Source organism: Oryzias latipes, chromosome 1, assembly GCF_002234675.1.
Source record: "Oryzias latipes chromosome 1, ASM223467v1".
NCBI lineage: Eukaryota > Metazoa > Chordata > Actinopteri > Beloniformes > Adrianichthyidae > Oryzias > Oryzias latipes.
In genome coordinates this window covers 2,303,057-2,375,145 of record NC_019859.2, presented here as the reverse complement: position 1 = coordinate 2,375,145, position 72,089 = coordinate 2,303,057, and the positions used below count along the sequence as shown (strand labels likewise).

Below are 72,089 nucleotides of genomic sequence, written 5' to 3'. Positions count from 1 at the left end.
GGATTTTGGCTTCTTGGAGCCACTTCCTGTTTGGAACACCAGGGAGGCGGAGTCACTCACTCCAGTTCTCTTATACACTAAAAAGGTACAGTAACACGTTTTATTACACTGTATCTGTGTGTAGATAAAGTTTTTTATCAAGTCTAGCAAACAAGTTAAAAATAAATGCACTTATGCTCCAGAATATTTCCCTTCATCTCTTATGTTATCATTTTTTAAATCTCAGAATTGATCAGAAAAAAATCCTCTCAGAGCAGTCAGACATAACACTAAAGTTAACACTGCTAATGAGCAGCTGTACTGGACTTTGTTCATTACTGGGTTCATTTTTGAATTTTTCAAAGTATTTTTAAATTGGGGTCAATCCTTTAATCAGCTAATATTTGGTATTTTGAGTACGTACGTAAATTGGAATTAATTAGCTTTTTTCCTTTTTTATCTTAATACAGTGAGCTACTATGTGGTCAAACTTGGAGTTACGTCAACAAACTTAAATTTCCCAAAAATCACTAAGATCTCAGTTTTCTGCATCTTACTGGGACTAGAGAACCATATCGTCATTCTGTAAACATTAGTCGTAGATTTGCTAGCTAGTAGCATAACCCACGAAGAATATGGTCGAAGCATATGTGTGGTTGAGGGACCGTCAGCCCTGTTTTATTACAAGGAAGCAAACCGAGATTACAGAGTATGAGAAGCTCTGAGAGAAAATCACACGGCAGGACTGGACGGTCGGTTTTTCTCTGTTTCTATTGAGATTATTAATAGATTTGGTACTGATGCTGAGTCGAGATTGGAGCAGGATAATGTTCAAGACTTCGGACATAATCAACTTTAAACCCCCCAAACGCCGTCAAAGATGAGGATTTATGCATTTGACAGAATATTGTGCCACCTCAACGTGCCACTTGTCAAACTCTTATTATACTGTAGATTGATTGATTGATTGATTGATTGATTGATTGATTGATCTAAACTGAGCCTGAGAACTCTGAACCTTTTGTTCCTGTTTGAACTTCAAACAACAAAAGTAATTTTGTGTTGGGGGGTTTTACTTTTTTATATAAAATCCCACTCTGATGAAATTCCAGTTTTTGGTGCTTTTAACATGTTCTTGTAGAGCTTTTCTAAAGATGGAGGACATATTTAAGGTAAATTAAGATGGTTGCATTTCTGAGTATTTCTTCATTTAAATCGCTGCGAAATTAAGAGCAGACAAAAAAATTGCTGTTTGAAAAAGATCTTATTGGTGGCGCACAAAATTTGCTCCCTGATCTGCTTAAACAAAGAGCTCTCAGCAACGGGTATGAGGAAGGGGGGGGTTATTCTGTTTTATTTCTGGAACAATTTAAGTTTGTAGTCAATATTTCGGGAGATGTTTCATTTCTTATTTGACATTTGTTTTTACTCTTGAACATAGTATTGCTTACACAGCATTAAATGAACGTGTTGAAGTTTGTTTTATTTGAAATGTATTTGCTAATATTTTTACTTTTACTGCCAAAGTAAGAGTTACTTATCGACCGTTCAGAATGCTACAAGTCAGTATCAGTGTCAGCTTTTGGGTCGATCACCAGCTTCAATGGCTTGAAGCGTCACACCAACAGCAGCTTCTGAGGCCTCCAGATCAGCTGTTCATGCCAGCTCTCAATTCCAGACTCATTACTAAAGGAGGCTGTTCATTGGCTTCCCAGAACAGGTTGGAGCTCACAGAGCCTGAAGCCATGGAGGCTACGGCTCAGGGAGCATCTGCTGGCTTTTTGGAGAAAAAATAATAATACTACCACGACACCTCAGAGTAAATACTTTATATTGCTTCAATTTTTCTATTTATATCTGAACTTTGATCTTTTTCGATGAGTCCTGTTGAATAATTTTGCATATCCTGAAGATTTACCAAATAAAATAAAAAGGTTAATATTTTCCTGTCAGTATCAGCCAAACGTTGCGACACGAACTGTGGGGAGTTGCAGTTTTTCGTGGAACGATCACAATGTTTAAAACACACAGCGGTCTTTACCTTCTGTCCGGATGGTGAAAGGAGAGTCTCCCAGTCTTTTGGCTGAAAACTGCCCCCCCAACGAGGTCATTAGAAAACACAGGCTGAAGAAGCCGACTCCCACCACAAATATCCTGAAAACAGACGGACAGCAGAAATTAGAAAAAAAGCAGTTCACTCAAACCTCTATGTAGCAGAAAAAGAGAGAAAAAGCTGACAGTTATGCAAGATAAGCATCAACATCATAGAACTGAGGGAGGGAGAGGGTTGCTATGGGACCGAATGAGTTAAAGGAGGGAAGAAAACACAAGCATCTGTTCCAGGAGGCAGACCATAAATAAAGCTGTGATCACAAGCAGAAAAGAAGAATCGCAAAGCCAAAGGCCACTTGAGACAAGCTGCTGTTTTTATTTTATCGCTGGGCATAGATGAAGGAGAGCTCTAAGAAGAAAAGAGCACAGTTTATCCCTTAATGCACAGCCGGCCAAACGGTCATGATTTCTAATATAACACATGGAAACAGGAAGAGGAAGAAAAGACTCAAAGATAAAAGCTGGCAGCTCGAAATATGAGGTTACCTAGAGGCAAAACATATCACTGTAATTGCTCTGTCCTGTATCCTATCTGCCAAGAGGTAGCATTTATTTATCAGGAGACTGAATATTTCTTGTTTTTAACAGTGGGATTGACAGTCCTGGTGATGAATGTAAAGACTGAAGTCTTAGTCGCATGCAGCCATAAGGGAGGTTGACCTGTGCAGGATGGTTGACCTGTACGGGTTCTGTGGGGTTTTTTTGAGGCGTCCTGGTCCATTGAGGGTCATCTTCAGGGGAGCGCAAGTGTGTCTTGCAGTTCCCTTGAGGCTCGTGTGGCTACCTCAAGTAAAGTCATGAAAATGGAACATACCATTGTTGTGTGTGTGGTAAGTGTATCGTGAAGAATTTGTAAAGATAATAGAAACCAAAAGAATTCTCTCATCTGCCTTGACTCGCATTTGAACTGTAGTGCCGTCCCATTAATATAAAACCACAGAGGTCTATATGATGTGGATCCACCTTTTGCAGCTTTTACAGCTTCGACTCTTCTGGGAACGCTGTACACAAGGTTAAAAATAGTGTTCCTAGACATTTTTGATCATTCTTCCAAAAGTGCAATGGTGAGGTCACACACTGATGTTGGTGGAGAAGGTCTGGCTCTCAGTCTCCGCTCTAATTCAGCCCAAAGGTGTTCTATGGGGTTCAGGTCAGGACTCTAATTCCTCCTCCACCAAATCTCAAACTCCGCACAATGCAGTCCCAAATGGACCGTTCTCCTGGCAACCTCCAAACCCAGACTCTTCCAGATGGAAAAGTGTGTTTCATCACTCTAGAGAAGGCGTCTCTGCTGCTCTAGAGTCCAGTGGCAGCGTGGGTTAGGTCGTGATGTGTGGCTCGGATGCAGCTGCTCGGCCATGGAAACCCATTCCATGAAGCTGTGACTCTTGACTGTGCAGAAAGTCGGCGACCTCTTTGCACTATGCGCTCCAGCATCTGCTGACCCCTCTCCATCAGTTTACGTGGCCAAACAACCATAATTAATCTATATATAGTAAAGGTGTAATGATACACGCAGTTGAACCGAAGCGTTTCGGTACGGCAGTTTCGGTTCACTTCAGTACTGTTTCGGTATGTTTTTTCTGTTTTCCCCCCCCAGCTGCTCGCCTTGTTGTCAGCATCCATGAAGGGAAAAGACAGCTGGGTAAGTGGATTGCTGTGTGTTGACATTGTTACACAAAGATAGCGTAACACAGTAACACATCTAACCTGTTAATGAACTTAAAACGGCATCGACTGTAACAATCAGGTCTACAAGAAAAAAAATGTGCAAGTTCAAATGTTTTCTTTTTCAGGCCAGTGTTAAGTATCCAAAGATTTTGGTTCCTGGCAGCTAATAATTTTTCTTATTTTAATAAGCAGATCACCTACATGGGTCAATATTATTTATTGCAGTTTGTAAGTAATTTCTTTCTGCCTTTTTTGTACTGAAAAAATACCGAAAATAGATAGATAGATTAAAACTTTATTAATCTCCCAAGGGAGGAAATCATGTGTCCAGCAGCAAAACACACACAATAAATAACAATAAAATAATAGATCATAAAATAGCAGTTCATATCAGGCAGATTTGTTAAACAGCAGTACAAAACCGAAATGTGCCGAACTGAGCCCTATGAAACTCTGAATCAAACCAAATTGAGATTTTAGCGTATTGTTACACCCCTAATATATAGTGATGCTCCAGATCATAAGGTGACTGTTGTTCTTTTTTTAATATCAAGGCTTTCAAGTGTGGCTTACAGTGCGGAAAACACGGGCAGCATGCCCGTTGAAAAAATTTGCACATACATTTTCTCTCTATAGGTTCACCAAGCAGTCTACGGCCTTAATATTTCATGTGGGTCACCCATGTCCCCCACATAAGTTTGACCAAATCCACCCAAAAGAGCAATTGTGACTAAGGTAGTAAAGTCATCGATCAAATCAGCCTTTTGGGCTTTTTGCTGTAAAGCAGCAGCCCCCAACCCCCGGGCCATGGACCGGTACCGGTTCTTGAGTCATTTATTACCAGAATAAATAACTTACATTACTTCTGTTTAATTTATTTCGGAATCTGAAAGATGTTTTATTTTGAAAAATAGCCAGATTCTCTGTTACATGTTACGTCACTCTTGCCACAGGCCAAGGCGCTCTTCTTGGTCACGTGATAGGTTACCGCTAAAATAAAACCCAGGAGCTAGCAGCATGAGTAAAAAACAAACATCTTTGGAAAGTTTCTTTGCCAAGGGGAAAACGGAGACGGAAGAGGAGCCTTCCACTTCCCAAAACCCCTGAAAGCTACATTTACTAGACAGTTCTTTTTTGCACCATGAGTGTGAGAAGGGGAGAGGATACTGAGACCTATGCGATGTACAATGATATGCCTGTCAAAATAAAAGTACAGAGTTCGTCTTGTAATCTTAAAGACCGGTCCATGAAAACGTTGTATGACGTCACACCGGTCCGCGGCTTTTAAAAGGTTGGGGACAACTGCTGTAAAGGCTTTAAACCACTAATTTCCTCCAGTGGGGCGCGATGCCCCGTCAGCCGTTTGGTTTGTGCTGCTCCCTATGAAGTGAAGGTGGAGCGCAGGTCTCCACATTCAAAGTTCAGCCTCCTTGAACTCTGACATTCAACAGCACCGACTACATTAAAGCATCCATCCATCAAAACGCAAACAAGACCAAGACAAACCCATGTTCTAAACCTCTATAAACCTAAAGGATTCCATACATTTCAGGAGAGCTTCATGCTACCACAACATCTTTACTCAAACACGGAGGTTCTGTCTTTATTGATCTAAAGCAAGAAAACTTTTTTACTTCAAGGTTTAAAAAACTATAATCCATTATGATGTGCTGGGCTCTAAGGGCTGAGTTTAAAAGGTCAATCTATCAAATCCATTTTCACAGTAAAAACATGCATTATTGATTGATTCATGAAGTCTTGCACTTGATTTTTTTAGAGGATCTCTTGTATTTTTCAGGCAAAAAACAACTTCACTGCTACGTTTCATCCATCCATTCAAATCCTTCTACATGAATATCAAAACACAATTTATTAGAAAATAAATACTTGTGGAAATGTATTAATTGAATTTGTAAATCTAAAATCAGATCATTTTAATGCATTTGCATAAAAAGAAACCTGTAAAAGATGGTCTAACGTTCTCATAAAAATGCTCCAATATTCAGCCAGGCGATGGGAATCACACCAGCAACCCTCCCAGATACGAGCTGCTTTTTCAGCTCAGATACGTTTGGATCAAATGGGCTGCAGAAATCAGAAAAACTGCATCACTGATTAGAAATCACAAATGAATGGAAAGGCGAGCAGCGGAGATGTGAGATTTCAGGTTTAACCATTTGAATAAATCAAGGTGATGTTTATTTTGTTCATTTTTAGACAATGAGTCAAAATGTGAAAACAGACAGAAGATCTCTTGAGCCTCTTTTGTGTCAAACGTCTGTCATCTGCTGTTTGACATCTGCAAGGAAAATGAATTGAGATTCAGAGAGAAATCTGTCAGCAGACTTTAATAAAAGAATCAAATCTCTGCCTTAAATAAACCCAAACCCAAGCCTTAAGTAACCATTTACTGCGAGTTTTCGCTGTTTTTTTGCGACATGCATATTGCGATAACAATAAATTTGCGATTTATTGTGCCGGCCTATGCAGTTTCCTGACTTTTTTTTGTCGTCCTGTTAAAACACAGTTAAGCTCCGTTCACACCGGCCTCAGGAACGCACGTTCAAGCGACCAGTTCCAACGGAAGTCAATGTAAATGTGCATTTTGGGCTTCCGCGTTCAGAACTCTTGCGATCGCGGTTAGCCACGCACGTTTCTACTACAGTTTCTACGTAGAAAACGTGAGCGTTAAAAGTTAAAGCTGGTCGAACTCTGACCAGTCAGGGACTCAGATTCGGTTCTGACGTAAGGAGGGTGTCCTCTGTAATTCATGCCAACCGGTTGAAAATCAATAGTGGCAGAGACACTAATGATAGCGGTTTGTCCCAGGTGGGAGTTGTGACGCCCTGTTTTTCACATATCACAAGGCAGTAGAGCAGGTCATCCAGCAACCGAAGGGTTGGCGGTTCAATCCCCGCTCTCCCCAGCCAACTGTCGTGTCCCGAGCGCGGCTCGTCTGCAGCTCACCGCTACCCCAGGGGATGGGTCAAATGCAGAGAACATATTTCCCCATTGTGGGATAAGAGAAGTTAAAACTTCATTTAATTTAGAGCTGTGAAAAGAAAAAGCCTGGAGCAAGACTCACCGCTTTGACATTTTGCACCAAGCCTATTCCACCTGTAGGACGTTTGCTAATAAACAGTCGGAAAAGAGGAAAAAGCCCCTCCCTTCTTGTCCTTTATGAACACCATGGGCCAAATGCACGTTCAAGAATGCACATTTCACCCATTCTAGAACACACGTCACAAGCTCGTTGCGTCTGTAGCTTTAGTCAAGTCGCCTAAAGATGAACGCATGAACTGGTTTTTCTAGGTCCTGCTTAGACATCAGATGTTTAATTCTTGAAATATTTTTAAGATGATAAGAGCAGATGAAAAGACACCGAGACTTGGAGGAATCCAGGAGAAAACAGCATCTGCGGTTGTTCATCTCTGGTCAGTGAATCGGTCCGCCCTGATTCCCTGAAGTTTTTGGGACGTGGAGGTTAGGTTTAGCACAGCTAAAGATTCAGTGAGTCATTCATGAGGCCAAACATCCGGAAGAAACCAAACCACTGTCTCCACATGAGCAGGGAATGTCGTCTTCTCAGAAGACGACAGCCAGCACGCTTGACTTTCCCAGCATCGCCTGAAACCGAGAGACTCTCCTGCCTCGCAAACAAACTTCCCTAAATTAATGATGCTACGAGAAATTAGATGAGCTCGGTGGTTTGGCACAACATCGGGGGGATGCAGTTCTCCAAGATGGATGTCTCTATGCGGCACACTCAGGTGAATTTAAGGACTTCTTTATAAGCAAAGTGATGTGCTTTACAATACAGGAAGATGTTGACACTAAAAAGTCTTTATTATGATGGTTTGAGTGTGTAGTGAACATAATTACCGCAGGCTGATCACAGCTGCACAGGAATCCTAATGAATTTCATAATTTATCTGATTTCTAAAGGCAGGTGCAGCTTTTTCCTCAAAAGACCTGCAGACTCTCATCCTTTTTAGAAAGGCTGCAGCATTTTCATTCTTTAATCTTGATGGAACTTATTTCTACTATCGCCTAAAAAAATAAAATAAAGTGGGGGTAAACTACTGACAGATAATTAATTTAGCCTTGTTTTAAATGTTTTGTCTAAAAAATTACTTTAGAGGAGTATAAATTCATGGACATAACAAAGTGAATTGATTCTCTAAGAGAAGATACTGCTCAATCATTTTTTATTAATCAAACTCTACTAGAAGACGAAGGCCCACGACACTGACAAAAACGTTGAAAAATGTGTTTCAGCTTTACAGATGCCGTGGATGAACGACGACCAGTTGTTTAATATTTAGCATAAAGGAGGTGGCTCTGCCGCCCTGGGACAGTCGACTTGTCCAGGTGTGCCCTGCCTTCACCAGCAGCCAGGATAGGCTCAGGCACCCCAGTGACCCTGGAATGGGGTTAAGAAGATGCATCATGCATGAAAAGGGTCTCTGCCCAGATGACCTCCAGGAACTCCAAAACCAAACAGACATCATGACACAAAACCCTTGACCTCTGATGTTGGAGCCATCGACTGTATATGAGAACTGGACTGAGTAACCCCATCGCCCTGGTCTTCCAAACAGGAAGTACCCGCTGGGCTCCAAGAAGCCAAAATCCTGCAGTCCTCTATAGAGAAATAAACCGATACTATTGGTCACGATAACCATTCTGGTCCAGATACCTTATTTTTTTTTTACTATATTCTTGATAATGTTAATTTGGTCTAGCCTGCTTTCAAGAGGTAAGTTGTGGACTTCTAACAAGCTCACTCCTGATTGGCCAGAGTGGTTGCCATAGAAACATTGACCTAGACCAACTTGGACCAATCACTGCTTACTGACAACAATTGGCTCCAACATGGTGGGATCTGCATATCTTGAAAAAACTTGCTTGTAAGAACTGGAAGTTAACCATTTTTTATGGATGACATCACACTGGCTCAGCCCTTTTTTTCCCATGTATAGTCAATGGTTTGGAGCCATTCTTGTTCTTGGTTTGGATTGGAAAATGGTTTTGGTTTGCTTTGGGTTTTGTTATTTTTTTCTGTTTTATTGCACTGTGGCCTGTATTTCAGTCAACCACTAGTGGCACTGTGGAATTTCTAAAGGTGTACAAATAGTTTTTGGGTGATGGGAGGTCACATGGGTTGTGTCCGAAATCCTTCCCTACTCACTACATAGTGCGTTCGCCATTTTGTAGTCCTATCCGAATCTACAATTCCAAAATGGATTGCCCTAGAATTTTCCCAGAAGTCCCTGAAAAAAAACAGTGTGCATCGATGCACATTAGATTGGCAAATATAGACCATAATGCATTGCGTCTGAACAATTTTTACCAATAAACTGTATTTTTATTTTCAAAAGACATTGGACTTATAAATAATCGTCGCAAAACGGTCATATCAATTAGATTTTAACTTTGTGAAATCGATGCCATCATATCCGCCATTAAAAAAAAAAAAAGCAAGCAGTAAAAGTGAGCATGGTGACCAAATTGTTTTTAAAATTCAGGGCACTACATAGTGCCGCACTACAGTTTTTTAGTAGTTAGGGGTTAGGGTGGGAATTTTCTTCATAGCCTTTTTTTAATAACTTAAATAAATCCATGTCATAAACACCAAACATTATTTTCTATTAAAAAATTATCATCATCGTCATCTTTAATAATTAGGAACACAATGGCAAAACCCAAAGGCCTCTTTTACCCGGACAATATCCATCACTGCCTTCACCTGGACCCAGAAGGTGACTCAAAGCAGGACTGAATCGTCACTCCACCCTGATAAGCTGATGAAACACTGTCTTGCACAGTTTTCCTCCAAATGAGATTCAAACACAGACTGATCTCTGCTGTGCCAACTTTATTCAAACAAATTATTCATCTCGACTCCTGTTGTGTAACAAATGCTTACAATGCAAAGCAGCTGGATTCTCGTGAGGTTTGCAAGGTGGCAGTCTCCAGAGAATCTATCATGCTAGCATCAGAACAAAGTCAGTTCCAGTTTCCTATAAAGCATACAGCACAGAAGTGGGAGCTTTCCATTTAAATCAAGAGGCAAGCAAAAAAATAAAAAAAATGTGAAAGCTTCACACATCCAGAAAGATGCCAACCTGCAGACATTAGCATGTTGCTGCAGGGCTTTTCTGCAGGTTGCAGTCAGATTTATACTTCTGAACTGAAAGTGCCAGTGTTGGTACCCAAACCATTCGGCCTGCAATAACCATTCGGGGTCCTTTCGACTGAGGATAACGTCACACTACGGTAACCCCACTTGGACAAACTACGTAGCGTGGAGATCTGATCGGGTTCTACAAATTTTCATTTCACATTTCCTTTTGTGACCTGAAGCCATTCTCCTTCAGAAGTTGTGTCTGACATTATTCTTTGTAGTGTTTATAGAGGGATTTTGCAACAACCCACTTTGTATAAAGATCTGTGGCTGTTGGAATGAACCGGCTGCTCCACACAAGTGAACCGTGTCTCTGAGCTGAGCAGCTGGAGTCTCATAGCTTCATGTTCGCAGGCAGGGAAGGTGCTTTGAAGAAGGGTTCACAGTCCGTTCGGCTGCAAATGCACTTAATAATAATCAAAACAATCATAAAAGCACGTTCAGAAGATAATCTTGCTCTATATCAGAGCTCTGTTTGTTTACAACGGACCGCATTATTTCTTCTTCTATGGTAGTCTCGTAATTTGTCCAGACCAATCACTATCCGATACGTCATCGGACCAACGGACAGCCAATCACATAATGTGACGTCAGCACTACTCGAAGGACCATGAACGGTTGTTGCAGGCCGAATGGTTATGGTACCTACACCAGCATGTCAGTGGTCGTTCTAGTGTGAGGCAAATCTTCCCTCACTTTGCACCAAAGGTTGTACTGTATTTTTCGGACTGTAATGTATAATAAAGAAAAAAAAAATCATATTAGTCATACTTTTGGGAGAAACTCGCGACGGGTCACATTTGCGTCCACTGCCTCTTTTATGAGGTATGTCAGATTTGATGCTCAATCCATGTCCAAAAAAATGTTCATAAATTTGATATTGCAGATGTGATCATCGACTACATCTCATTTACAATCAATGCATTCAGAGACTCTCCCAGGATGGTGAGCTTCACCATCTAGTGCAGGTGCTGCGTCTGAATGATGGCGCTTTTGGCGGAACTTCCCTATCTGTGACCCAGTTTGAGGACTTGTTGTCCCGCATTAGTCTGAGGAGAGAAAAATAAGAATAATGTCTCAATGCTAATAAGATAAATATAATGTTTAGGAGAGCGGTCAGATTCTCCTCCATATTTGCTTTGGACGGCGCTTCTGCATTTCTGTTCGTAGCAAATACTGATGCACACACCTATAGCGCCCTCTAGCGGTTGTTAGTGGGGAAATAACGAATAAATGAGCCAATATTTATTTAACCCTTGTGCTATCTTAGATGACCCCACCCTTACATTGACGTGTTCTCCCTACCATGACAAAGGTGGATAAAGGTAGAAAGATTTCATGTAATCCATGGACACCAGTGAAGATCACAAATCATTGAAGAAAAAAGGTTCAGCGCACTGTCTAGTGGGTCTAGATGACCCAACTCCCAATGTGTGCCTAGGATAGCACAAGGGTTAAAAAGAAAAACACATTTAATTCGTTCCTGAGTATAAGTCGTACCCCTTCCTAAAGTTTGCAAAGAATTCAGTAAATACAGTAAAGCTTTATACCAATTTATCCCACACATTTAACTCTGTCGCTGCCTTGAAACTGTAGTTTTATAAAATAGTAAAGCATGCCCCCCCCCCACCACACACCTCCTTTTAGCCATCCTGCAGGGTATATTAGAACAGCTCGATCACTGTCAGGCGGCCCCCGTGTCGTAACACGGACCATCATTTGACATGAAAATGAGCCCGTCAAACACTTACAGCTTACTTCTACCTATTTCGACGTATCCAGCTTCATCTGGTCAACGAAGGCTAAAGATCAAAATCTGTCCTCACCTACAACAAACGTAGACTCTCTTCAGATGACCTACTGTTTGCTTTTCATCATCTTCCTCAGAGCCTTATTACTTTAGGGAGATAAAGCGAGTGAGGCCAGCAGCAGGTTACCAAAGATAAAGGGGTTACACAAAGGACGTGGTAGAAAATTGGTTTATTTAACAGATAACCATTAGGTCTTTTTGTGCGCCTTTTATATTCTTTTCATCCATCAAATAATGAATCTGGTCTGTGTGTGAATAGAACAGGGTTAAAGGCAGCCTTGTTTGGAAGGAAGGGTGACTGATGGAGAGGAAAAGAAGCAAAATCAGCTGATGTGGGCGAACGGCAGCTTTCCCAGGGCCATTGTTTCTACTCCTATCATTTAGCCGTTTTTCCCCAGTGCCGCTAGATAGGTGATGGGAAAGGAAGAGGCTCTGGTCCTGCCTGACAAGTCTTTAATTAACAGGCTTAAAGCAAAAACGCTCCACTTCTTATAATAGGATCAGGGGAGAGATGAGCTATCAGCAAACACACACACACCATTCATCAGATTTTGGCCCCAGGTAGAGAGACCCTTACTAGCGTGGATGAGCCTTGTTGGAGGCGTTATTCCTGCTGTTTTCAAAGAAACCTTTCCTATGAACTCTTCTTTAATAATACATCATACAAAACCTTAATTTTATTTAGGCCAGTTGTTTTTGCATGGCTCAGGGTGTTGGTAAAGCCTTAGTCACAACCGTACGGAGGGTTGACCCGTACGGGTTCTGCATGTTTTTGGGTTGTCTGGGTCCACGGAGAGTCATATAGAGGAGCAGCTGCATCTTAGCACAGGTGTGTCTTGCAGTTCCCTTGAGGCTTGTACGAACACCTTAAGGGACGTCATGAAAACGGACCATTGTCGTGTGTGTGGTACATGTATTGTGAAGTATTCTTAAGGACAATGAAAGTAGCACTCTCTTCCAACGTACAGGTGATGCTGTCACACTAGGGGGCAAAGGATCATGGCTGATCCGCGATCTGTACGATACTCATTCTATGTCAGTTTCCAGTTACTAACAAGGTTTTATTTCTCAGATGTTCTAGTGTTGGCTTATATCATTCCGCAACTTTAAAGTGATCAACTTTTCTTCTCGTTTTTCAGATGTTCTTCTGTTGTGCGTTTTATTTTCTTTCTCTCAAATCCAACCAGTACCGGCAGACTTTTCTGGGTCTGGTTCTCCAGGAAGTTTCAACACTTTGGCATTTCACCTTCTGATAATCTGATCATCAATGGACCAAGGTGGTCTCAGTTCATTTCCGATTGGACTGAGCTTCTGTTCGCTCCGAGTTTCCTCCGGCTGAATAGGTTCCGTGCTCAGAGCGGAACAACTGGAACAAAACGGCAAAGTAGGAACATAGAAACCATGGCAACGGTTCCAGCAACTCAGACATGTGGTCAGATGAATAGAGGCTCATTAAAACAACTTTGACCGTGATCCACATTGCTTATCGTGGTTTTTCTTTCAACATCCAGTATGCCATAAACACTCATCAGCGTACAGTCTTAGCTGCCATCTACTCAGTAGGCGCCTTGCAGCATGCCTCCGCTGTACCAAAGTCAAAAGTGTACCTGATGTTGTTCAAAACTGGCAGCGAAATATAAAATTTGACAAGGATTGCAAAGCACAAGACTTCCATTATTCTTTCTCTCGTTTCTTTGCCCAAACTCATAATTTATGGCCAATGACTGAAGAGATCTCTAGTCATGTGGTTTTGTTTACAAGCTTCGGTTCTTGAATGTCCGGTAAAAGGTGGTCTGAATACAGGCCAAACGTAAGAATCAGGGCTCCATCTGGACCAAATGATGCGGAACCAATGGTCTAATCTGCTCTGAATGCACCCCAAATTAATTTGAAATGGCTTGGATTAAATTGGACTAATTTAGTTTGCCTTTAGATTTCTTTTTGGTTGGGGTGTCGCCTTGAAACATGACTGGTTTTAAATTGGTTGCGTTATCAAAAAACGAAAAAAACTGAAGACAGAAGTGTGAAAGGGTCCAGCAGGAGCTTTGGACTTCTCACAAAAACCAATAAACAAACTCATCTAGGAGATTTTTTTTATCCCTGCTTAGCTCAGACCTTTGTAGGATTTTAAGATGACTGACATGAGTTGTGTAGGAAGTGGTGACGCTGTGCATTGATAAACCTAAAATTGCTTGACAGAGAGGGAATGTATGAATTAATTGTATCTTTGATGTGAAGAAATCTCCAGTTTCATAATCAAAGACAAATCAAGAAACAGCAACCAGCAATGCATGCACCCCCCCCCCCCCCCATGTCTGTCCAGTCTCTTTATCCATCTGATCCAACAGAAAGACAGACCTTTCAGTGTGTGCGTGTGTAAACAGCCTCCCCGCTGCGATGCATTCTTCCAGGGCTTCACTACGGAAGTGGACATGTGTGTCGGTGATGAGAGGATGGATGCTGAGTAAAGGTGAACGCGCGTGAAGCAGGCACGTGCTGAGGGACGGGGACACATCTGCCGCTTTGTCTCCTACCTGAACGGTTTGAACGTCACGAGGCATCTTCTGACCATTATTTCACCGTCGATGCAGCCAGTAATCATTTCCCAAAACCAGCGACCCCCGACATCGTCGTTGACCTCCACACCTGGAACTTGACACGAGCAAGCATCTCAGCCACCCAGCAGCGTCCGCAGCCCCGGTCAGCTCGCGGAAAGGAACGGCCACCGCCAAGTGCGCTCTCGGTCATCCAAGAGGACAAAACAAACAAACGGAAACTTTCGTTCGGCGCGTGCCCTGCTGCTGCCGGTTGGAAACAGGGTTATGAAGCGTTACATCCAGGAGCGAGCGTCGTTAACCGCGGCGAGAGTCCCTGCAGGCTGCACCGCCGCCGTCTGCTGTCGGCGCGCGCGGCTCAAACTGCGGTGCGGTCAACTTCCGACGAATAACGTGACGCGTCTCAGCGCGCGCGCGCCGTTCCAAAGGAGCCGCCGCGCAGAGGCTGAACTTCACTGGAAGCCAGCGGACTGTAGCAGCTGATCCTCTGTGTGCCAGTGCCGGTTCAAATCTACCGAGCTGAAGACTTCCGGTTAGTCCTTTCACAATATGAGCCCTGATGACGAACGGTTAAAACAAAATATACTAAATATAATTAAAATAATAATTCAAATTCATTTAAAACAATCTTAATGTTTTATAATGGGATATAATACAACATCAAAATATTTTATATTAAAAGATTTGAATATATAATTAAAAAACAATGTGTGAAACTAAGCAGATAAATGCGCCACTGTTTGCATAAATTGTGAAGCTTTATTAAAATAATAAAAAAAAAGAGTAAAATATTGTTCACAATTTTTTATAAACATTTAAAGTAAATGAGCCCAAACAATTTAAATACTAAAACTATAAGTCACGTTTACCTTTGCAGTGTGTCAACATCTGCTCCATTACCAACAAAAGCATACAAGGACATTATTGAGTATTAACTTAGCCTCATGCTGCTCCATCTATGAAAGTGTGTAAATTCCTTATTGTATTTGCTGTAAATTAAAATATTTAATGTAAAGACTTGAAGATGCAGTTTGCATCTTTGTGGGTTTCATTGCTCTGTTGCAGATTTTCAGGACCACGGACAGCGATTAGGACGCGGCTGAATTAGGATGCAACAGCGACACCCAGAGGTTCACACAATAACTGAAGTAAGCCAAAAGGAGGAAAAAAGAAAAAATAAGTTACTAAGTTGAACCACTAAGCATTTACTAAATCTGCAGCTTGTGATTAATCTTTTAATATAAATTCAGAGAATAACTATAACAGTTCTTCTAGTGTAAAACAAAGAAATATACCTTGAGATTTCCATTTTCGGATTATAAGCAGATACTTTTGTCACACACTTTCAACCCTGCGGCTTATTCAAGGATGTGGCTAATCTATGCATTTTTTTCCTTTTTTATGCATATTTTCTAACGACCCCTAGGGGCGCTCGAGCAGAAAGTGTAAGAGTGAGACGGGGGATAGAAGACGTTTAATGTAAATTCCTGCTTTGTGAATGAATGACACGAACAGACCCTCATCACGGAAAATGCAAGAAGAAATGCATTTGACACAGCTCAGGGGTTGACATAGCCCAGAAATTTGCACTGGCCCACAGGGCCAGTAGTTTTTGAAAGTTACTGGCCCGACACCGCGCACAGCAGTTCAGCTTTTTGTTACTGTTGCAAAGCTACATTTACTTTTTAGTTACTTTAGTGACCTAATTAAATTAAATAATTGAAAAATTAAATAAAATTAAATTACTGAGATCATTCAGCTTTTGACAGGAAATACTTACTGCTTACAGCGTTGTAAAGGAAAACAAAATTAGTACTTTGACATTAAATCATTTATTATTGCATTTGAGTCTGAGATTCATGCTTCAGTCTCTCTTAAGCATCTTCAGTAGCCTCTCTATCCACTCCTTCCTTATCTTCCTTAGACTCTGTGACATGATTCAACCTCTCTCTAGCAGCATCTTCAGCATCTCGGCTTGCTTCCATTTCTCTGTCTATCTCCTCTAGCTCTCTTTCCAGCTCCTCATCAGTTGGCTGTTCGATTCTTTGTTTCCAAGCAGTGAAGCCTGGCTTCCTCACAGCCGCGCCCCACCAATAATTTACTGAGTTCAGAGCAACAAACTTGTCACATGTTGGGCCCTCCAAGGAAATATACATGAGTCGGTTCACTTGTATGGTGGTGAGGGAGGACCTCCAGTCGGACTTCACTCTCTTCATGCAAGAAAAGCCACGCTCACACATGGCAGTGCTCACGGACATAACGACATAAATCTCCATCAGTATGGCCAGAGCATCAAACCTCTTCTTAAGATCCTCTGTAAGAAATTATTGAACAATTCAAGATTTACTTTTTGTTTATAACCAGATATTAGAGGTATTAGACAATGCATTTCTGAAAAAAAGTCTGAAAAAAGTCAAAACACTGCTAATGCAATAGGATATTCATAAGATACACAAAATGTCATTTTACTTCTTTGTTGGTCTAAACATGTAACAGTAGCAAAAATTGTACACAACCAAGCAACCAACCTATTTTTGGAACAGTGATGAGTGTGTTCCTCATGGATGTCTGGCAGTTCTTGGCCCACGTTTTGTAAAGACGGAACTGGTGAAGCACGGATCCAGGGTCAACACCATGGCGCTTGAACACCTCTTCATAGTGTTCCACCAAACCACCTATCTGATCTCTGCCATGAAGCACAAAGGCTTCTTTGGAATGTTTATCATTATCCAGTTCGGGCCACAATGTGTGATCTAGAGCCCTAAACTTTGAAATAACACTGTTGGAGTAGAGATCACCGAGACGCTTCTGGAGGTGATCGATCATGGTTTCTGAAAATAAAACATCCAAATGATCAGTGAGTAAGTGGAGTTTAAAGACCCATCAACGACATGGTTATTAGTCATCAAATGATTAGTGATATTAGAAAGTCTTACCACATTCTAATGCAGGAGTCAGAGCTTGTCTTATAATTTTAAGTTAAGTTAGTTTTAAGTTTACCTGTAATTTCCTCTCTCTCCTTCTTGAGTGTGTCTGCACTGATGTTGGTTAACTCAACACCCTGATATTTGCTGAAGGAGGTAATGCTGCCAATGACCTTTGACTGTTCTACTCCTGGCTGAAGGGACAACTCAATCAGACCTGCACAACAGGCTTCTTGATACTGAACAGCCTCCCCTAGAAAATATAAAACATTGCATGCATGAATACATGTTTAGTTGAACATGAAAATAACATTTAAAAACAAAAGTTCAATTGTATGTCTTTGATGGTGGTCAAGGATACTGAGCTCAGCATACTAACCTGGTGTCAGATTGTCCCTCTGAAACTGTTCACTCAATATTTTCAGAACCTCCAGAGCATCACACCAGAAATGCATGAACTGTAGATTCTTTGCATCTTTCAAATATCGCAAGATATTCATAGCTCTGCCCATTACAGTGGCACTCGGTTGGGGTCTACGCTCAGAACTGACCATGTCCTCAAAATGGGCGACAAAGACCTTGTAACTTGTGCAGAGAATCTGTAAACATATAAATTGAAGAAAGTTATGAATGTGCTAATATTTAATATTATTTAACATTATTTCAATGAAGATTATTTAAACAAGAGGGAATAAGCAGATTATTGTTAGCAGTCTAAGATTGTTGCACTTGTTCTAACTGACCATACTGATCAATTTTGAGTGACATTTCAAATAATTTACCTTTGTAGCCCTGTGTATGTAGGGCAGCCATCTGGCACCCTTCAGAGTGGTGGGTTTCAGGACCTTCTCCTCTAATGCCTCCCCAAGCATCCTCAGTTCTCTCAGCGCTTTTGGGGAGTAATCGTACTGCTCATAAAGGTACACTAACACTTCCTGCAGCCTCTTGAGTTGGGGGTTTTCACGTACAGCGTCATTCACACCCAGCTCGAGACGGTGAGCAATGCAGTGAATTGCCAATAAATATTCCACTTCACGCCGCAGCTTCGCAGCAACCCCATTCTTTTTACCCATATTCACTGAAGCTCCATCGGCAGCTAGGAAGACGATCTTCTCACGCCAGTCTGGGATCCCAGCTTCTTTGAAAACTAAAACAAAAAACAAAATATAAGTATCTGACAAAACAGAACTGATTATCTAACAAAAGTCAACAAAGATAAGCAGTCATTTGTTGATGACCAGGACTGAAAACTGAAAAATTACAAAGAACAATACAATATGACATCTAAGTATGCGTTATTGTCTCAGAACTTGCTGAAAATTTTACTACTTACCAGTGTCGATGGCTTGAATTACTCCATCGGCGTTTGCAAACTTTACGTCTTCTATTCCAAGGAAACACTGTAGAACTCCCATTTTGTCATTCCAAAACTTGACATACACAATCTCGTTCTCTAGCTTGCCTGTGTCTGTAGCGCCATCAATACACACGCTAATAAACCGAGCTCTTCTAAGCTGATCGAGCATCTCAGCCCTTTCCTGGTCATATATGCTAACAAGAAACCTGCAAAACATTGGGTGATATCAGTATTTTTCAAAATAAAAAACAAAGAGATCAAATTTGGAATTGTTTCAATTTATTAAATGAAGGTTCTGTATTATTTGTTCATAATTCATTAGATGCTTACCTGGCACAAGCCTTGTCCGAGCGGTACCACTGGGGCATGTCTGATCCTGTTGTTTTACACAGCTCCACCAAATCTGGGAAGTCTGTGAATGACTTCTCTCGTTTGGCAATGTAATAGGCCACGTGCATCATGTTTTCCATCTGTTTTTGGAATCTAGGATCTATTGATCCATTCCGATGGACACCAGCGAGAACAGGAGACTGCTCCCCATCTGCTACCTTCTGACGCTGTACACAGCGCTGGTGTGCCACACTCTTCTGGTGTGCATCGAAGCCAGTGCTTCGGTCTGCAACATAACCCTTGAAAAGACTACAATCCCTGAAAAAAATGCGTCAATGAAATACACTGGTTAGTAATTCATTCATTCATTCATTCATTCATTCATTCATATACCGGTAGAATTCTCGATTCTGATTGGCTGCTGGGTATGCATTAAAATCTGATAACCGCATGGTGAACAAAGAAGTTCCGGTCAGCTAGCTTAAATGTTTTGAATCACTGCGCTGGTTTCTTTAAAATAACCTTTTGCTTCATCATTTGGACAAAAACAAGCGGTAAGAGATGAACTTTCCCTCTGAACTGATGCTTTATTCAACACATCGGGACGATCGCGCCGAATCTGCAGATGCCCCGCATCACCGTAACATACCATCACTGTAACATATCATCATCGCGCCGCATCACGTAACCGTCCGCTTTTTGTGAGAAAAGCGATCCAAATCGGAAAAAAAAAAAAACAAGAATTAAGGACTAACCATGGTATAAGCGGGTTAATAGCCGACGAAGTTTGCGTTTATTATATTTTAACGCGCCGTGGAAGCCTGAAGCGTCCGACGCCAAGCGGAGGTAATTAAAAATTAAGTTGCTTACTTACTTGTCAGCGTAGGATGAATGGGCCCTACAGATCTTGCAGAATACAAGTTTGGTTTCTTGATCATATTCAAGCCACGTCCATTTGTCAGGCCAATGTGATAGGAACGTCTGCACCTCTTGGTCCGGTCATATTCTCTGTCCCTTTCCTTCAACTCCTCGTCTGTTAGCTTTCTTTTCTTGCCGATCCCTTCTGCACTTGTTTTGGTTGGCTTTCCTGGAGTTTGGCCAGCTTGGGGAGGTTTGAGAAACATCTCTGTGCGTTTGATGTCTCCTTGTCCAACTTTACAAGCAATTTTTCGCGCCATTAAGTTGCTGCGATGGATGCGGAGTGCGCAGCACGTGACCAAAACAATCATTGCGGACGTCAAACTTTCAAAGCGATGAAGACGAGGTTAAATCGACAAGTTTTTGCAAAATATACTTTATTGAAAAAGGTGAAAAATATATTAACCGTTAGATATTTTAGTGGCCCGAGCGGACAAGTGAAAAATAAAATCTTGTGGTCCGCACTGCTCGAGAAACAGGACCGGGCTAGCGGACAAATGGCTATGTCGAGCCCTGCGGCTTTCAAGTTAAAAGCAATTGTTAAAAGCAGTGTGAAAAAAAAATCCACCATCACCAACGGGTTTGGAAAAGCCGGTCTGCTGCGCGATGAAGAGGACAGCGTGAGCTCAGGAGAGAATTTACCTCAGAGGGACACTGACAGCGACAACGATGGAGACACAGAGAGAGAGCGTGGCGAAGAACGTTTGGCGCCTTTCCAATCCGACACTGAGGAGGAAGACTTCCATGGTTTAAGTGCACAGGAGGCGCACACCCGCCTATAAGTTACTGCGGCTCTCAGAGACTTTTTTTTTTCTCTCTCAGTGACTTTTACCAATATGTTTCTTTTTAACCAGCCCCGTTATAGCTGTTACTACCATATTGCTGCAGTGTTAATGCCGCATCACAGGCACCATTTGTAGTAGAGCTGTGACGGTGTGGGACTTGTGATCACCGTGGTGATGAAGCAGCAGAAGTTGCTGTGTCGTGGTACCCCCCCCCAAAATACCCCGGTGGCAGTGTTGCCAATGAATAATTTGCAAGTAATAATTACAACGCACCATTCTTTATTAGCAAATACAGTAACTACTAACTAATGAACTAACTATATAGGTGTTGTAGAATGAGTATATGTGTCAGCAGACTGCGTATGTGAGGAAGGAGTGGGAGCAGCGCAAGAGTGATAACGCTCCCTCTTGCGCTGCACGTGTTCTCCCCTCCCTCCGCCCCTCCCTCCGCTGCAGGAGCTCTGCCCTCTTTCTTACACACCCTGCAGTGTGGTTTCAGCACATACACATCCTCATTCTACAACACATGTTTAAATGTGGGCGCATGCGGCTTATAGACAATGGATGTACAGAATGTTTTATCCTTTAAAAATGTAATGGGTGCGGCTTATAATCAGGTGCGCTCTGTAGTCCGGAAATTATGGTATCTTAATAATGCTGTCGCTGCATTTGTGAAAAATGCAAAAGAAAGAAAGAATTGCTCTCCAGACAAACATTTAGCTTTGCAACACGCAGGGAACAAATAACAATATATTATAATATCTGTTGTGAGAAAATAAAAGGAAACAAAAAAAGTGGAGGATAAAAGTGGATACTGTGGAGCAAAAGGAACTGTAATGTGAGAAAAACAGCAACTCAGCTCCTCACTGCAGCCCAATACGTTTTCTAGTCACAGAACAAATTCATATTTTTTGTTATTAATTTCTCACCAACATGTTTTGAAGAGAAGCAAAGCAGAAATAAGAATTGTTTTAAATTCACTGCAGATCAGGAGAAGGATGAAAAGATCAAATCCTTTATGCATCACCTCCAGTCGGATTGACAGTTTTCTGCTCTTTTCAGACCATTTTCATTCATGTTTTGTGGGAACTTTTCTGCTTTCAGAGTCACTGATCAAAGATAAGAAATACAATTTTATTTTTATCTTTTGGTTTGTGATGTCTAAAGATCTATCATAATTGCATACAATAAAGTAATGCACAAAGAAAAGACGTGAAAAAGACAATAAAACATGAGATAACCAACTGAATCAGACTTTTGCAAAGGAAAGCAGGCACTGTGTTAATGAAAAAAAAAAATGCAAATATGGGAAACCATCAGAATTTGTTACAGTTTCAGATGTCATCTTTATGCCAGTCCTTCCTAACCTCAGCTGGTTCACCTCCTTGAGCTGCACTTGTTTCACTTCTTAATGAGTATCCAAGTTCAAGCAGGTTCTAAATAATGTTATTAATGATTCTTTTTCACATACACATCATTAAAACAGACATTCAGGGAGTGAAAAAAATACAAAGAGCAATCAATAAAAACATAAACCTCATGCAAGGGTTGAATGGCCTTGCACTGGAAAAATGAAAACTGGAAATAAAGAAAGAAAATGTGTGGAACATTACATAACATGAGCTGTAGATAAGAAAGCCCAGAGAAGAAGAAGAAGAGAAATGAAGATCAAGGGACAGAATTGGTCACAGAAGACACGCTCAACCCTTTTTCTGTAGGGATGCATGCTGAAGTAAGAGAAGAAATCAAAACATTAAGCCGCAGAAAGAGACAACAGGAGCAGAGCTACGATAACAGATTTGTTACAGACAAGCGTTCTTGGGGAAAAAGAAAAATTGATCATGGTGAAAAAAATTTATTTAACAAAAGAAAACAAAATAAAAAAAAAAACAAGCCAGAAAAATGTGGGCAATAGCAAGAGCATTTGAACTCTGACAAAGACAGCAAAAGCAGATTTAAGTGCTGGTCTGAGTGAATTGGAAGGAGAGCAGTGAAGGCCTCTTGGTCCTTGGATGTTTAGTGTTAAAGAAAACAATAGGGCTTGATTAAGTCTGAATGAGCCTAGCCTTTGTCCAAATTCACTCCTCCCTGGTTAGAGCACAATATTTCTGGACGTCTGAAAATACAATTCCAAAATCCAGTAGCCTGGAAATTTACAAGTGTGCGCCAACCCTCACTAGATTGGGGAATATAAACCACAATGCACTGCATTTGAATGCTTTGTCATTAAAAATAAATAAACTTATAGTTTTTGTAAATTATCCAAGTTTTCATCATCAGAGCACAATGTATTCAGAAATAGTCTTTGTTAACATCCTGGGCGCTGGATATTTCCGCAATAGTCTTTTAGGAGTTATAGAGAGCAGTCATGTCTTTGGACACAACCTTGATGTCAGCCGCCTTTCATAATTTTCCAGACATTCCCAGATCCCAAACATCCCAGAGGTTATTTTGTGGGATGAGGATCAGACTTTATTTATGCCAACAGGGGAAACTCCAGGCCATCAGCAGTTTGCATAACACGTACAAAATACTCAAAAGCAGATCTTTGCAAAGGAAATGTCATATATGCAGAGGTGACTCAATAATTGCGGTGGGAGTTGCAAAAAGCAATAAGACAGCTGCTGTGCAGGGATGCTCATGAGAAGAGTTCAAGAGATTTGACACTTGGAGATTTTAGGACTCACCTGCAGTGGCGTTCCTTCCTACACCAAGGGTGGAGGAGGGTTTGTCTGAAGACGCACCGTTTGGCTGGTTAAAACAAAATAAAAAAAACACAGGAGGACCAGGAAAAACTTCAACAGATCAAGTGGAGATTTGATAACAAATGATAGCCTCAAATGGTGGGGAAACAAACCAGGAACGTACGTTTACAACAAGTCAAATAAGACGATCAGATACAGAGAACATCCTTAAATACTGAACCAAATTAGTGATTCCAGGCAGCTGTGACTGTCTCAGGGGGCGGGGCATCCAGGAGAAGTCACAGCCAACCAGGACAAAAACAAGGAGCTCCTGAACTGTGTTGCAGGAGGTGGGAGGCGATATTCACAATGGAAGTTAGCCTAACCTACATCTTTAGGTCCACCACCTCCTCCATGGAGGCAGTTTTACCAACCAATTTATTGAGTCTTTTCCTGTCTGGGTCAGTGCTGTCCTTCCTCCATGGAAGACCGCTGAGGCCACCGCAGAGACGTGGAGAGGTCTCGGGAGGAAGGAAGACCTTTGCATGTGCACAAAGTTAAGTTCTGATCAGAGACCAGAGGGTGTCGAAAACAAAACCATATCGGGAAAATTTCCTGAACACAATCTCATTGTTTTTCCAATAAAAAACAATGAGATCTCCATCCCAGGAAACTTCCTTATTAAAGTAAGGATAATAATTTTCTAAAGGCTGAAAGAAAGCAACCCCAGCTGAACAACTACAGACTGAGGCGTTTTCCTACTTTGCATCTAGCTTTTCTCTCTATGAAGACCACGAACAGAATCCAGTGTATGTTTTTTTGGATCGCAGTTACTGTAAAAAAAACTGCTTTGGACCAAAATAACACACGATTGTGATCAAGTGATGCACAGATGTAAGGATAGATCAAAAGGTTGATGTGACACTAGACAATCATTCTTCTGAGCTGGAATTGCTTCTCTATTCTGCATCAACATGACAGCAAATGCAGAAAAAGCCACAAAGGTACTTTGTCTTTCAACATGTGTAAAAAAATAAGTCCTTTTGTGACTAAGACTGTGATGGAAAATGTCATAATTTCTTTTTTTCATACATTAATTATTGTGTTTTGGGAAACAGACTCATCAGGAGAAATTCAAAGTATTTTGGATTGTTTTAAAAAGAAAAATGTAAAAAAAATTTAAATGTACATTTAAAAATGTAAACCAGGCATGTCCAAAGTCCGGCCCGTGGGTGGAGCAGATGTGGCCTGCCTTCCAACTTCCACCAAACCCCAGGCTCCTTTCATAAAATCAATCACTTCTTGGTTGTGGTTGGCTAAATTACAGCCGTTGTAAACCTGCGGAGACACAGTTGTGCGACTTTCTGTGACACTTTCTACCTCATTTCTAAAATGTCAACTGTAAATAAAAAAGGAAAGTTGACAGTGAGGACCACCGCTTCTAGGAAAAGTGGAAATTGGGATGGTTTAAAATGAGAAACAGCTGTTAGAAACTGTAGATGTTTTCACGGAGTTCAATATCAAGAGAGACAATGGGACGAGACATCCCATCCACGTCAAGCTAACTGGGAATGAACAGAGCAGAAATTCGACGATAATCTTGGTAAAAATGTATTTATTTTGTATGTGACCAGATTTCTGACCAAATCTGGTCCTTGTCTGTAGAGTTTGGACACCCCCTGTCGTCATCTTAACCAGCCCATCACTCCACTAAGGTATGATGTCAGACTATCAGAATAGCCTCCATCCAAAATTGAGCATTCAATCAGCTGGAAGTGGCTGTAAATTATTAAAACCTTTTACAAAGAAAATTCACTAAAGTTTCTTTTGCGGTGCATCGTCATTTCTGCCCTCATGTTGTCAGACAAATATGTGTACACAAGGGGTGAAGGAAACTAGACATGCTTGCATCTTCAGTGATATCAGCTCTTGGGATGGGAAAGGTTAAATGCTTGACATTGTCTTGGCTCTGTGTTTTCTCCAGAACGTTGCCTGTGCGTCAAGCAGCTCAGTCCAAACCTCCGTCTGTCCTGTCCTTTGTAAAATCATTCACAGTGGTCTTTTAATTACAATTATGCCGTTTTGACTAACATTTCCTAATTTAAAAACTGTAAAACTATCAAATGAATGAACTCAGTAGGGGTGGGATTATATAAGTTTGCTTCTTCCAACTCCTTTTCAAGCAATATATCAAACTCTACTTATACTTTAGTTAATAATCACTGTATTTAATTAAGCAAATAGTCATTTAAGTGACTAATTTGTTTGGTTTTATTTTCTGTCTTTTTAATTTATGCATTTTATTATTTCTGTAATGAGTTTGATAAATAGGTGTAAATTCTTTATTGCTTTGACTACAATGCTTGAAATAAATCAACAAATCAAAACAAATCAAATCAAATCAAGAGACACAATTGTCTTTATTTTTAGACCATAATTATCTAAAAGCTTAAGTAGAATGATAAAAATCTTCTGAAATTAATAGTCGAATAAAGCTTTTCAGTTTCCCGAAATCCGAAACAAGACCACTTACCATTAAAATCTATTTATAATTTTTAAAACAATTATGTCAAAACTCATTTCAATAAAGATATTGATTAAAATAAGATGTATATGACAAATGGCTTAATACCAAATTCAGGATTTATTGTCTTAAACCAAGTCTTTACAATTTGAATGGTTATTCATTTTGTCCTATGAGGTATTTAGGCTAGAAAGTAGAGAAAAGTACTTGGTGAGATTTTGTGTTTTTTTCAGAGCGGAAGCTTTGAAAGGACCGTCGCTTTACTGATCAGGACCGGTCGGCGTTTCAGTTCCAGCTCGCTCCTCTCCACGCTCCACAGACGTCCAAAGAAAAGCTTATCGGTATTCTGTCCTCGGTCAGAGAAAACAGATGAAAAAACAATCCATTAGCACTGAAATGTGGCTGAAAACAGAGCCAAGAGCTAATTACATATCGTTAATCACGACCCAAACCTCCACCTTTAACTCTGTATTTCACTACTTTTTTAAAAAAGTTGTCAAAAACTAAACAAAACAAAAAGAAAATCCTGCAGATGATGGTGAAGTACAAAGCTGATGGAAAGAGTCGAGACAAAGCCGAACAGTCAAATGGAGCAATGAGGAAATCAATAGAGAAAGGACAGAAGAAGAGAACAAAACACTAAGAAGGCCCGATTCATTGTGACTGATGGGAAGAGTTTGCTGGAGCTGTTTTTGGGCTGATTTTAGGCTGAATGGAGTATTGTGAGGCTGATTGACATTACAGGTTGGCACAACAGCCGACGGTTGCATTTTCATCCCAATCAGCTCTGCCTCATTGGTCTCATGCTGTTTGACAAAGGCACAAATGGATGCTTTTTAGCTCCAGAATGCTTTCAAAGAAACTAATTTGACAAATACTGAAAAAGAGAAAGTCTATATAAAAAATAAATAAACAGAGTAGAAGACTAAACTAAACTGTACAGTGCAGTATAAGACTTACTGCAGAACTGGTGACATTTTCAAAAAAATATAACAAATTATAACAAAAGAGAACATTAACATGTGTATATTTTTTATTGGAAAACAAAAACAAACTGCCTGTTATTAATTACTAGTATGATAATTTGCAAACCACTTTATTTATGAACCAAATGAGTGGAATTATGCAAGAAAAAAGAGGGGTTACCCAGTATCAATGCACTCATATAGATTTTTATAAGTTGACATCAAATGTCCATGAAGTAAGTCCATAATCTTTGGCAGTTCAGCTCTGGGCCGATGGCGTACCGTGTATTTGGGATGAACTCAAACCACAAACACAGACTCTAGACCAGGGGTGGGCAACTATTGTAACCCTTGTGCTATCCTAGGTACTTTACCATTGGGAGTTGGGTCATCTAGACCCACTATACAGTGCTCTGAACCTTTCTTCTTCAATGATTTGTGATCTTCACTGGTGTCCATGGATTACATAAAATCTTTCCACCTTTATCCACCTTTGTCATGGTAGGGAGAACACATCAATGTAAGGGGGGGGGGGGGTCATCTAAGATAGCACAAGCGTAAACTCACATTGGGCCACGTTGGGTTCTAAAATTGGATAGAAGGGCCAGACCATGAGCAGATGCGTGGAGTGAGAACGATATAACATGAAATGTAGATGAAAACACTTTGATTGAAAATTATATTCTAAAACAGAATATTCTAGAGTTTTTAGTTTAAAACTGTTGTTCCTATTTTAGATCATTCTTTTAGTGTGAAGCCCTTTGGTACCTTCAAGGAGTTGTAAAGTACTATGAATAAAGTTTCATTCTTTCATGATCTTTTTAATGAAATAAATAACATTATTTATGAAATAAAGCAATGACCAAATAACACTCTATGATTTTCAAAGACAAAACTTCAGGAAAATATACTGATACATTAAAAAAAATAATAAATTATCGATCTTCTCCCATAATAATCCTAATGAAGACTTTAAGGGCTGCAGCTCCTCACGTCTCACAGTCTGCTTTAAAACTGAGCAGCTGTTGTGTCCTCCACGTCTGTTTCTCATCCAGTAATAATGAAAAAGCTCATTTCTATGTCTTCTGCTGCAGCTACACATATATCTGTTACCTTTTCACCAGTACGGAGTTCCCTCGTTCATTGCAGGAGTTACGTTCTAAAAATAACCGTGATCAGTGAAATCCACGGAGAATGATTCCAGATGTTTATGGCAGTAAAACTCCTCACTGCCTAAATACACTTTTCTCAGACAGACACGAACATTTTCATCCTTTTCTCTGGTTTAAACGGAGGTGATTGATTGACAGGGTCTCCAGCCAATCAGGACACAGAACAGGGTGTGCTGTTTGAAAAAGGCAGCATGATCGCTCTAAAAGAATGAGATCAACCAGGAAAGGTGAACTGTGACATAGAAAGTGAAGATAGTCTTCTGTTCTGTTTGACAGAGATTTTAGAGGGTTTCAGGTTGGAGCACAGACTGCAGAAGGATGAAATAAAATGTCACGTGTTGATTGTGTGGCCAGATTAAAAAGAAAAAAAAAATGGATCTGACATCGTTCAGTGGGCCGGACCAAACATGGAGGCGGGCCGGATCCAGCCCGGTTTTGTTTGGAGACTGAGATGGAGTCAGACCTTCATGAACTCTCTGGAAACACCTGAATGAGATGAGGAGTGAATGAGCATCCTTCTGGATCTTACCTCAGATAAAGGCCTTATCTTTGTGCAGACGTCCTCAGCCAGCATCTCTGCTCCGTGCAGCACGTCAATGTTTTCTGACATCTGCAGTCAAAGCCTCTTTCTCCTCAGTTCCCTTCATGAACCGGGGCAGAGTAGCCGTCCACTACCCTGCTTTCTCCGGACAGTCGTGACACAGATGACAGCAGAGCGTCCAACAGGCTTTCCTTCTCAGCTACAACAAGTCTGTTCCCTTGGAGCAAACCTGCAGCTCACTCCACATATTATGGTCTTTTTCTTCATCCACTGGGGTTCTAAAGCCACTGAGATTACTGACCTTAGGTGGGAAATGAGGAAAAGCAGCACGATTGATTTAGTCCTTTTTCCATCCCACACCAATCAAAGGACAGCAAAAATCAATAAAAGCTTTTAAAAGTGGCTCTTGTGCTGTGGATAGATATTATGGCCACTCCGAGGCTAACAGCGAGGTGAGTTATTTTGCTTTTTGGTGCAAATATGACTCCAGTTGCTTTTAACTCTCAGATGTACGGAGCCCGTGTCCTGACATTAAGATATAAAAATATGTCTTGTTCCCACAGATTAATATCTTGTTCCCACAGGTTATTATGTCATTCGCACGAAATACTATTCCGTTCCCACAAGATACTATTGCATTCCCTCAAAATACTATTCCGTTCCCTCGAAATGATTAACTCGTGCGAACGCAATAATTATGTCGTTCGAACGCAATAATTAATCCGTTCGAACGCAATAATTATTCACGTCATAAGTCATTCAGGCAGATATGCTCTCTGTACGCCGGCAAAACTAAGCCGCTTTCAGCGGTAACTTCCGTGTCTCTGTGACCCATATTCGTTCAAAAAAGGAACATGAAAAACAAAAATGATCACTTTATTACCGTCTCAATGAATATAAGAAAAATATCAAAAGATTTATGATAACTAGGCTGCTTTGTCATACGATAGCTCCTGCTAGGCTACTACTAGCCAATCATTGGTCTTGTTGTTAGACCTTGGTCACAGGGACACGGTGATTGGCCAGTGATTGGCAGCAAAGCACGCTGGGAAACGTGACGTAGTGCTATTGTTGTTATGCTACGAGCTAAAGGTAAGTGCTTTAGGCGAAGCAGCCAGCTTAATATGATATTTTTCAGATTTTCATCGAGAAAATAACAGATCGACCATTCTTGCTTTTATTTTTACCCCTATTGAATGCTCACAGAGACACGGAAGTAGCGGCAGGAAGCGGCTTTTGCAGCAAGATGACTGAGGGCGTACCAGTTCACCATGTGAATGAACGTGAATACGATGGATGCTTTTGTGCTTTTTGAAATAAATAAATCTGTTCTCTAAACATCCTCCGTGTCTTCAATGCAATGTAATGAGACACACACAGACAGAAATGTGAAGGTATCTGCTGTAAATCTATGACGTAAATTAATAACAGGATCAATGATCGGCTAGTCAGTTAGCATGTAGCCTAATAGCCTTCGAATGTAAAGCGACTGACTGCTAAAGTTAATAAAAGACATGTCCTGAATATTATTATTCCTATTCGACCCTAAACTACAATATCAGCTGTCTGTCAACCGACCAGCCAGTTGCCCAAATGCCGGCATACATCAAAGAGCTCTGCGGCGGCGCTAGTAGTAGCCTAGCAGGAGCTACGTCACGTTTCCCAGCGTGCTTTGCTGCCAATCACTGGCCAATCACCGTGTCCCTGTGACCAAGGTCTAACAACAAGACCAATGATTGGCTAGTAGTAGCCTAGCAGGAGCTATCGTATGACAAAGCAGCCTAGTTATCATAAATCTTTTGATATTTTTCTTATATTCATTGAGACGGTAATAAAGTGATCATTTTTGTTTTTCATGTTCCTTTTTTGAACGAATATGGGTCACAGAGACACGGAAGTTACCGCTGAAAGCGGCTTAGTTTTGCCGGCGTACAGAGAGCATATCTGCCTGAATGACTTATGACGTGAATAATTATTGCGTTCGAACGGATTAATTATTGCGTTCGAACGACATAATTATTGCGTTCGCACGAGTTAATCATTTCGAGGGAACGGAATAGTATTTTGAGGGAACGCAATAGTATTTCGTGCGAACGACATAATAACCCGTGGGAACAAGATAATAATCTGTGGGAACAAGATATATTTTTATATCTTAATGTCAGGACACGGGCTCCGTACAGATGGGGTCAGCAATGTGAGAAAATTCGCTGCTATCTCACTGCAAAACTGCGATCTGGATCGACTGGCGTCTCCTCCTCCAGCAGCTGTGCTGCGTTTCACCAGCTCCTCATGACGCCGTGGGTCTGTCCGTCCACAAGCGGGAAGACAGCCGTCTAAGCAGGACAAATGGTGCGAGGACTCAGAGAAGGCAGAGATGTGTCACACCCTGGCATGGTTGGTGAGAAGTTGGAGAGCTGGCGTGATTAAAGCCATGAATCACTGTTGAGGAGGTCCCGGCCCCCTGGCGTCGTCTCACGCACAGGCTGGCAATTCCAGAAGCCCGTGAAGACGAAGACGCGCGGTGAAGCGCTCGTGTCTGACAGAGATAAAGGATGTTTTGACCTAAACGCAAGTCTTTTACAAATGTTACCAATTTGGTTTTCAGGCTTCATCAATAGAAGAAGATTTCCACTTTGGTACAAAAGTGGCTTGCAGAGAATGTCTGTTGCTTCTTAATGCTGTGAGCAAATGAGTGGAAGTGTCAAAACCTGGTGGAGGGGCAAAATCTCCCCCCAACTTTGAACTTCTAAACTAAAGATCCACTCTATTTCCAAAGCGTTCCCAGTGGTCTTAATAGTGATGATGCCATTTTTCGCCAAAATCCAAAAGCTTGTGTCGTTTTCTGGGACATAGTTTCTGCAGAGCGGCAGGAGTTCATCAGAAATTCGACTCGAAGTTGTAGGCGGGACCGTTAGCGTGGAGCAACTGTTGCTGAGAGCTCTCTGTTTACACTCTCTCCTGCTAGCTTTCAGCCCCTATAGTTTTCTTTATAAATGTCCTCCAACATCAGAAAAGTGCCACAAGGACATGTTAAAAACAGTTCTGTATATTTAAGTTAAAAAGAAAGAAAAAGAAAAGAACTTCCTGACAACCTGTTTTTTATCCGAACCTCCTAAAGTTTTCTCTTAGTGGTTAGCATTTGTTAATGATGGAGATCCAAGTAAAATGACAACCAAGAGACACACGATCCTGAATTTACATTTTTCTAAAATCTAAAGTCAACTCAAGCACGTTCTATAGGTTGAAGTAAATCTACAAAAAACTCAAATGAAAAGGTAAGAAAGAATTTTAACATTTAAACAGCTGCCTTAGTGCTGTGAACTGAGACACAAGATGAAAATAAATCCTATATCTTAGCAAAATTTTATTTGGGTTTTAAATAATCATTTCTCCCATCAGAGGATGGTAAACTGTATGTAACTACAGGATACACAGCTGTAAAACAAATACTATTAATATTCAAAACAATTGTCATTAAATCATTGAGCCAAAAAGGCAAAATGCGGTCTATTGCCTTATTTTTCATACTTGTGAAGAGTCTCATTCTTCCAGGAAACGTCCTTAGCAGAAGAATTTTTTTTGAAGCGTAACACCTTAAACATTTATAAAAAGAAAAGCTAAGTCCAAATATACATTTTTGTTTAGTTAGTTTGTCATGTAAGCATACTCACAAAACAAACTTAATGACATACCATGAAGACATCACTTCAGATCATTGTAGTAACTTTATCATTTTGTAGACACCAGGTGAAAAGGGGGCGGGGTCCTACCTGAAGGAGCCACAGCCAAACTGCTGAGTCAGAAACCAAACCAGACATCTACTGAAAAAAAAAAAAAAAAACTTTTGCAGGCCCAAGAATTGTGGTGAATTAATGTGTTTTGTTCTTTGAACAGAACTACTAAAAAAGGAAGAAGCCTAATTAAGAGCTAAGTGGAACATTATGGAACCAAAAACAGAAAAAGTTCAAAAGCAAACAAGGACTTACTGAGAAGCAGCAGGAATAACGCACACTAAATATTACAGCAATAATGAGGAAAAAAAAACAACCTGAAGAAATGAGAGAAACTAGTAGAGTGACTAAGAGACAACAAACAACAGGCAGAGCACTGGAGCAATGAGACACAATCACAATAAATTAATGAAAAATCACTTATTGGGGAAAAATAGAGCAAAGCGTGTGTCATCATTAAATCCAATTATCTGCTTCACAGTTCAGTGACAATTTCTCCAAGATGAGGATCCGTCAGCACTGATTGATACCTGAAGAACCTCCCATGAGGAGGTGACATTGTGAATGTGAGACTCACATGAAATATAAATGAATTTACTATTTTTTTAATGATTAGGTCTTTGAAAAATCCACCTCATGTGTGGATTCACCTGACAGACTATGCAAAAAGACCTGCAATAGGCGAGGACGATAAAGTATGTGGGGAAAAGCCATTCACCACTCACTTTAACAGATTTTGTTTTAATAATCTCCTTGTTTTTTATGTAAATAATCTTAATAGAAGCGTGTCAGCGTCACCTCCATGAAAGCAGAAAACCCCCATCTTCTCCAAGCATCGGCTCCTTAAGTGGCCCAACCTGCTGATTTGAACCATTTTCTCTCCTGCTGTGGGGAGAATTTGATTTAGCTCTCACTGTTTCCCATCACAGGGAGGAGAGGAGGTGCAGAGAAGCCACGAAGGTTTGAGAGGGACTGTGAGAAACCCTGCCTGATGCACATCTGATCCATTCCACAGATTAGTGGAGAAAGCGGCTGCAGCACGCTGAAACAGGCTGTCCGTTTGTGTTCCTGACCTCTCCACTCGTCAGCTCTTTAGTTCGTCTTCGTGTGGCTGGAAGCTCTGCAGAGCTCCTCTGTTTATGGAAGCTAATGAGGGCCGCTCGCAGCATAATCAGAGATGTGGTCAGATAATGGAGGACGTAATTACTGCAGCTTCCAGCAGCTACCGGTGAAGAGTTCCCGTATTGATTGGTTGGATCCAGCATCGAGACAGACGAAGAGGAGGGCGCCAAAATGGAGGGAAAAAAAACCAACCACGGAAATAAACAGCTTGTTTGTCTGGCTTCCAGTCAAGGCTGCAGGATGAGGCACACAGGTGAATAGAGGGAGCACGCAGCTGAGCAAATTCTCTTGGCGGGGAACATCTGGAGTTCTTTATGAGTGTAGTGATCCAAAAAACGCAGTGGGTAATTTATGGAGTGCAGCTGAGCCGAATGTAACTAAGCATGGAGACGGGGCAAATGCAGCTTGTGAAGATGACGAAAGAGGAGAGTCCAAGAGCTTGTGAGGTTTTATGCCATCTGTTTTAAATGTGACATGTTGCACTCAGGTATTTTATTCTGGAAAATATTAAGCTCAACAAAATTAGGAGAAAACAAGACATAACAATAACAACACTGAATGCAAAAATAGACATCAGCACGCCGGACCAAAGCGTAGTCTTTCTTGAGGATTGGACTTGAAATGGAACACATTTCTCCTCTCTGTTCTAGATAACGGCGCTCCTTCTGAAGCTACGTTCACACCGAACGTGATCTGTGTGTCAAATTCTCATCGGACGCCTCTCCTCTCCTCCAACACCTAAGAGTGAAGTAGGTGAGACGCAGGTGTGTTTTGTGGTTCTGTGCAGAGAGCCCGTTAGTGAATTTCACAGGGAAAGGGATAATCCTTTCTGCAGCCTGACTGTTCGAAATAAGGAAATGAAACAATCAATGCAGTTTATGTGGACGTCCTTTGGGCATTTATGTATCACGTGCGCACCCCGTGCTTGCAGCATTTATGCGTGGCGGTTGGGGGCCGGACACGCACCTTAGTAACCACTAGAGTGTGGTGTAAGGACGCCACAGGACAGCATTACCTGTGCGTCATCAGCGTGTGCAACCTCCTACCCTAAAGAATGCTTTAAGACACATTAATCACACTCACGACAATGCTAGGTTCCATTTTCATGTTGAAACTCAAGGGAACCGTAGACACACCTGCGATCACCGTAAGATGCAGCCGCTCCTCTCCATGACCATCCATGGACCCGGACAACCCAAAAACCTGCAGCACTTGAATGTGACCAAGTTTAGCGTTCACTCAAAACCAAAAGCAAGAGAACCCGCCTTTTCTTCTCATTCAATCCCGACAACATTTTTGCTTTTAAATGTTTGACCGTTTTACCGTCTATTCTATTTGCTGGCCATCCTTCGGCCTGCTCTCCACCAGGAACATTACTTTGTCATGGTCTGGTCCTTCACCACCATCAGCTTCAAGGCTCTGGGGTTTGTCCCACCTGAACCAAAGACATCTGTCATCAGCCCGGAGCCTGAACACCACTTCGTGCTCATTCCTGAGAACTCTCCTTATTAAAGTACATTTCAATAACAGACGTTTTAACGGTTTGTTCCTGCTTTGCACCGAACAACAATCTACTAACTATAATTCTGTATTTAGGACAAAGAAAGTCTGTTTTTTCTGGTTTAAAACTGCAGTTTTCTCACCTGTAGACTGGCAAAGAATCAGTGATAATGAGTTAAAATTCATCTGTCAGATTAGTGAATTGATGGAAACTTCTGGACTTTTTTCTCCACTTTGAAACCTTTCACGTTTCCAATGTTTCCTTTTTGAGTTGAAGGGTTTTTCCAATTAAACCCAAAGCCAGATCCCCTACACCTTCCGCTTTCCTGAAATTACTTTTTTAATGGGACATAATTCCTTCGCTGTCAGTTTAATCAAGGCAGATATTTTATTCATACTTTTGCTCATATTTTTTACATTGAATGTTAAAATAAATGGTCCATTTTTTGAAGCGTTTTCCTCATTATCTCAGTGCGGCTTTGTGGCAGCTTTTTCAATTTTACTGTCTATAATAAACAGCAGCGGAAAGCACTGCTTGAATTTCCGAGTTTCCTGGTTCATTGGCGTCTTTGTAAATATTCAATGATTGTATCTTCTTTTTCTCCCTCACAGCTCTTACTCTTGCATTTGTAATTCCTCTTATCCTTCCATTATTGTGTGGAGTGTTTTAACAAACATTCTTATCTTTGCGTTCCACTCATCATTTGCTTCTGTTATTTCTCTTCTGTTTGGAGCTGCAAACTCATCCCCCATTTTAATTAAAGTCCTTCTTTTCTATCAACTAAAACCTATTATTTTTTCTGTCTTTTATTTGTTTTTTTCTACCATTTCTTGGAAAATATTTGGAGTATTTTTAAACTTTAAAATGCTTTAACATGAGATTTGATTGCATCACAATAATTTGACACTTGTGCTCATCTTTTTCTTCCCTTTTGCTCTGTTGTTGCTTAATATGGAGTTTTTACTTTTTTCTTTTTCATTTCCAAGCTCTTCATAATCTGCATTTCTGATTTTTTTTATCACTCATGTATTATAAGATTGTATGTAGTTCGACAGATTTCTTTTCATAAACATGTTTTCTGATTCTCCAAACAGATTGTTTTTTTAAACGTCATTCAGGTTCAGTTTTGCTTTTTTTTTTCATCCGGTCTTTTCCTTCCTGAAGCCTTTCCAAAGCTGAATCCTCTTGACATCAACATATAAATCTTTAATTCAGGAGCGAAACAAGCCGATGACCCCAGTTGTCAGAAACCAGCTTTGCTCCAAGCAGCAAAGGTACTTTCAGTCCCAGATCTGTCTGCTGCTGCTGCTGCATTATTTACGATCCGTTTGCGTGTCAGATGTGGGTACTACCTGTGCAGGTAGGAACACGGTGGCTTTAGCTTTGATTAACGCAGAGGGACCAGCAGAGCAGGGCTCACTGTCCGCCCCCAGAGGCTGCAGTTTTTTTGTTCAAGCTGATCAATAACTCAGCTGCTGAAGTGGAAGAGTGATGAGGAGAGATGGAGAAACTGTGGAAAGGTGGGAGAAACCTACAGGGATGCAAAAAAAAACAACGGGATTTATGACAACAATCTTCAAAAGAACACCTTGGGCGGCCGTGGTGCAGCGGTAGGGCGGTCGACCCATGATCGTAAGATTGCAGGTTCGATTCCTGCCTTGCACGCCCATGTGTCGAAGTGTCCTTGGGCAAGACACTGAACCCCACCTTGCCTCTGGTGGGAGGTTGGTGCCAGTGTGTGAATGTGTGTGTGAATGTGTGTGTGCATGGGTGAATGGGACTGTGACTGTAAAGCGCTTTGGGCCTTCGTAAGAAGGTAGAAAACGCTTTATAAATACACGCCATTTACCTTCAGTTTTGGAGAGAGGTCTCCTGAGCAAAGACAGAATTGCTGAGCAAGCATTAGGTTTTAGCGGTCTTCTCCTCCTCCATCCTTCATTTCAGTGATGCTACACGCATACTAGCACACATGGTCATCTTTCTGCATTTTACATGTTAAATGTGTCTCTGCTTTGTGTAAATATCTCAACCAGCATAGAATAGTGGGTGGTTGGAATTATTTATATTTTCATTTACATTGAAAGACGCCCCTCTCCTCCCCTCCACACCCCTTTTTAAAGCTTAATATGGCCAGTTCTCATTTCTGACGACAAAATTATGTGTAATATATAAAGAAGATACACATTTTTGATTAAAAGCTTAATTAAATCAGGAAATTACTGATTTAGGCAAGGCAAGGCAAGGCAAGTTTATTTGTATAGCACAATTCGTACACAAAGTAATTCAAGGTGCTTCACAAAACAGAAAAATGCATTAAAATCACAATACATCATAGAAATAATCATAGAAATAATCAACATAAAATTTACTTAAAAAAAAAAAAAAAAAAAAAAGGAAGGAAAGAAAAGTGCAGATAGGACCTTTCAGTCATATACACGGCTAAACAGAAATGTTTTAAGTCTAGATTTGAACATGAACACAGAAGAGGCCTGTCTTACGCCTTCAGGGAGGCTGTTCCAGATTTTAGCTGCAGAATATTGAAACGCGGATTCCCCTTGTTTAGTTCTCACTCTGGGTATCAACAGGAGGCCGGTCCCTGAGGTCCTCAGAGTACGAGATGGTTCATATGGCACTAACATGTCAGAGATGTACTTTGGTGCGTGGCCATGGAGAGACTTGTACACAAGCAGAGCTGCTTTGAAGTCTATTCTTTGAGGTACAGGGAGCCAGTGCAAAGACCTGAGCACAGGACTAATGTGATCATACTTCCTGGTTTTGGTCAGGACTCGAGCAGCAGCATTCTGGATGTACTGAAGCTGTTTTACAGCTCGTTTGGAGAGGCCGGTGAGCAGGCCGTTACAGTAGTCTAACCTACTGGAGACAAATGCATGAATAAGTATCTCCAGGTCTCGCTTTGAGATTATGTTTTTGATTTTGGCAATGTTTTTCAGGTGGTAAAATGCCGCTGATGTTACTGACTTGATATGGCTGTTAAAGTTCAGGTCAGAGTCCATGATTACCCCTAGATTTCTGACTTGATTTGAGGGGTTTAAGAGACAGAGAATGAAGGTAGCTGCTGACAATTTCTCTTTGTTTCTGTGGGGCAAAAACAATAACTTCGGTCTTGTCTGAGTTTAGCTGGAGAAAGTTGTTCTGCATCCACGCACTGATCTGTTGGAGGCAGTGGTTGAGAGAATCCACCGGCCCATATTCACCTGTTGTCAGTGACACATAGATCTGAGTATCATCTGCATAGTTGTGATAAGAAATGTTATTACTGCGTATTAACTGCCCTAGTGGCAGCATGTAGAGGTTGAACAGAAGGGGTCCCAGGATCGATCCCTGGGGCACACCACAATTCAAGCCCATGTAGTCTGAGACACAACTCCCAATTTCAACAAAATATTTCCTGTCTTCCAGATAAGACTTGAGCCAACTTAGGGCAGATCCAGAGATGCCAACCCAGTCTTGGAGTCTGTGCAAAAGGATCCCATGATCAACAGTATCAAAGGCAGCGCTCAGGTCTAGCAGGATTAAGACAGAGACTTTTCCATCATCAGTGTTCAGGCGGATGTCATTGGTTACCTTGATAAGAGCAGTTTCTGTACTATGATGGGGTCTAAAACCTCACTGGAAAACATCAAACGAATTGTTTAATAAGAGAAAGTCAGTGAGCTGTTGGTAGACAACTTTTTCAAGGACTTTTCCTAAAAATGGCAGATTAGAGATAGGTCTGTAATTATTCAGTACAGTGGGATCAAGACCGCTCTTTTTCAGGAGGGGTTTAATGACTGCAGTTTTTAAGGCCTCTGGAAATATTCCAGATTGAAGAGACATGTTAACTATTTGAGTCATTGATGGCAACACACTGTTCAAGACAGACTTTAGAAATCTAGTGGGTAACACATCAAGGCAGCATGTAGACGAGCTCAGACGGGTGATGGTCTCTTGGACAGTTTGGTCAGTGACAGGTACAAAGTGAGTCAGCTTAGAGTGAGTAGGTGGCCGTTGGATAGTTATATGTGTTGTGGAGTTGATGGCTTTTTTAATGCCCTGAACCTTGTCATTGAAAAATACAGCAAACTCATTACATTTGGGTGTACAAACCAGTTCTATTGGTAGCTGGGTTGGAGGGTTAGTTAATCTGTTAACTGTTGTGAACAGGATACGAGAGTTGCTGCTGCAACTTCCAATTATTTCAGAGAAGTACCTTTCCCTTGTTATGCATAAGATCTGGTTGTAAGCGTACAACTCCGCCTTATATATTCCATAATGAACCTCGAGTTTTGACTTGCGCCACTTTCGCTCGGCTCTGCGGCACTGTTGTTTCTGTGCCCTGACTAGATCATCATTCCTCCAGGGAGCTTTCTGTCTATGTTTTCTCAATTTAAGAGACTTTTTTCATGCAAATAGAGTCATCGATGTATATCTAAAACAAATTATGCCTCAAACACATTTGAGATTTAACACAGGTGATTAAAGACTCACTTCAAAGAAAATGGTGCCTTTGGTGTTTTTAACATGTTCTTGTGGCATTTTCTGATGATGGAGGACATATTTAAAGAATGTCATTAATGTCTTTATTCAAATAATTGTGAATCAGGAGCAGACGAAAATCTCCGTTTGAAAATCTTGTGGGTGTGACATTGAAGCTACTACCACAAGCCACACGCTTCCTGCTCTGCTCCATTCTGATGCACTGGCAGACGAATAGATCCATGAACGTCTTTGTTTTCCTCACCTGAGCTGGAATCTGGCCCGGAACGATACGGCTGGACAGCTCTGGATTGCACCGGTAACGTTAGCCTGGGATGTAAGGGGCCGTGGGCTAGTGGGAAAGAATGTAAACAAAGGGATGACGGGAAGCGGGGGCGGGTCTTTCTCTGCGTCAACAACCTGCCCACAACTAAGAGGTGAATTTCTGATGAATTCTTGCTGCTTTGCAGAAACAATGTCCTGGACAACCTTTTATTTTATTTTATTATTATTTTTATTTTGGCTCAAATAAACCCTATAATCGTGGTTAAAAGACGTTTTGAGCGGTGCTCTCTCCGCGCGGTGGGGGGGTTCACATTACATCTGAGCCGGGGGTGTTCGTGTCCCTGGGGGGTGGGTTCTGGTCCTTGCTCCTGAGTGCTGGGCCCCGCCAAATTTCCAACTGTGGCCGAGCCTGGTCGGGCCATATTTACAACACCCCTTGTGGGCCCTCTTTTTTCCCCGGGGTTCCCCCCTTCTGGGCGGGGGCGGCGGGCCCCTGCCTTGCTCCTCCCTGGACCAACCGTGGGCCGGGCGGATGGCTGCCTGGAGTGCGGAGTGGGTCTCCCTTGGGGGGTCCTGGCTCGTACCTGGGGTTGGGGCGGGGGGATGCCTTGAACTCCTGGGTGGTGGTGGGGTGCTCGTCTGGGGCTGTGGGCGTCCTTCTCCGGTGGGGCCCTGCGTTGGGTTCTCCCGGCGCGGTGGGGGGGCTGCTCTCCTGGTTGGGCTGGGGCGGCGCCCTCTTTCCCTCCGTGCCTCCCTGCTCTCTGGCTCTGGGGGCCTTGCGGCGGCCCTGCTGGCCCTGGCCTGGGTGGCGGGCTTGGTCGCCCGGGCGGCGGTTGTTCCCTGCCGGTTCCCGTGTGGGGTCTTGGGGTGGGGATGGCTGGGCACTCTCCCTCCTTCTTTTCACGTTCCACCATCCATTTTAGAAGAACATAAACACTCACCTGAGCACAGGTGTTAGCTCAACAGACTGAATGACTGAAATATTTCACACTAGTTGGTTTTAAGGCATAAGTATGCGTGTGAACACTATCTGTTTTGTGTACATGTCGACAGGTGGACATTTTTGCAACTAACAGGTGTGTTTATAACATTTGAGTGTGTGTGTGGACAGGCTCCGCCCTTTTTTTTTTTTTTTTTTTTTTTTTTTTTTTTTACATTTGAACCTTACCATAATGATTAACAACCAGTAAACTTGTTGCTTTATGCTGCTTCATGGTCTTATCCCCCTTCCCCTCCTATTATCACCCCCTACCCCCCCTCTCTCTAACGTCCCTCTCTCTTCTTCCCCTCTTTCCTTTTCCGTCCGGTCCAACACCAAAGATTTTCAGACATGTTTGAAATTAATAAAGTTTGGCCTCAATTACAAAAGGGGTTTATTCAGACATACCTTTGGTTTGTCTGAAGATTAATAACCCCTCTTGTTAAAGTAAAATATGTCCAACCCAAGAGGCCCTCAGCTCTCATCTGTCTGCCTAGCTGTTGGACAGGACAAGTTAAAAAAAAAAAAAAAAAAAAAAAAAAAATAGACGTTTTGAAAACATATCAAATGATAAATGGAGCAGGGGTTTTTAATGTCTGCATATTTAGCAAATCCCTACCATCTTTTTCATTTATTTCATGCAGACTTTCAAGGAGAACTTTTTGTTGTCATTAAACTGGTCTTGAAAACAGTAAAAATCTTTTGTGGCACTGGTTGAGAAACACCTCAACTTCACTGTTTGAATTGAATCTGCATTCGATTTTGGGTCATTTTTTTTTCCAGTCTAGCTCGTCATTCCTTATTGAATTGATTGCATTGTGAAAGCAAAATGCACTTTTCAAGCTGCCTTTGGAGTCAGATAATGTGCCTGCACTGCCTAACACTAAGAGAAATTCTCCTCATTTGATTTCTTTAATGGGAGAACAGTCTGTCTGCTGCTGCCTCTCATGCAAAGCGTTCACTCGCGACACTAACCTCCTTTCCTGAACTGAAAAGACTCGATGGCTCACCACCTTTTGTGTCTCCGTGCTTCCCTCTGGTTTCCTTCCTGTCTCACATTGCGCCGTTGGTTTCTGGTTTCTTCAAAGAAAGCCCTGCAGTCCTTCTCTCTGTAATCTCATGTGACGGATTGGACCGAGCAGCTCAGGGCCATCAGTCTTTTGGAACGTATTGATTTGGACCATCATCTAGTTCAGAGCTCTGACATGAATCAGACGTGTCAGCTCTGACTGTCAGATGAGAAGGTTAAAGACACTGCAGAGCATTAATTCTAAGGCGTGTTTTGATGTTCCAGCTGACTGCCAACACCAAGGTTTGTCAGGATGGGTTTCTGTTGGAGCTGAAATGACCTGCAAACCCAAATAGTCTTTGAACGATGAGGCCTGTCAGTTTTAAATATAGTGTGTTACAGCCACATGCATATTTGTGGAATATTTTTATCTTATTGCAAGTTTTTAGCAAGTAAACAGATGAAACTCTTTGAGATAATCCTGTTGGAAAGGATTTGAAAGTTTGTACAGATGAGAGGCAATCAATTTGGGCTTAAAGTCCCGCTCCGATCATCTTTCCATGTGTTTTCAAAGCGACTTTTATTTATGATTATGGGATTTTTAGCCAAAATAAAAAAAAACCTGTGTCGTTTTCTTGAAAATATTTTTTGCAGAGTGGCAAAAGTTTATTACAAATTCACCTCAGAGTTGTGGGCGGGACCATTGGTGTGAAGCAACCCCATCCCCCCTTTCCCTCCCTGTTCCTGAGAGCTCTCTGTTCACATGCTTTCCCACCAGCTGACAGCCCCTCACATCCTCAACCTAACATTAGTGGTCCAACAGAAATGGTGTGTTTTCTAAATCACAATCTTTTTCAAACTCCTTTTTTTGGCTGCTCCTGATTCACAGCAACTGGAATGAAGAAATAGTCAGAAATGCAATTTTAAGTGTAATTTTCTATAAGTATGTCTTTATCATCAGAAGAAAAACAACAAGAACACATTAAAAACACAAACACACAAGTTTCATCAGAATGGATTTTTAAGGAGATTATTTAAAAAATACAGAAAGAAAAATGTTTCTTTTTTGTATTTCCTAGACGTTTCTGAAAAATTTGACAGTTAGCTTTTGAAATGTATTTTTCCCATTTCGAATGCTTGTTTAAAGCTCTTTGTTTCTAGAATTTGACATCTTATTATAAGATTTCTTTGATAAGTAAGAATAACTTGCTGTATTGACCTTTCTGGTGATTTTCTTCTTAAATCAGTGTTTGTGTTTCCTAGTTTTAGGCTGCCTCTTTTTGCCTGATCTTGAAAAATCAAAAATTCCCTGATTTCAAATGCCGTGTTTGAGTGTTCTGATGAGGTCAAGTCTCTGGAGTATTTCATCTCAGAGTGCTGATATCTACAGACGCTGTGGAGTGATGTTTGGCTAAGCCTAGAAGGTTTTACTGAAGTTTGGCGCATCTACAGAAAAAGTTCAGGTGACTTTATTTAAGGCCTTCTGTCCTCCTCTGTACACGTCTGATCTTTGAGAAAACTATAGAAGTGTCAGTATGATAAAACTGCAGACTGCAAAATATGATGTGCTAAGACTGTTTTTAACGCTTGTTTTTCTAATGCCCCCCCCCCCCCCCCCCCGTTCTTTATTGTTTTTGTTTTTTTTGGCTACTGTTGATTGCCGCTTCCCAAGATGAACAAACAAAAAATAAATGTTTTTAATGAACTAAAAAAGCCCTAAAGACATTTGTTGTCAGTTTCTCCAGGGACAAAACAGCCTTCAGGGACGAGTGCCAGTCAGTGGTTTGTTTCCTCAAGAATTTACACCCTACGAGCTTCACTGCATATCCTCATATTCATGTCTACCTGTTGGTTAAATACATCAGAAGATATTCTTACCTTGTTTATTAGTAATATTGTATGTAGTGGCGTACATGTACAGTCAGATCTGTGGAAACGCTGGAAGAACCAACTTTGTTTATTTTACTAATTTCATAATAAAAAATAATTGGTATGTTTAACAGTAAAAAACCGTAAAACCTGCTAAACTCTAAAACTGTTTAAAATTGTTAATTTGACTTTAAGTTCCTGTTAATCAGTTCACTGGAAAAAATTGCATCATCTATTTGGAAAAATACATAATCTTACTGTAAAGGACTCGGACATTGTTATTTTAACGAAAATTTTCCATAATGCTTATAACAGTCAAACACTGTTATATTTACAACTTTTTATTGACAAAAGCACAGGTTTCTATGGTTAAATGTTAATGTGCAGTTAGTGTGATATGTTGTTTTTTTGGCAGGAATTTGAGAGTGGGGTAAAATGAACTACCATAGTTTCATGACCATAGGGCGCACCGGGTTATTGGACCCGGTCTCAGTTATGGGGGATTTTTCAGTCTGATTTAATAAAGCGCTTTATTAAATGCACATTTTTTTTCCATTTTAGAGTGAAACATTGATTTTTCTTCAAGTAAAAACGTTTTTTTCTGAAGTGAAATATTGACTGTACGTTGTTTTTTTATCGTGAAATCAACAACAAAAATACGTTATTACTGTGAAAATGAAAAATGTTTTACCGGAATTTTTACGGTACTTTTCTGGCAACCACAGCTGCCGGCGGTTTACCTTAAAACGATTTTTTTTTACAGTTTAACTGCTGTGCTATTGTAAATTTCTTGTATACTTTAATCTCTTCCTTTTCTCATTTTTGTATGTATCTTCTTATCTTGTGGATTCTGGCACTGCACCCTGTTACTGAACTGCGTTTGTCTTTTTCTTTATGACCGATTGGGCTGTGTATTTTTCTTCATCATTCCCCTGTTGAAGTCCAGAAAGAATGCAAGAGTTAGCTCTTAAAATACAAGTGCGACACTCAAAGTCACTTTCTCTCTGTTGCTGGTGACCTTTAAAAGCAAAGATAATGGCCCACATTTTCTTAGTTGTGTTTTTTTCCCTGCCTGGAGAAAAATTCACTGGAAGTGTCAAAAAAGAGTGGGAGCACCAATAAAAGCAATTTCCCCCAGCAGTCAACAGCTCACTTTAAGCTCGACACTGAATGAAGAAGCCTGTCATTTAGGAAGGGTAATGCCTTCAAAGGGGACATCAGCGAAGGCTAATGATCGCACGGTCACACGGAGCCCCTTGTTGAAAGGCATTTACTAACTTTATGAGGTGCTTCCAGTTATCAATAATGAGCTCATCAAAGTTAGCTTCCCCATTGGTCACGACGATTTCTCCAGGAGGGAAATGAAAGTAATTGCTTCCATTTCGTGTTTTGACCCCAACTCTCCTCTGTTGAACATTTCTCCTGGTGCAACCTGAGCTGAAGGCATGTTGCATGTTATTTGTGAGGATTGTGAACTCTGCCTTGGATATTTTGGTGATATTTCCTTAGTTTTTTTTCAGTTTTCAGGTTTTCTCTGTCAATCACAGATCATTTAATCACCATTAAAGAGTTACGGTGGTTCAAAGAACATCGACACTTCCTGCCACATGTTGCTAATTCACATCATAGCATTTCACCATACCAACATACCAACCCCACAAGACAGTGCGCTGAACTTTTTTCTTCAATGATTTGTGATCTTCACTGGTGTCCATGGATTACATGAAATCTTTCCACCTTTGTCCACCTTTGTCATGGTAGGGAGAACACGTCAACGGTCATCTTGACCCCATAGGATAGCACAAGGGTTAATGGCAAACTGTCACTGTGATCCCAAATTGAACGACATCCAAATATTATGCTGCCATTTTTTCCTGTGAGTGGATGTTTGTCCTTTTGGATTCTCAGCAACACTATCAAACTGCATCCATTTTAACAGTTTTTCATGAATCTGATTCTTTCACAAGAATAAGTGACAAACAAGGAGGGTTGGAGGGAGTGGGGAGTTTTACCTCATATAGCCTCATATGTCTACTGTAGATGGACCCACTTCCTCTTTCCTCACAGTCCATTTAGGTCCCCAAAGCCCAGCGTAAACAAAAGCATAAATCACTTCTGCTGCTTCTCATCTGGCTGAGTGAAAATTCATGGTCGCTTTGCTTCTGTAAATCACACGGCTGAGTGTCCAGGGAGGACTGGAAAGCTAAAACTCTGTCTGTGAATAGCATCAGCAGTGAGGCCAGTCTGAAACGCCTAAACAAAGTCAATTCAGTGATGGATGGGATGGATGGGCGACCACATGGGACATGAGAACACTTAGAAAACTCCCAACAACTGATAGTTGAACGGTGGCTGGGCCGGGGGCTGTAATACCAAGGGGATTATAAAAATCAGTGCAAAGAGGAATGTTGCCCTGATGGTTAACAAACACTTGAGTCCAGCGGTAAAAACAATAGAAAGTCAGAGGAAGCTGGTTTCCTTCCCCCTGTGGAGTGACTCCACAAATGTGTGTAAAGAAGCTCTCTAAGCTGAGCAGCAGGACATGTCTGTTTACCCGTTACTGGTAGCACTCCAGACTTTCATGGTTTACATTCGTTTTAACACGTTCTCCATTCACATATCCAGTTCATATAAGCAGTGGTTGCTTTGTATTGAACATAAAATAGAACTTTTTCCGTAATCAGTCAAATCTAAATTATATTAAGGTCAAATTTGACTTCCTTTACCCAGAAACATACAAAATAAAGAGACTGTTAGTAAACAAGGTCACGTGGATAACATTTAGAATGGCTGGAATATTAAACTAAAGCTAATGTAGTTTTAAAGGAGTTGAAAATAGATAAATTTTAAGTTTTGCTACATTACCAGAGATCATTGGTTTTGTTTTTCTTTGGAATAAGTTAAATATTTTTTTTATTTCAGAGCGGAAAAATCCCCAAACTAACAACTCATTATGTTACCTTTGAAAACTAGTTTGGATGCCATCATGGCGAGAAAAAAATTGAGCCCCTAACTCAGAAAAGAAACCGAAATCTGCATGTGCAGTCAGAATTTGCAGTTCTGGTGGCATGAAGATGACATGATTTAAAGGAGTAGGATATGTGGATCATAACAGAAAGTAAAGGTGTTTTGGTACATATCTCTTTGGTCATCTTTTCATGGTATTATTTTGGAATCATTAAACAAAATCTAAAACATTACAAAACTTTATTCTGGTAAGTTTGTGTGGCCTATAGATGAACAACTAAAAAAATGACTTCCCAAAACGATAAAACATCACTATTAAACCATTATTATGAAGCTTATTCTTCTTCAACCCTTGTGCTATCCTATGACCCCACCCTTCCATTGACATGTTCTCCCTACCATGACAAAGGTGGATAAAGGTGGAAAGATTTCATGTAATCCATGGAAACCAGTGAAGATCACAAATCATTGAAGAAAAAAGGTTCAGAGCACTGTCTAGTGGGTCTAGACGACCCAATTCCCAATAGTAAAGTGCCTAGGATAGCATAAGGGTTAAGGGTGGAATCAGACTGGACACATTTGGTCTGCTTTAAGTGAACCAGAGTTTATTTCCTGCGATAATCCCAGACAAATTTTCAGTCTGAATACACCCAAGCAGAACCTGGTCTGGGACCAGGAACCGCTCCTCATCTTTGGAGGTGGTCTTGGTTCATTTCCAATCAGACTGAGCCTCAGTTCGCTCTGAGATTCCCCAATCTAAATACTATCTGTCCTCAGAGAGGAGCAACTGAACCAAAATGGCCACCGTAGCAGAGGTCACATGATGTAAAAAACAGTAGGTGTTGCAACAGATGACTTGTTGACCAATGGTTGTGTTATAAATGAGGAAAAAAGGGTCCAACTCTTTATTAGAACATTGATTTTAACCCTTGTGCTATCCTAGGCACTTTAACGGTGGGAATTGGGTCATCTAGACCCACTAGACAGTGCTCTGAACCTTTTTTCTTCAATGATTTGTGATCTTCACTGGTGTCCATGGATTACATGAAATCTTTCCACCTTTATCCACCTTTGTCATTGTAGGGAGAACACGTCAATGGAAGGGTGGGGGTGGGGTCATCTAAGATAGCACAAGGGTTAATACAGCTGTAAATGCTTCTTACATGCTTTTCTGTGTCATGTTACGCTGCACGCGACTGCCGCTGCTGTGAGGTCATCCCTAAAGCGACCTTGTAGTTCCTCATCAGAATTCTCTTAAAAATAATGTTATAACACCTGAATGACGCCCTCGTAATTGCTAACCAATGATTAAAGACTTTTTCAGGCACACGGTTTTGTTTACAAGCTTTGGTTCGGATCAGTAAACGGACGATTGACAGCCGTTTGAAAAAAGACCAAACACAAAGTTCAGGACTCAATCCAGGCCAAATTAAGCAGACTCGGTCTGGACCAAAACACCCTATAAGTCAGTTTTTGGCTAGGGTTAGGGTTTGCGAATTATACTCAAGATAAATTCACTAAATGTGTATTGAAACCTTTAGGGTTGTTTAAGTTGGATTCATGTAGTTCTTATTGTATTGGAGATACGTGTGTCTTTTTTTCCTGGCTCCTTTACTTTCGCTTTTTGACTTAAAAGTTAAATCTCAATATTAGTTCCAAAACTATTATAAACTGCATTTAGTACTGATGAAGGCATGGATGTTAGTACATGGTATCTTCTACTTGGAGCACTAACAGACTCATCTCCACTTTTTGTACAGATGCAGCATCATCTCTAACTTAAACATCAATGAAGGATGCAAAGTAACTCCATTCTGCTGCTTAAATATTGTAATCATCCCCTTTTTCATAACGGACACAAACTTACCCATTTAAACATATAGAAATAAAAAACCTCCGTCTGTTTGAGGAGCCCGTCTGAGTGCTCTTCATCATCCAGGATGTCACCATCTTTCTCTCGAGGCTCTCTGGACCACATCTAATCATCTCATCACAAAATACCTTCACAGTTCAGAATCGAATCCAGGAATTGAGCCCAGATAAAGGATGTATTGAGTCCCAGTAATAACACATCAAGCAGCTGCAAAGTACAAGCAAACAGGGGAACCTAATCCTTTGCTGTGGCAAACACAGTTTGATCACAGCTCTGCGTTTGCTAAGAAGGTAGGCCAGCTTTCCCGTGTGCTCTGAGACAGATTAGCTCTGTGATTCGGCAAAACGCGCCTTTGATCTGCTCAAAGCTGGGCTCTGAATGATAAACGCTTCCTCTAAGACAGATTTGGGATGCAGGCCTGCTGACTACACTTGGCTTACGGGAACCTGGGGGATCCATAAAACCAACCCATTTTCAGCTCAAACAACAGGAAGAACAGACTCCTGAAAAGTCTAAATATTTCCCTTGTGTGATTAGGGAGAATTACAGCAGTTAGGATTCCGATCACACGGGCTAAAATCAAATGCTATCCTGCACTCTGACATGGATATTAACAAGGCTTAATATCAATACAATTAACCCTATCTCTATGCATCCCTATGCATCTCAAAAGCGGATATAGAACTTGATCCATTTTTTCTGCCCTGTAGTTCACCATCCTTCCACTAGGGGCAGTAAAAGGGCTTTTCCTTAAAATTTGAAACAAGTTTTTAACTCGAAAGCACACTTTGAAAACTTGGAGGGACTATTGAAATTAAAAAAAAATGTAAATTTGAAATTTGAATGAAAAGAAACAAAAATAAACTATAAACTAAAAAAGTGTAGAGTTGTTGGTGCCACCTGTGTCATCCTTCATTCAGCCCGGCCACGTGTGGGCGAAGGCACGCCTGTGTCATCCCTCCTCTGACGTGGCGTAGAGTAGTGATAACACTCTGCCAGTCTCCCAGTGTCAATCATGTCCTGGTAGCCAATGGGGACAAAGCCCCACCCCCATAGGACAAACACTGAAAACGAAAATTAAAATTGTAAATTTAGAACTGAAAGTGAACAGGGACAGAAACGAAAATACACAACAAATAAGCTGAAACAAATGAATATTATAGTTTATTTGGTGACAATTTTAGGTCTTTCAAATTCAAGTTTCTAATTTATTATTCATTCATTCATCTTCTTTACCGTTTATTCCCTTTCGGGGTCACGGGGTTGCCGGAGCCTATCCCGGCCACTTGGGCGAAGGCAAGGAATGCCCTGGACTGGTCGCCAGTCTGTCGCAGGGTAGAATATCCTCAATCACACATCCATTCACTCTCACACTCACACCTATGGACAATTTAGAGTTGCCAATTAACCTATGAAGCATGTTTTTGGACGGTGGGAGGAAGCCGGAGATCCCGGAGAAAACCCACGCATGCACGGGGAGAACATGCAAACTCCACACAGAAAGGCCCCCCATAGATGTTGTGTGTTTCATGTCCCCCAGCCGGGACTTGAACCGGGGGCCTTCTTGCTGTGAGGCAAGAGCGCTAACCACTGCGCCAAAATTTGAACGCCACCGTTCAAATTTTCTTTATTTCTTTCAACATTACAATGTGTACTTTTTTTCTCTGTAGCTTTTTTCTATCTCGTTAAAAAAATGACATTGTAATCTTTTTTTCTGGATTTCATCAAAGGGCTTAAAAACTTCTAGTGGGCTTTACAGGTTTAATAAACAAGATAAAAAGTTTGACTCTGAATGAAATCTTTGTAGTTCTTTTGAGTATTTGTGTAAGTGGTTTAAAAATATCGTCTCTTTGTTTTTTAATACTTTTTCTCATTGTATTTTGGCCTAAAAGAGTTTTTTTTCTGCATATTTCATTTTTTTCATTTCATGAGAGTCTAACCACCGTCTTCTGAATTAAGCAGCTGAACTACAATCAGGATTATTCAGTCGAATTCTTTTGAAGCCTTCAGTGTGATGATGAAACTGCTGAATAACGGGGCCGCAGATGTCAAAGCACAATGCTCCCTAATGTCTTAGTGCTCTTGTGGGGGCAGTTATTTTTTCTCATGGTGGTGGTGGGGGGGGGGGGGGGGTGGGGGGGGGGGGGGGGGTTGCTGCTGCTGCAGCTTTGTGCATCGCTGTAAAAAATAAGCCATTTAGATAGAGACTGATTATTCTTATCAAATATTTAACATGAAAATCTCTTAAAATTCATTTTTAGGGACAGAAACAGTTTGTGAAACTTCAAGTTTACATTTTTTTCAGTGCTCTGATGGAGTCGCCATTCTCCTTTTTTTATGTGGCGAGCTAACCAACAACCTTTCCTGTTGAATCATCTACGTCATGCATAGGGAGCTTTAAAGGTTTTCCAAGACAAACAGAACAAAAAAATTAAGAATTATTTTGTGAAGAAACAGATTTTTCTAATTTTTTTTTTTTTTTTAGATGATTTTTCTAATTTTTAAAAGAAATCAAAATGACTTTTAGATAAAAGATAATGAAGTTTAGCAAACGAAAGTACAATTAGCAAAATTCACAACAGTGGATTCAACAAACACTGGTCCTTTTCTCAGACCTCATCGTCTATTTTGTACCGTTGTGTTTTTTTCTGGTTGTTTTTCTACAGTTTGATGGAGTTTTTGTTCACTTTTTTTGTATCAGTCCTTGGCTTCAGTTAAACTTCGAGCTTGTTATTGAGATCTGATAAATCTGATTGCTGTGAGGAGTCATATAGTTGCAGTAATTACATCTAATTTGTCGTTCATTGAACAGAAACTCCCATTTTTACCGTCACTATTAGCGGATTTTATTTCCCAGCAGGACTTGGCACCTGTCCACTCTGCCAAAGGTCCCAAAAGCTGATTCAGACTCCACAAGTAACCTTTATGAAGCACATTTCCTGCACACAATGCTTTACAGAACGAAGACAAACTCCAAACTTTAATTAAAAAAAAAAAACAGAATCTGCTCAAAAATACCACAGGTAAAACGAGACATGCAGACTCGTTTTACCTGCATCACTTTCAGTACTGGTGTGCGTTGCACAATTGTGTAAGTGTGTAAGTGTGTTGGTCCAATAAAATGACTCATTTCTTCAAAAGAAAACAAAGGGGGTCTCTTTGCAGCCTGATCCGTGACCACATTGGGACAGAGTGGGAAAACCCACAGATTGGCACTGAAAGAGCTGCAGCACTTCAAAGGCGTCAAAACAATTCTCTGTTTGTTTGAGCTCTCACTGATTCATAAATGAATTTCAGTCTGTTCCTCTACCCCCCCCCCCCCCCCACCCATTCTTCACACACACACGCATATGGACACACTTCCTTTGACATCCCGTTGTTTTGCACAACCTTCCACAGCAGCGAGTCCTCGGGCTTCAGTTTGGAAATTCGGCAATGATTAACGTCACAGAGGAACCAGGAAAGAAATCCTGAAGTGTGAGGAGCGAGGAAGAGGAGCTGCAGCTGAGGTGAGTCCTTTCAGACACAAAACCAACAGCGTGTTTGTAGGAAAAACACAAGACAACATGTATGAAGAATGAGGAGCGTTCTTCACATGAGGTGTGTGTTTGTGTGTGTTCTGTGTGGCTTTGTGACGGGCCGGTCATCTGCCGGGTGTAGCTACCACGGTCCGTAACCCATCCCTGCTCCTCAGGACATTTATTATAAAACAGTAAGACTGAAGTGTTTTGTTTACTTTTTAAATCTGAAATCCTCTTTTCGCTTTTTTCCTTTACAGAAATGTAAAATGCTTTTTTTCATCTTTCCGTCAGTAAACAGCAAACAAATGTGATTTTCTCTTTTTTTCAGAAAAATGACTTAAAAATGTGAATGCATGTTTCAGATCAAATATGAACCTTTTTTCTCCTTCGTGCTTCTTCTTGCATGTGCGTTAAGCTGGGTTACATCAGAATCATTTTCAAGATATAGTAAAGAAATCACTTTTTTTTTTCTTTTTGTTAGACAAATGGAAGGTGATAGTTGTGGTCCACCTACATGTTCCGACCATTGACCTGCAGTTACCCAGGAAACGAACGGATTATGTTTATCATCAGACGAAGAGCAGACATGAACGTAAAGAAACAGAACAAATTAAAACCTAAGTCTGCAACATCACATCTGTAAAACTAGATGATGTTCTGTTGTGATGAACCAGGGTCACAGGTGACACGACGGCACCTGAACGCCAGCCTGAGGCTGTTTTTTTTATTTTTGGTGTCTTATCTCTCAGTCCATCAGCAGTGGCTATAGTTCACACCAGACACGCCCACCTCTTCCATGCATGCAGGACACAAACGTGTGCGGGCCTGCAAAGTTAAACTTTACAGGCCCGCTTTAAGTAAAGTTAAAGTACCATTAGCTGTCACATACCTGAGAATTGTTGCTTCCCTGATGCGTACATTTAACATTTGCAGAAGTCTCACACTTGAGAAAACTTACATTTCTTCCTCTTTCGACCAAAGTAACTGTTTTCTTTCGCAGAGAAATGCTGAGCTGCTGCTGATGATGATGATGGACTTCACTACCTTGGGTTTGATCTGGTTTGTTCTTGCACTGCCGCCAACATCACAAGGTATGTTAGACTTGTGTCCTTCTGTTCTGTGCAGACGTTCTGGTCAGATTTGTGCATCACAAACTGCTTTCTTGTCAGAGCGACTCTCCCTGCAGAGAGAGCACAGGACTTTGAACCTTCCCCGAAGCTTTTATGGTGGAGCTCCTGGCGCTCCTTCTGCAAATACAACTCGGAGACAAACATCCGTTTATGGTGTTACGTTATGCAACTTACTGGATATAACATAAAAAAATGCCCAAACTCAGTTAGATGAGAAAACCTTTGGTAAATACCAGCAGATGATGGTAAAAAATAACTCTTCTGTCTGACTACTGTGCTGGTGGTAAAAAACATGTTTGATTTTGAAATTTCTTGTGAACAATGAATAGAAATAAATTTAAATAGGTCTTTATTGTGGTCTCCATTGATAACACAATTGGAATGGAACGTTTTATTGGCTGCAACAAAACTATCCTTTGGCTCATCAATATTTACCAGAAGATACCGCCTTATTTCTATTTTACAATAAGTAATTGAACTGTCCATTAATGTGTCAGTGCATGCTGTTTTTTGGTTATAGGGATTTGAAAAAAAAGTTTTTTCTGGAATTTTCCATGTTAGATTTGTTATTTATTTATAGGTTTTCCCCAACATATTCTAATATCATTTTTTTCCTGACAGAAATGTTTCTGTTTGATTAGAAATATCTACATTTTCTTCTCCTGTTTTTTTTTTTTTTTTTTGCTGCAGAGTTAGTGAAACTAAAAGTGAGTCCTACTGTCGTTGCCAAGATCAACACCCAAGTTTCTCTGCACTGCAACGCATCGTCCTCTCAGAAAGGCTTGGTAATCAAACACATGGGATGGACCCAAAACACAAAGTTATGCTCTGTGAACGTGGAGGAAAGGGTGATCATCCACCAGAACAACTTTACGAGTCCTTTCCACTGTGAATATGAGGACGGTCGACTGTCCCTCGTCTTTCAAAGGCTCCTGCCGCTGGAGATAAACCAACAGTTCATGTGCAAACTGCGCTCCAACCAGGGAGTGGTCCACGAGTTTACAACAGTGGAGCTACAAGGTCAGAGTCCACCTGTGTTCTGCCTAAAGTCCCACTCCGATCACCTTCTGATCTGTTTTCAAAGAGGTCTTTTCATTAGGATTATAATGTTTTTAGCCAAAATCTAAAAAACCTGTCAATTTCTAGGACATAGATTCTGCAGAGCGGCAGGAGTTCATTCTGAGTTGTTGGCGTGGAGTAATCCCACCCCCCTTCCTGTCACCCATAACTGAGAGCTCTCCTGCTAGCTTACAGCCCTCTCACCCCCAACCTAACGTGGATCTTTTTGTCTGCATCAGAATGGAGAAAAGCAGGAATCTTGAGTAATCTGATTACATGGCAGGCAACTGTTTTGATTTATCGAAGGAATAGGATTAAAATAAAGTGGATAAGTGAGAGTCTACATTTGACAGATCTTTTGTGCACAAACCCCCGGCAGAATTCCTGCATGCTGCACTTTCCTTTTTTAAACGCTGCATGTGCTGAGGGCAGGTTTTCTTTTTCCTGCCTTTGTTTTCAGAGTCTTTAGAGCTCCTTCAAACAATAGGCAGGAATGTTTAGATCATCTTTAGGTGTAGATGAAAAATACTGCCCAGGATAATGAAACATTTGCTGTGAAATCCTTTCCATTTTGAAAGCATGTCAAAAATAAACGTGTGCTGCGAGTTCTAACCGTGACACCCGGCTTTTCCTGCAGAGAGCGGTGAAGCAGCAGACGGTTCTTTTCAACACAAAAGCCCCAGGTGCATCTTCGACCACGTCTACCCCGACGGAGATGTCCACTGGTTCCACGGCGGCCGCAACCTCTCCGACGCCTCTGAGAAGTCCCACACCAGCAAGAGTGTGGACCCACAGGGCTGGCTGACCATCACCAGTCAGCTGCCCGTCCACAGCGGCCAGGAGTCACGCCTGCCTTACAACTGCTCACTGAAGAGCACACTGTCTGGCAGGTACATCGCAAGCATTGCATTAGTAGGAAACGGAGGCACCCCATGGAGATCTTCTGCCGAGTCTGAAATCATAAAGGCAGCTCTGTGCCTTTGTGTCTCACTCATTCTCAGCTGGAAATAGTGCATTTGAGAGGATGAAACCACAAAAAAGGGAAAATTATGGCAAAAGTGATCCAAACTCAGGAGGTACAGAGGTTGTTTTCTTGTTTATTCCTGCAGAAACCAGAACAACAGCTGTCAATTAAATGGATTTATCTTCCCTACAGTTCATAACAAATGTTGAAAAGTGGAAAAAAAGACTTAAAAAAAAGTAATAAATTCACAAAAAAGGATTTCAAATGCTTATTATCAGACAAAAAAAGGAATGTTACCTTAAAGCTCAGTTTCCTTCAGCGAATCTTTTTAATTCAGAGACGTTTTATTTCTAAAAGTAAAACTCTTGATTATTGGTGTGCACAACTAAAACTAAAAAAACTCTCCGTAAACTAGAAGGTGGATTCACTTTCCTGTACAGATTGCCAAAACTGTGAACACGCATGGTACTCCTGTGTACTGTGCTTTGGTACTTTCTCATTGTTTTTGTTTTTGTCACGGCATTGTTCCACACATGATCTGTCACCGTTTAACTTGTACAGATTTTTCTCGTTTGTGTGGAAAAGCGTTGGATCTGACCCGTTTGTCTGCAGGATTGCTGTTTCTGTGCTGTAGGAGGAGCGTGCAGGATTAATACTGGCTAAAAACCAGAAACGATTCGTTTAGTGACATCCTCCACAAACACGATGATGGCAGCAGCAGCAACAGCTCTGTCTGCCTCACGGATCTCTGGTGCCCTCTTGTGAACCTGCAGCGATCAGCAGCCGTTTAATGTCAGGAAACGGTGTCTGGCAGCAGAGGGCAGCCCACACTGGAGACCGTTCAATCCTGGTGCCAGAGCTCATCACTGAAGCTCCCATTTATCCGTTTGGTGGGCAGCCGTTCAGTCGGTTTGGGTTTGGTGTTGACAGGAGCGCTGAGGGAAGCTCATCTGGTTCTCTCAGAGGTCTGAACTTAGTTCAGAGAGACGTGGAAACCCCCGGCTGCTGTGGAGACAGACGCTGCTCACCGCTACAGTCATCTCCACCGACCTGCTCAGCTCTCAGCAAAACAAAAGGACTTAAACTTTTACTCCAGTGGATTAATTGGTTTATTTTATCACATGCTAATCTTTAGAGGGTGGGGGGTTGTGTGTGTGTGTGGGGGGGGGGGGGGGGGGGGTCCTGTAGTGATGCCCCCCCAGTCCCTGCCCTGCAGAAGAGCCTGGAGCTTCGCAGCAGCTGAACATCCCATCACCATGACTCAAACAGACCAAAAACGTGCTGATCCAGAACAAAATCCACAGAATCTTCTCACTGCTGATGGTTGTTCATTTTTTCTACAATCTGCAGAGAATGTGTACACAAATACTTGTCATGTGAAAACGTTTGTACATTTTTATAATAAAAAATAAAGTTGAGGATTAAGAAGAAATGAGTTCTGCCTTTTGGAATTTCCTCTTGTGTCTTCTTTTAGTTTTTGATCAGCTGTGCTAAAATGAGGTTAAAGAGGCGGCTAAAGGTTGTGTCTAAAGAAGAAAAGGTTTAAAATAACAAAACGCTTTTTCCGACCACACTGCTTGAGAGGAACAGATGGGGTTCATTCGCTCTGCACCGGCACGGGCAGAGGCCGAACTTCCTCCTGCAGACCAGGAAATGTGAGGTTCAGTTCTGCTCAGATCAGTCCCACCAGCCGTCACGCACCTAGGTGTGGGAAATTTGTTCTGTGCGTTTGAGACAGACAGCTGTGCTCTGGATCCATGTGGTGGTTTAACCCCCCCCCCAATCCGACCTCTTAACCTCCTAAGACCTGGCGTCCACATACAAGGACCTGGGGCCCTGTGACTATAAAAAACCAAAAAATTCAAACAGAGATCAGGTCCCAAGAGGTTAATGTGTCAAACAGGGAGGTCCCATTTTTAGAGCCTTTGGTATGACTTGACCTGTTGAACTAACAACCTTCCAGTCACAGGGCAGACACTCTACCACAAGGCCACAGAGCGGGTTTCCACTGACTACTATGGTCTGGCTTCCCTTAAATTAGACATCAGGACGTTGGAGCCAAGAGTTGAAATAACCACCATCACCCCCACACATCGGTTAAAAAGCCCGTTCAAATGTAGACATTGAAAATGCTTGAAATGGGATGGAAGACGAAAGTAAAAAAGAACAAAGGATGGGTAAATACGTATGGAATCCATCCATCCATAGAACCCATGTTATCCCTGTTGGGGTCACGGGGTCACTGGAACCAAAGGCGGGGTTGCTTTATCAAACCAATGGATTACGAAAACAGCAAAATGACTGGACTATAAAAAAATAAGAAAAAAGAATTTAAATATGTAATCTCATACACACTTATATACATTTTTATAGAAAAAAAACCCTGAACTTTAGAAACATAAGCAGAAGTGATGCAACGACTCACTCTCCCCACAATTTGGTCCAACGGTGTTAAGGGTTCAAAAGTATCAAAATAAGAGCTCGGGTCTGAAATCTTGGATAAAGAAATAAAATATATGTAATCTAGATACTGCAGGATCCTGCCGTAAAATTCTAAATGTTCACTATTTCTACACTATTGTGAGAGTCTTGTGTGACACTTATTTCCAAAACGTCAACCGTAAAGTGGAAATTGGCAAAAAAAATATCAGGGAAACAACTGTCTGCCTAAAACGAGAGAATTCAATACCAAGAGAGAGTGACGTCCCATCGACCACGAGGAAACTGGGAATGAACAGCCTGCAGAAGGGACAGTGTCATGCTTGGTTGTAACGTCAGCAGACCCAAACGCTGAAACCCAAAATGGACACTGGAAGTGGCGAGAATAGATTTAATTTTGACAAGTCTTTGATAGCTTGGAGACAAGTGGCAAAGATGTCACCGGAGCAAGAGAGGCCAGATCCAGAGGAGGATTTCAGAGCCAAGCTGGAGTGACTTCTGAGGTAAGTGGAGCTTGATTTGCAAGGAACGGGCTTGAAGACAGGATGGCGTTAGAGCGCTGGAATTTTGAGGAGCTGGAATACGGACTTGAGGCTGATGGTCTTGTGGCTGGACCCAGGTCAGCGTGGATGGATGCGAGAATTCTGTAGGCAGATCGAGAACTTGGATCAAGCGTGAGCTGGGAATTAACAAGACCATGAAAAGAAAAAAAAAAAACCATCAAACCGAGAGCTTAGAGAAGACCAAGTAAGCACCATAGAGGGCAAACGAACTGGCGATGAATACTGGTCTGGAGCCGTCTTAAATACAGGTGCAGGTGATGAGGTGAATGCCGACAGCTGGGTCCAATCAAGGAGGAATCAGAGAGGGAGGGGCAGGAGAGGACTCCCGGGGGTACCATGACAGACAGTAGTTTTGGGTAAAAAAATGTTTGTATTTGTTTTTTGGGAGGAATGAAAGAGTTATGTCTTTGCCATCAAATGTTCATGAAATAATAAAAAAAAGAAAAAAAACGACTGAAATACTGGGCCTAAAAATATTTTCACCTCACCAACTCTGCAACTTTTGCTATACGTTTGGACACCCCCTGACTAAAAAGGTTAAACTTAAATCCTTTCTTTTGTCCAGAGTTACTCAGGAATTAAAGAAATAAGAAAGATTTAGGCCACAAATACTGATTTCTGGTCAACGTTTCAGGCAAAAGTACACAAGACCATCTTACTCACAATTGAAACTGCAGAATATTTCATGTCTCATGTTCCACAGAAAACACACAAACTGTGAAAAGAAAGAGAACATCAAACAGCCTTGTATACAGACAAAGACTGCATTTATGTGTGTGGGGTGAGATGGAAGAATAAAATGAAGGAAAATATCAACATTACATTAAAAAAAGAACCTTTTGGAAGCATGTAAGTTGGAAAATGAGAAGCCTAATGGGACAATCTACAGACACTCATGACTTCAGGACACTGGTACTTTAATAATTATTTTATTTACTTCATTTTCTTTGTGTTGTATGTAAATAAAGATGTGTTTAATATGGAGGAATAAAACATATACAGTAGTAGGATTCTGAGCACTTTCCATTTATCATTTTTATTCACACTAGTTTGAATTTGAAAATAAAAGTAAAACAATCAATGAATCAATCATTTATGTTTGCCAAATGCATGTAAGCTTTTTATGTTTTGCAATAAAAACAGGATCCTCCAAGCAAAATCTAAAATCTCTCTGTAATCAATGATCTGAATTCATGTTTCATATTGTTTGTTTGGGAAAAAGAACACAATAGAAACAAGAACATTTTCCTTTATATAAAGAAATTGTAGCTTTCTCCTGGAAATTAGCAATGTCTATTTTTAACCACTAGGGGGAGCAAGTCAGTCAGCACTTGTCCTCTGAAGAAGTGTTATCTGCACATTTCTTCAATGATGTTTCTATGTTGCAAAGAACAAAATGTTCAAACTGTAGGAATCTATTCAGCTCAGGCAGATTCATCTGTTTGTGTTAATTTAAAGGAACGTTTTAAAATTAAAAAAAGTGAAAGAAAAATCAGAATTATTGTCATTAAGGGTTTTCCTTAGACAAGAAGAAATTATCAGAATTCCAATCCAGCCCAATAAGAATTGCATAATAAGGAATTGACCTTTTGTGCGTGACCTTTTGGGATCTACTGTCACCTGTAGGGATCAGCTCCTCGTCTCTTCTGTGCGCGGCGTCCTGCTGATCCCTTACATCACCTGTGTTTGGCGTTTTGTCCTCCTCATTGGGGCAAAGTCCAGGGTGTTCGCTTGATCAATCAAACTGCTGAGTATACGGCGCTTTGGGTCAGGTTGCTATGCTGACCGAGTGGTTTCTGCACACACACACACACACCCACACACACACACACACACACGTGTGTGCAGGTGTGTGTGTGTCTGTGTGTGCGCGCCCAATCATTTGTCCTCTGTGAGGTTTACATTATCACCCTGGCAGCCGGCGAGTCGTTCAGGTGAGCGGCTACAGCGAGCACATGAGCAGAGGGAGGGGGACATTGAGCAGATTAAGAGATAAGGGACGGGGGGGCAGGAGCGCCGAGGCTGGATGAATGGATGGGGCAAGGAGGCAGAAAATGATGGGGGGACACAAAGAGAAGATAAAAGCCAGACAACGTCCACAAACAGCAGCGTTTTATGGGAAGCTCAGATAACCTGCTGCCTTACATTACAGTAAATGGGAGACGGCTTGGGATTAATTGCCCTTAAAGCTGCTGTAGACGCGGCTTCTCTGTGTAGTGTGTGTGCACAGTCTGACCATAAATGATCAGCATTCACACTTTAAACTCCAATGTCGGTTATTAATGTTGAACTTCATCACTCTTGAGATTTTTACTGAGCGAAACAATAGATAAATCAGAAATGAATCAGAATGTTCAAACCGTCAAAGTCAGTTTCCTCCTACCATACATTTCATTTATTCTCTTTTTGGGAAGCAAATGTGTCTAAGATTTATCTTTTCCATTAAAATATACAAAAAAAAGTCCATAGTCTAACAAAAAAACATCAAACATGACATTAAACAAAAACGGCATTTAAAACTGGTGAAGGATGGAGCCTGTTGGAAGAACAATTCTGCAAATGTGACACATTTTGACAGCAAAACCTCAGCTTAGATTTTTTTTTTTGCCACCTGAGAAAAGCAGCTTTGAGCTGATCTACAACACTCTACGCCCTAAATGTGTTGCACATCAGTCGTCTTTGCATCCAAATCCGTGATTCACGCTGATCGCATAAGCGCATAAGTTCCAGCGCGTCATAGAGCAGGTGGTGTTTGGAGATGTTAAAGGGTTAAAGCGGCTCTGCATGATGGAGGATTGAGTCCAAACATACAAAATAATTTTGGAATCAAACAATGTTCTTGAAAATCAATATGAAATAAAATCTTTACAACAAAATGAAATGCTGAACATTCTTTATGGATACTGTACGATTTATTTAACAGATGTTTGTTTTATTTGTGGGGAGAAAGACACATGTGAGTAACGGATTATGGCTTCAGGGAAATTAGACCAAAAGCTAAGTTACAAAACTCAGGAAGAAAAAAAAAAGCTCAGAGTCGACACTGCTGGAATGATATGATGGTGTGTAACCGTTGACTGTACACTGTTCAATAAATGTTGTTGATTGAAGATTTATCTCCAAGGACTGAGTGATGCCTGACTGACAACGTGCTTCAATACAATTGAATGAAAAAATATCTGGTTTTTATTTCTTCTAGAAATGAAACCGGCTCAAAGAATATCTTGAGTGTCGTGTGACATCTGGATAAATGCAAAAGCAGGCGTTGCTCGGTTCTCTGTCGAGTGTTTTGATGGGAAATCTACTCGCCGAAAAACGCTGTGACGTTTGTGGGACGACCGACCAATGACCGGAACCGCGCTGCTCCGTATGGATCAACTCACCCGTTTATGGCTTATCAGACAGACATGAAGATCACAGCTGGATTTCCTTTTGCTGGGGTCAAAAGGCCACACACGTTGAATCCGTGTGATCCATTCATGGAGGCAGACGGCTGAATGGATCACATTGACCGACTGAGAGGAAGAACAGTTTTCCACGGAACCTCCTCTCCTCATGAGCTGCAGGGAAACGCCCAGCTCAGGATTCACAGCTGAAGCAGACCAGATTGGAAACGGTTTCCGTCAAGCAATCAAAAACACAGCCAAACAGTAGAAATATACATCTATACACAGATATATATAGGATAATTAGTCATGGCGTTAATTACATATAAATACATATAAACAAACTTACATCAACACGCACTAGTAAATAATTCAATTATTCCTCTTAATCATACTGACATATTGGCTCTTAGTCTTACAGGATGTGTACATCACACTGTTGAATATTATTATTAAATGAGTTCAATTGCTTGAAAGGGAACGGGAGGAAGTGAATTTCTATAATCCAATCCCTGTTTTGCATGACGAATGACAGAAAATCCCTTCAACATGAATCAATCAGCACCAATTAGACGAGACCAAACAAGCGTTAAGGAAAGCAGCAAATAAAGAGAACAATGCAAAAACCTTTTATGAGGAAAGAAAAAAGACCCTTTTTTAAAATAAATTCTTATAACTTATCAAGACAGTTGTTTATTAACAAAAAAGCTTGTTTGAAGACTAGAATAATAGGAAATCTTGGCAAGACCATTTTTCTGACCCCACTGGTAGAATCCTTTGTTTATTTAAAAAAAAAAAAAATAATCTGACAATGAGGTAAATAGGTTTATTTAAAGGGGCCAATTTTTGTAGTAAAATATGCAATTATGTTTAATTTGCTGACAATGTTAAGTTTAAATGTGAAGTATGTATTCAGACTGGACTCATGTGGTTCCTGTTTTTATGTATGAAACTCCGCTTTACCGACACCGAACCCCGGAAAGCTGTCTAAACTAACAATGATCTGATAATGAGTCACCAAAAGGTTCAGAATTTCTTTGATTTTGAAACCTATCCGGAAATAAACTTCACAAAATGCTCCTCATCTTCCATCGTCAAGCTGGGCTCCAATAAACAGACGACTCTGGTGGTTTTTCTTTTGTTAATTTATGACTTTTTTTTCTGGTAAATTTAAGTGTTTTAAAGTTGTTAATTTATGACTTCAAAAAAAGAACATTTAGGAGAAATAAGTGAATTTAGCCTGACTTTTAAAGTCATGAGAACGTGACTTTATTCTTTTTTTTTTTTTACTTGTCCTGTCCAACAGCTGGGCAGACAGATGAGAGATGAAGGCCTCTTGTGTTGGACATATTTTACTTTAAAAACAGGGGTTATAAATCTTCTGACAAACCAGAGGTATGTCTGAATAAACCCCTTTTGTAATCGAGGCCAAACTTTATTCCTTTTAATTGTTTTTGAAAATCTTTTGTGTTGGACTGGACAGTAAAGGAAAGGAGGGAAGAAGAGAGACGGACGTTAGAGAGAGGGGGATAGGAGGGTGATCATAGGAGGGGGGAGGGGGTAAAACCATGAAGCAGCATAAAGCAACAAGCTACTGAATGTTTATCATTACGGTAAGGTTCAGATAGAATACAAATCTCAAAGGGGCGGGGCCTGTCCACACACACACTCAAATGTTATAAACACACCTGCTAGCTGCAAAAATGTCCACATGTGAACATGTACACAAAACAGATAGTGTTCACACGCATACTTATGCCTTTAAACCAACTCGTGTGAAATATTTCATTCAATCACACAAACTATTAGTGCAAAGGTGAGCTAACACCTGTGCTCAGGTGAGTGTTTATGTTCTTCTAAAATGGATGGTGGAACGTGAAAAGAATGAGGGAGAGTGCCCAGCCACCCCCACACCAAGATCCCCGCCGCAGCAGCAGCGGCAGCCGGTACCCCCCAACGCCAGCAGGCAGAGAACAACCGCCCCCCGGGTGATCGCATCCACCACCCAGGCCAGGGCCAGCAGGACGTGACTTTATTCTCATAATTTGACAGTTACAACTTTTTTCTCGTAAATTTAAGTTTAACAAGTTTACATTTTTAATTTAAACTGTCCCTAGCCTTTTGTCCTAGGGTTTTAATATTCTGAGCAACATTTAAAACACTCAAAATAAAACATAACGATTTTTTTTAAGTTATTAAATGTAAACAAAATTGGTTTTTCATAATATGAGCAGAGTCTAAATGCTTAAAATATGACATAGAAATGATCACAAAGTAACAAAATAACAGCAAAGTTTTAATATTCTTACCAAAACTTAAAATGTTTGAAATAGGAAATAAATATAGGCAAAAGCGATAATTTGACATTTTTGGTTTTCACTTTTCCAAGATCAGTTTAGCAGAGATGATCTTCATATAGGAGAGCATGTCTCTGTGACTTAAAATTATTTTTTAAAATCAACATTCTAGGTATTTTTCTTTATCCCACTGGCAGAATCTTTGAGCTTAAAATATCACCTAAAAATGATCAAAAGGTAATAAAATAACAGCAAAGTCAGCTTTGAATAATAATTTTAAATGCTTCAAATAGGACATAAATATTAGTAATACAGTAATAAATGACGACAAAGTGAGGTTTTCATTTTTTAAGCACAAAATATGAAATCATATGTTTCCTGCAGAAATCTCTGGCGAAGACTTAAAAAGTCAGAAATACTTTTTTAAATTATTATTTCAATCAGGAAATAATTAACTTTACACGTACAAGACTCAGCATCATTTAATACAACATCTCGTAGAACATGATTGCTTTTCTGATAAGTAGAAAAATTAACAAATCAAACTGTTGTTAAAATAAATACGACCGTCGTTATAAAACCGTTGAAGCAACATAGAAAAAACACTTTCAATAATTGCAGCTGGAGGCTCCTGTAGATCTTAAATGAATCTGTCATTTTCATTTCTTTCTTCTGCATTTCTGCTCATAGCGTGTTGGATAAATTCAGGTGAACCCAAGTCCCTCAAAAAGGGTGAATAAATACATTTCCAGGTCTTTTTTTAGAGGCTGACCGGATTGACATGCAGAATGTGATGTTTGTGGCCCAAACCCTGGTGGCTCTTCAGCCTCAGTCCGCTCCTTCCTATGGTCCTCCAAATTCTTGAATAGTTTTTGCTTTTCCCGCCACATTTTTTCCTTCCTTTAAACTTCTCTTTGTATCGTTGGAGGCAGCACCTTGTTGAGCAATGACCTTTTGTGTGAAGGGTGTCGATGACTCTTTCCCTGGACATCTGACGAGTCAGCAGTCTTCTCCATGATGGGATGCCTTAATGACTCCAACTGATCCTCTTTTGATCCATTTTCAAGGCCCTCCCAGTGGTTTTATCTACGTCGCAAACTAGCTCTTTTTCAAAATACAATTTTCCATCTGCTCCTGATTCACGGCAATTTGAATATAGAAATACTCAGAAATGCAATTTGAATCTTAAATTTCTTTATATGTGTTCTCCATCATCAGCGAAACGTTAAAAAACTCCAAAAACACCACTGGATGGGGGACTTCAGAAGTTCAGGGACCCTTCGCCAGTGTTTTGAGTAGTTTAAGACACCGTGAGTGTCAAGCTGTTTCAAAATACTCTCACTTTCTGAAGCAATGCATTTTGGGAGTTTGTTACTTGTAAGCCATAACCATCAAATCTTCAACAGAGAAAGCCTTTCAATGTTTTAGTCTGCAATGAATTAGCAAAATTAATAGTTTAACTTTATGACTGAAATAATCTTTTTATGATGTCAATTTTTTATTTTTACTTTTTGTATGACCCAACCTGTCAGTAAGAAAATAACAGCTGAAGCAAAATCACAGTCTATTCTGACAGACTCCTGTTGTTTTTTGCCAGATCTTTTAAAGGTGAACGTCGAGAGAAATCACAACTCTTTGTTGAGAATAATCCTTTTGCATGGCTGCAGTCCTCTAACGTCTCCTTTCCTGAATGTGCCGTTGATTAGCTGCGCCCCCCCCCCCCCCCCACACACACACACACACACAAACATACACACACACACACATACATACCCCCCCCCCCCCCCCCCTGTCCCTCTCATCCTCCGTTTTTCCTCATAACTGTCTTGAAAATTGACAGAAGCGTTAGGACACCTCATGGTCTGCTCCCCATAAGCACAGATGTTGGTGAAGCAGAGAAGGTCACATGCTTATCAAAAAGTTCCCAAAGGTTCACTTATGTACGGAATCACGTCTGCTTTTATTGCCTTTGTCCCATTATAATCATTTATCAAGGGAGTCCCCCTCTGCTGGACTCAGCCGGAACACTGATTTGTCTATTCTATTCCTTTAACACCACAAAAAAACAGCCAGTGTGGTTGTAAAGAAACAACAGATTTTGAGTTCTTTTCGGGAAATAAAATGCAGAAAATTGAGCCTAATGGAGAAAATGATTGGCCAAATCTGTGTAAAACGAACTGGTTGAACAGTGTTTCAGCAAGTTGGGGGAGGTGGCGACAAACAAACCAGGAAAGTCTCTTAAAAAAGCTTGACAGAAACTGGGCTATGCTTCAAACGGGGTGATAAAAATGCTAATGGAATGGGATGTAAAAGCTTCTCTGAAATACTAGCATGCAGCACATCGTTGTAGAAAGGCGCACTGGGATATTTCACTCCCCATCTGCTGGCAGATGAGTCATTCTTGGTGCAGAAATTGCAGATGGCAGGATGATAAACGTGTTTATGAAAGTAAAGAGTATGTAGGATGATAGTTTTCATCACATCCCTGTTTGCATTTCCAACATGATGACCTTATGCTGAAAACTTTTTCAGTACATTCAGTCTCTTCTAGTTCATTATTAAGAGTTTATGATGAAAATCAATAAAGTTCTGAACCTAATTTGAGTCGGCCTAAAGGAAAACGTCCACAGTTGATCACTTGTTTTTGAGTTTTGATCACATGTCAAAAGTTTTGCTGTCATTCTGGGTTAAAGAAGCGACTAAAATGCCCTGGACTTGGTTTGTCTTTGACTTTGGAAAGTGTGTCAACTTTTTCAATAATAAAAGACCAACTAAGTGACTGTGACTGATTGATGGAATCGAGCTGAATGAATGAATTCTGTTACTTCTTGCATCTTGAATGTTCTGGATGCCATTGCCCCTATGAAAGTTCAATTGAGAAAACATAGACAGAAAGCTCCCTGGAGGAATGATGATCTAGTCAGGGCACAGAAACAACAGTGCCGCAGAGCCGAGCGAAAGTGGCGCAAGTCAAAACTCCAGGTTCATTATGGAATATATAAGGCGGAGTTGTACGCTTATAACCAGATCTTATGCAGAACAAGGGAAAGGTACTTCTCTGAAATAATTGGAAGTTGCAGCAGCAACTCTCGTATCCTGTTCACAACAGTAAACAGATTAACTAACCCTCCAACCCAGCTACCAATAGAACTGGTTTGTACACCTAAATGTAATGAGTTTGCTGTATTTTTCAATGACAAGGTTCAGGGCATTAAAAAAGCCATCAACTCCACAACACATATAACTATCGAACGGCCACCTACTCACTCTAAGCTGACTCACTTTATACCTGTCACTGACCAAACTGTCCAAGAGACCATCACCCGTCTGAGCTCGTCTACATGCTGCCTTGATGTGTTACCCACTAGATTTCTAAAGTCTGTCTTGAACAGTGTGTTGCCATCAATTACTCAAATAGTTAACATGTCTCTTCAATCTGGAATATTTCCAGAGGCCTTAAAAACTGCAGTCATTAAACCCCTCCTGAAAAAGAGCGGTCTTGATCCCACTGTACTGAATAATTACAGACCTATCTCTAATCTGCCATTTTTAGGAAAAGTCCTTGAAAAAGTTGTCTACCAACAGCTCACTGACTTTCTCTTATTAAACAATTCGTTTGATGTTTTCCAGTCAGGTTTTAGACCCCATCATAGCACAGAAACTGCTCTTATCAAGGTAACCAATGACATCCGCCTGAACACTGATGATGGAAAAGTCTCTGTCTTAATCCTGCTAGACCTGAGCGCTGCCTTTGATACTGTTGATCATGGGATCCTTTTGCACAGACTCCAAGACTGGGTTGGCATCTCTGGATCTGCCCTAAGTTGGCTCAAGTCTTATCTAGAAGACAGGAAATATTTTGTTGAAATTGGGAGTTGTGTCTCAGACTACATGGGCTTGAATTGTGGTGTGCCCCAGGGATCGATCCTGGGACCCCTTCTGTTCAACCTCTACATGCTGCCACTAGGGCAGTTAATACGCAGTAATAACATATCTTATCACAACTATGCAGATGATACTCAGATCTATGTGTCACTGACAACAGGTGAATATGGGCCGGTGGATTCTCTCAACCACTGCCTCCAACAGATCAGCGCGTGGATGCAGGACAACTTTCTCCAGCTAAACTCAGACAAGACCGAAGTTATTGTTTTTGGCCCACAGAAACAAAGAGAAATTGTCAGCAGCTACCTTCATTCTCTGTCTCTTAAACCCTCAAATCAAGTCAGAAATCTAGGGGTAATCATGGACTCTGACCTGAACTTTAACAGCCATATCAAGTCAGTAACATCAGCGGCATTTTACCACCTGAAAAACATTGCCAAAATCAAAAACATAATCTCAAAGCGAGACCTGGAGATACTTATCCATGCATTTGTCTCCAGTAGGTTAGACTACTGTAACGGCCTGCTCACCGGCCTCTCCAAACGAGCTGTAAAACAGCTTCAGTACATCCAGAATGCTGCTGCTCGAGTCCTGACCAAAACCAGGAAGTATGATCACATTAGTCCTGTGCTCAGGTCTTTGCACTGGCTCCCTGTACCTCAAAGAATAGACTTCAAAGCAGCTCTGCTTGTGTACAAGTCTCTCCATGGCCACGCACCAAAGTACATCTCTGACATGTTAGTGCCATATGAACCATCTCGTACTCTGAGGACCTCGGGGACCGGCCTCCTGTTGATTCCCAGAGTCAGAACTAAACAAGGGGAATCAGCGTTTCAATATTCTGCAGCTAAAATCTGGAACAGCCTCCCTGAAGGCGTAAGACAGGCCTCTTCTGTGTTCATGTTCAAATCTAGACTTAAAATATTTCTGTTTAGCCGTGTATATGACTGAAAGGTCCTATCTGCACCTTTCTTTCCTTCCTTTCTTTTTAAATCTTTTTTTTCTTCCTTTTCTTTTAAAGTAAATTTTATGTTGATTATTCTATGATGTATTGTGATTTTAATGCATTTTTCTGTTTTGTGAAGCACCTTGAATTACTTTGTGTACGAATTGTGCTATACAAATAAACTTGCCTTGCCTTGCCTTGCCTTGAATGAGAATGGAATCCCTCATTCTGCTTCATTTCATGTCTCTCTGATCTCGGCTCATCAGTCATGTGATGCTCTGATGTCATTCGGCCGTCCTGATGTTTCCACAAAAGGGAATTTGTGGCAGATCTGAGCTTCAAAAAGTCTGCACACCTTAAATAATATAAATAGCTCATATATTTTGTTGCATAAAAGTTCTCTTAAGGGCTTTTTTCTGTTTTCTTTGCATATCAAACCAGGTCTGTATGCATGTTCATTTGGTTTGGTTCATTTGAGTGTTTTTTTAAGTCATTCTCTGTTTGGTGTTTTGAATAAGCTGCTTTGTTCTGTTGGTTCCTTCTCTGGATTTACATCTGGTTTCCAGTTCATTTGTGTCAAAGCATCTGCTGGTCACTCTTTACTTTACGGTTTCATAGTTTTGTCTCACTTAATGTTGATGACCTTTCACATAAGCACACTAAATGAGCACAGTCACAAGTGGTTTGGGTCCACCGTCATTTATGAAACTGTAACTAAAGACGAAACACCAGTGTATTGATTTACAGTGTTCCCTCTATTATGGCGCGTTTACATCCTAAAAATATCCAGCGATCCACAAAGTAGGATTAGAGACGTTTTCAGGCTGTAAAACTCCTCACTACACATTTTCCACACTTTTCTTAGACAGACATTTTCACACTTTTACCTCTTGTTCATAAAGTCTACAAGTTCAAACCTTAAAACATGAATCCAGTATTACAGAATAAAAACAAAGATCTGGCCGCGATGAAGATGTATGTAGATTTGGCAAACTGGACACATTCTGTACAGGAGACACTGCACAAAGGAGATTTATTGGCACGGTCTGCAGGCAATCAGGACTCAGAACACCATGTTCCCTGAAAAAAACCAAAAAACAAAAAAAAACATGCAATAAGGCACTGAAAGAAATCACAGAAACAGAGAGGTTGCAACACGGCGAGAAACCACCGTCTTTCAAATTACATGGTTTTTTTGGCCCCATTGTTTGTTGGTTTTGTACTTTTGCTTCCAAAAACAAAATTGGTGTGTGATAAATTAGATTAAAATGGCCATTTTCAACATGTAAATGACAAAAAAACTACATTTGAGTTCAAACTTTCGGAGGCCGTTTTTGTAAATTTGTATTTTAAAAAGAAAATCTAGTTCCCGTTAATGGGTTTGGTTAAAGTCTTTTGGTTATTTGCTGCAGTGATTAAGTTATTTAAAGTTAGCTTTTATCTTCAGTGAAGAATTAAGGAGGATCGTATTTCTTTAGACTGTAAGTCACTCCAGAGTATATGTCATAGCAGCAAAAAAAAGTAAAATAATAACAAAGAAGAAAAAAATCATGTATGTGACGCACTTTTCATGGAAAATTATTTAAGAAAATACAGATAAAAGAACAAAAATTCTATCTTTAAAGGTAAATTCTAATAACAGGTAAGTTAATAATAGACTAAATATCTGCATGCAATACCGTAACACATAGCTTAATTAGCTTCATGAAACATATGAACAAATATTAAGATAATTGTAGTGTAAAGACCATCCCAACAAGTCAACTAAACTCTTTATATCACTTCAAATCACTAAATCTATAAATCTATCAAACTAAAATATTACATAGGAAAACAGATGGTAATGATTCAGTCAGGGCTCCAGCCTATCATTGGGTTTAAAGAGTGGTTTTAATGTATAAACTCGTCTACTGAGCCCTAAAAACCAAAATAATTAGGATTTTTCTGCCAGCATTTTTGAAAATGAAATAAAGATTCCATAAAATGCATGTTTGACATCAAATGTTGTGTTAGATGCGGGCAACACACCACTAGGTCAGTTCAAATCAGCCTCTGTCTTCTGAATAAAGGTTTTCCACACAGCAACGTCTTCTGCTGAATCCATTTATGCTTTTCTTTTATTCCATTTTTGTCTCTTTTCAAGCCTTTTCCTTAAGTTTTCTGTCCTCGGGCGTTCTTCTGCTTTCGTCTCCAACTGTGTATCGGTCTCCATCACGTCTTCTCTCCTGACTGCGGCGAGCAGCACTTCAGGCAGAGACAGAGCCACAATGGAGAGCTGGAGCCACGTTATCCGCTGCTGGAAAACGTGTGTCCACTTCACGGGTAAACGGTTTTCAGGACTACAGCTAAGAAATGAAAGAGCAATCTTGTGAAAAACGGCCCTGCAAACACAAGTGGGCTCACAGAAGAAAGCAGAAACACTTTGGTGATTTGCAGCGAAGAAAATGAAAGCTGAAAAAAGATGTGTGTGCTTCTTTGAACAAAAGAAGTGCAACAACTGAACAAAAATAATGAAGCTACTCTGGCTGACAGTATGAAAAAATAGACACAGTTCAGCTTCAAAACCTAATGTTCTCTCCACAAAAACACTCCTTTCATAATGAAAACACGTCTTCTTTCTGCAGAGATGCTCCCACAGACTGAACACAACATTTCACTTAGACGCTCCTCAGATGTGGGTCAGGAAGGATCCGCTCTGTTCTGCCGTTTTCTTGTTCTTAGATAACTCTCACATGAAGTAAGTAGGTCACTGAGCTGGCATTTGGATCTTGGTCACATTTCATGAGTCACAGCTGAAGAGTTAACACTTAAACTGTGACTCCTCAGCCAAACTCTGCTTCCCCTTTAGAAGAATGGCGGAGTTTCTGCATCTTTTTCAGTCAGACTTAAAACTGGTGGCAATAAAATATATCATCAATATGAGAAACTTTAAACTAGAGCAGTTTAGGAAATAAAAAATCAAACTTAATTAAACATTTAATTCATTAAAAAGAAAAGCTCGTCTCAGTATCTCTGGGCCTCAGACAGATTCTTGATGCATTTTGAAGTGAGACAAATAAAGAATGAATTAATGCTGAAACTATGTAGGTCATTCTTCTATAACTGCAAAAAATAAATTCTCACCAAGGATTTTTGCCTTGTTTCTGGTTTAAAAAGTATTTTTTTTAATTAGCCACTAACTTTTCATGGAGATTTGATAACTTCCTTTGAGAGAATAAATCCTAAAAATCTTATTAAAAGATTTAATTTTTAAAACATTCTATTTCAAGCAATTTCTCTAATGAAGTTCTCATTTACTTTAGATGGTATCAATAGTTTTGTTTAAAAAAAAGACCAGTTTGAATTAAAGAAAGTATCTGACTCCAATGCATTTTCAATGTTTTACACACAATTTTCTCGAAATATGTGATTATAGTCTTTCTTTAATGTGATTATCGCCTAGAAACAAGAATTTTGGACTTTTGTGGAGCTCAAATAGGAGATTTAAGGGAGAAAAGTTCACATTCAACTCAAATTTTAACATAAATCCTTTTTTGGAGCAATACACACTTATTTCGGGACAAAACATTT

The 72,089-nt window shown here is 40.7% G+C and overlaps 2 protein-coding genes and 1 long non-coding RNA gene across 6 annotated transcripts in view; 1 reads left to right on the top strand and 2 right to left on the bottom strand.

Annotated features, from left to right (window-relative positions):
* The window catches only part of mgat5b (mannosyl (alpha-1,6-)-glycoprotein beta-1,6-N-acetyl-glucosaminyltransferase, isozyme B), a 161,068-nt gene extending 146,244 nt beyond the window's left edge, over positions 1-14,824 (bottom strand). The window contains exons 1-2 of one of the 2 annotated variants that reach the window (XM_023954032.1): positions 14,294-14,824; positions 2,021-2,133 (exon numbers count right to left, since the gene is read on the bottom strand). In XM_023954032.1, coding sequence (XP_023809800.1) covers positions 2,021-2,133; positions 14,294-14,361 — 181 coding nt within the window. In that variant the 5' untranslated portion in view covers positions 14,362-14,824. The remainder of the gene's footprint in view (positions 1-2,020; positions 2,134-14,293) is intronic. The other variant, XM_023954031.1, reaches the window with a different exon arrangement.
* A 36,882-nt stretch (positions 14,825-51,706) lies between these two features.
* On the top strand, positions 51,707-56,438 carry LOC105354256. 3 transcript variants are annotated; one of them, XM_020702949.2, is made up of 4 exons: positions 51,707-51,838; positions 52,851-52,941; positions 53,671-54,000; positions 54,677-56,438. In XM_020702949.2, the coding sequence occupies exons 2-4, from the start codon at positions 52,872-52,874 to the stop codon at positions 55,048-55,050; spliced, it is 774 nt and encodes a 257-aa protein (XP_020558608.1). In that variant the 5' UTR covers positions 51,707-51,838; positions 52,851-52,871; the 3' UTR covers positions 55,051-56,438. The 3 variants fall into 3 exon arrangements, with proteins under 3 accessions (XP_020558608.1, XP_023809787.1, XP_023809794.1); XM_023954019.1 differs by lacking the exon at positions 51,707-51,838 and adding an exon at positions 51,841-51,929; XM_023954026.1 differs by lacking the exon at positions 51,707-51,838 and adding an exon at positions 51,957-52,041.
* A 12,764-nt stretch (positions 56,439-69,202) lies between these two features.
* Positions 69,203-72,089, bottom strand: part of LOC110015051 — a 3,236-nt gene continuing 349 nt past the window's right edge. Inside the window, exons 1-2 of the long non-coding RNA XR_002290123.2 lie at positions 70,548-72,089; positions 69,203-69,599 (exon numbers count right to left, since the gene is read on the bottom strand). The exon at positions 70,548-72,089 is cut by the window's right edge and continues 349 nt beyond it. This is a non-coding gene — a long non-coding RNA (uncharacterized LOC110015051). The remainder of the gene's footprint in view (positions 69,600-70,547) is intronic.

What these genes read in the sequence shown, in the direction of transcription:
- LOC105354256 (XM_023954019.1), top strand. Translation starts at nt 51,900, where the DNA reads ATGAAGAATGAGGAGCGTTCTTCACATGAG. An exon ending in AGGAGCGTTCTTCACATGAG is followed by an intron (nt 51,930 to 52,850) that starts GTGTGTGTTTGT and finishes TTTCTTTCGCAG; the next exon opens with AGAAATGCTGAGCTGCTGCT. An exon ending in TACAACAGTGGAGCTACAAG is followed by an intron (nt 54,001 to 54,676) that starts GTCAGAGTCCAC and finishes CTTTTCCTGCAG; the next exon opens with AGAGCGGTGAAGCAGCAGAC.